This window comes from Ahaetulla prasina, chromosome 2, assembly GCF_028640845.1.
Source record: "Ahaetulla prasina isolate Xishuangbanna chromosome 2, ASM2864084v1, whole genome shotgun sequence".
NCBI classification, from domain to species: domain Eukaryota; kingdom Metazoa; phylum Chordata; class Lepidosauria; order Squamata; family Colubridae; genus Ahaetulla; species Ahaetulla prasina.
The window spans coordinates 179,898,051-179,958,998 of NC_080540.1; the positions used below are offsets into that span (position 1 = coordinate 179,898,051).

At 37.9% G+C, this 60,948-nt stretch overlaps 1 long non-coding RNA gene across 2 annotated transcripts; it reads right to left on the reverse strand.

Annotated features, from left to right (window-relative positions):
• Window positions 1-2,785: 2,785 nt before the first annotated feature.
• LOC131193146 (uncharacterized) lies at window positions 2,786-60,731 on the reverse strand. 2 transcript variants are annotated; one of them, XR_009153855.1, is made up of 4 exons: window positions 60,686-60,731; window positions 59,555-59,733; window positions 28,732-28,869; window positions 2,786-3,214 (listed from the first exon to the last, which is right to left on the reverse strand). It is a non-coding gene; the product is annotated as an uncharacterized LOC131193146 (long non-coding RNA). The 2 variants fall into 2 exon arrangements; XR_009153854.1 differs by lacking the exons at window positions 2,786-3,214; window positions 28,732-28,869 and adding an exon at window positions 58,532-59,374.
• Window positions 60,732-60,948: the final 217 nt, after the last annotated feature.

Below are 60,948 nucleotides of genomic sequence, written 5' to 3' on the forward strand. Positions count from 1 at the left end.
AGTAGTCCTCCAGATTTGTAGTAGTTTACTATCCCAGCTATGGCCAGCCTGTTGGAATATAACGTCCAGGAGGACCCAAACCGATTCCACTTCAAAGGAAAATTTATTGGAAAATTGTGGGACCACCATTGGAATGCCCATGTTAGTGGAATCCAGAGGATAAATGAATTATTCTGGACTTCTACAGAATTATCAGTCCTCAGAAGCCAGGTTTTGCAGATTCCTAGTCAAAATACCAAATACTGTTTGTGCACGTGTTCACGTGTCATATTTTAACTGATTAGTTGAATAAAGGTACATATATGTGATTGTTTCAAACATTAAACCATATTGCATGGGTTCCCCTCCCCATGCAGGGAGGCCCAGGATGAGTGCCTCCCCTTCTCTACTAGCCTCTTACATATAAAGGATCCTGTCCAGGGCCCCCCAGAGACATAGGAAACAATGACAACTTTTAGCATTCTCTTGAATTGGGGATAGAGTGAGTAAGTGTTTCCTCATTGGGAATAGCCTTTAGTTGTTGGAGTCGACACAAATGCTGGGGTAAGAGCACAAATTCTTCAAAAGACAGTTACACACACACACACCCCAAACTAAGGGACAGCTGGCTCTCAGGAATCTGTCGGTGCTTTTTAGTTTACTGTGAAGCTCGTAACTGGGAAGTGTGGGAGGCACTGCCATTAATAAGGACACAAATGCTCACTGTTTTGTCTTAGAGTCCAATTCCAGTAAAATGTGTAACACGCCGGAGACCACCAAGATGGTGTTCACAAGCTTGAGGAGTAGGGACAAGAATTATCAGCCTTATACTTGGACACCCAGAGGTCCTTTATTGGCTGAGCCTTCATCTGAAGAGGAAGGAAGTGCTCATAAGAGTATTTATGGCCTGCCTCTTCACAAGCTGTTGCCAGTAACACAGAAAGAGCCTCGTAAATTGGTGTCTGCTGCTAATAGGATGGTGGAAAAAGTGTGGAGACTACCTATGATCTGAGCCAAAGACCTTATTTTATTCCACTTTCTTATTTATGTTCAGCATAATATAATAGAAACACAAAGTTTCTAGATTCTATGCATTTCCCCAAATGCTTGCACCCCTAAACAGAATGGATTGTTCAAGTCTTAGAGGTTCTTGCTAACCTAGGGAAGAATAATTATAGCAAAATGTTCCATCCAATCCATTTTGAGAGCCAGTTTGATTAACTGTGGTTAAGGCACCAGGCTAGAAACCAGTTCTAATTTATAATCCTACTTTAGCCATGAAAAACCTTGAGTCAGTCATTCTTTCTCAGCCCATCTCACCTCACAGGGTTGCTGTTGTGGGGAAAATAGGAGGAGGAAGGTGTGTTTGGATATGTTTGTTGCCTTGAGCTATTTGTAAAAATAATAAAGGCAGGAAATAAATTAATAAAAGCTTTATACTTCAAAGGAGAATTTTCTGCTGAGTGAGCCATGTTGCTTCTTTCTACTGTTATCCTGTTTTACATCAGTATTCCCAACCTGGTGCCTATATGCAGTTGTATGTGGCTACAACCTGTGACCACAACTCCTATCATGTACAGCCAGCAATATGACAATTATGAAAGTTGTAGTTCAAAACCTCTGTCAGGCACTAGTTTGGCAAAAGCTTCTGTAAGCAGGTGATTTATTGACTATTCAAAAGTCTTGCTCAAATCATGCACCTACACATGCTCTAAACTTCCTTTGCCTTTTTAGAATATCCTACTGTGGTTGGTTTTGTCATATTGCATCATACAATTTACTAATACCTTGGTAACAGGTTATGTGCTGCTTGCAACTTTAGCCATCTTAACATTTGCTCTGGCCCTTTAAAAGATTCATGGCTGACAAACAGGGTTTATGATGTTATAACCTCTCAACCAATGAGATCAAGGCATACCACCAAGCATTCACAATCAATTTCTCTCGAGCTCTCAGTTGGAAATAAGACTTCTATGTATGGACAATATTTGTATGTACAGTATAGTTCCATCAAGATCCAGTTTGGTGTTAAGTTTGGTTAAGGGGTCAAGCTAGAAACTAGGAGATTGTGTGTTCTAGTCTCACTTTAGGCACAAAGCAATTTGGGTGATCTTGGGTCAGTGACTTTTTCTCAGCCTAGGCAAACTACTTCTGAAATCTTGCAAAAAAACAAAACAAAACCCTGCAGGGACTTGTCCAGGCAGTCACTAAATGCAACACTGATTTGAAAACATTTTTAAAAATACATCAGCCTTCCAATAGGTTTGGAAGCTGTCTTTATTGTATTGTGTCCCTTTGAAGTTCAGAAAAAGTTGTTGTTGCTAACTTGTTCCATTGTTGAGCTTGAGACAAGGGTTACTAATTTAATCTGGACTGGAACTTTTGGGTAGATCCATCATAACTCAATGATGATTCAGTGCTATTGTAAGTGATGAAATAAATTGCAACACCCATTTCCATTTAGGGATTAGTAAAATCATGTACTTCTGAATGGTGGCTGGAAGTTTTTGAACTATATGTTTGTTTACTCTGAGGCTTTGGAAATGGAGTGACATATAATTTGAAATAAATAAAATATATGTACATTCACAAAAATGTTGTTGAATGTATCATCTCCTCCCTTGGAGTACCATTACCTCTGGTGACATACAATGTTTTATTAAGAATGTTTATCCCAAGGCTATTATCTGCATTTCCTCTGGTCCTATGTAACCTATAGGCTACCAATCGGTTAGGTGCTAACTTGGATATTGAAGGGCAAATTTATTTATTTTTTTATTATTTTTTTGCATTTATATCCCGCCCTTCTCCGAAGACTCAGGGCGGCTTACACTATGTTAAGCAATAGTCTTCATCCTATTTGTATATTTATATACAAAGTCAACTTATTGCCCCCAACAATCTGGGTCCTCATTTTACCTACCTTATAAAGGATGGAAGGCTGAGTCAACCTTGGGCCTGGTGGGACTTGAACTTGCAGTAATTGCAAGCAGCTGTGTTAATAACAGACTGCATTAGTTTATTCTCGAATTTATGAGAATGCCCAGCTGCCTATGCCATGCAGGGACACTGAGCATCATGCTTGATCTCCCTTGCATTCTCCCAATTCACAGTACAAGAACAAAGACATAAAGCCTGGTTTTGCCCTGGCAAATCAGGTCATTCATCCTCCCTTCTCCTTCTCTCTGAAGCCAATGCAAAGGATTGCATCAAAGGTGGTACATCCATGCGTATCCTAAAACAAAACAAAGCAAAAAATTGGAAGGAGAATTGGGCATTCAACAAACGCTCTATTTCCTATCAGATTTTCTGCTCAATCATACTTTAGTCCTGCTTGAGATCTCAATTTTACAGGTGACGATTGGTGTCATTGAAATCAAGAGATATGGTGGTTGCCCCCACTTATGGTGTAAGAGCAAGAGCCTTGCTGTTCTTATCAGTAACCCCAGGACAGATGAAATGCCGTTACTTTGCTCCATTTCCTTACTGCATTAGAGAAAAGTAAAGTCAAACAAGGTGAGGCCCATAGATAAGAGAAAGACAAAGTACACATCCTGATTTCTGAGGAATGAGACATGGAAACAATTATCAATTTGTATTTTGGCTACATCACCTCATCTGAATAGAATGTGTTCTGGGTTAATACCAAACCAGAGATCATTCTTTTGTGCAAGGGCAGAGTCATCTGTTACCCTGAGTTTCACCACCTAGACTCTCTTGGAGCTTCTCATTCTATAGATGTAAGAAACCTTCGGGAAGGGGATGAATTATTCAGCTAAAATTAGGACTGAGAAATCAGGATTTCCTTGGTCTCTTTACTTTTCCTCCTATGATTTAAGCAACAGCCCAAGAATCCAGTTGCCATGTCATTCACTCATTGACAGAATGATGAGTTTATATAGTTATAAGACCAGGGGTGAAATCCAGCAGGTTCTGACAGTTTCTGGAGAACCGGTAGTGGAAATATTGAGTAGTTCAGAGAACCGGTAGCGGAAATTTTGAGTAGTTTGGAGAACTGGCAAATACCACCTCTGGCCGGCCCCAGATTGGGGTGGGAATGGAGATTTTGCAGTATTCTTCCCTTACAGTGGGGAGGGAATGGGGATTTTGCAGTATCCTTCCCCTGCCACGTCCATCAAGCCACGCCTACCAAGCCACACCCACAGAACCGGTAGTAAAAAAAAATTGGATTTCATCACTGTATGAAGGGATTCACAGAATGCTACAGGCAAATGCCTGATTAAGGATGCTTTAAGTTCCTTATTGAAAAACAGCCACACTTTGTTCACTCACTTACAGTATCAACAATATGCCATTGTCAAATCTTCTCTCCTCTCCCTTCCCCTCCCTTCCCCTCCCCTCCCCCCTCCCTCCTCAAGCATCTCCTTTTTTCTAAATAAAACCGCAAAGTTTTTACAGTGGTACAGACACTTCCACTTGGGGGGTTTCTCATAACTCCCAAAGCAACATTCAACCCCTTGGGAATTGTTGCTATTTGGCAAATGAGCCTACTGACTCTTGTTCAAATGCAGCTTCAGAGTCATAATTTATTTCCCAAGTTTCATCAGGTGACCCTGGAATTCTGCAGAAGCTTCGGAAATAAAGACGGGATTTCCATTGATGGGAATCCTCACCCTGTCCTCCAGGTGTCTAGATGGAGAGAGCAGAGCACAGGCCAGAATATTGTTGTATGGTTTGTATTTAATGATTTTATCCTCTGTGTTCTGTGATTGTTAATTTTAATGTTTTTAATGCTTGAAAGTTTTTATGATGTGAGCCACCCAGAGTCACTGGATGTGAGATGGGGAGCAAATAATTTTCCTAAACAAATCTTCATCCTGGGATTCTCCCTTGGTCAGCTGGTGGGAGCATGACTGACTTATGAGGAATTCCCCATGTATGTGGCAATAATAGTCATGTGGTACTATGAAAATGATTTGAGGATTATGGAAGGTATTTGGAGAGAACTAGAAATGCCTTAGTGAAGGGAGGGAGATAAAGAAAAGGCAAATTTGGATGTATTAATTGGGAGAATCCTGTGTATCTCTTCCATATCACCTTTCTTTGCTGTACCAGTGATGAGCAATTTGTGACCAGAGGCTTCATGCAGCCCCTCAGTACATTGTTCGTGATCTCCAGCACTCTGAGAGCATGCCCCAGTATCTGGTGGCAAAATGATCAATTTTCAACAAATTGTGTCTTTAGCTTTTTGTCAAATCAAGAACAGAAGAATTAATGCAACACTTCTGAGAGGTTTCCATTCCTACCCTTAAAACCACTTTAAACCCCAAAACTGCACTGTCATAATTTGGCGATTATTGATGTCACTAAGACTAACAATACTTTTAAATGCATCAGCAGCTAGGGATGTTCTTAACAAAGGAGTGAAGGATTCCTAAAGGAGAATACAAACATTGTGAAACAAGCTGGACCTTTTGCTTTTCCATTCACTACAGAAGATGGCTTAGGTCAGGGGTCTCCAATCTTGGCAACTTTAGAATAGAATAGAATAGAATTTTTTATTGGCCAAGTGTGATTGGACACATAAGGAAACTGTCTTGATGCAAATCAAATGTACATAATCAGTGCATAATCAGTGCAAATTTGTCTTGATGCAAATCAGTGTACATAAAAGAAAAGATCATCAAGAATTCTAAGGTACAACAATAATAGTCATAGGGTACAAATAAGCAATCAGGAACCAATCAATATCAATATAAATGGTAAGGATACAAGCAACAAAGTTACAGTCATATAGTCATAAGACTTGTGGACTTCAACTAATGGCTGAGGAATTCTGGGAGTTGAAGTCCACAAGTCTTAAAGTTGCCAAGGTTGGAGACCCCTGGTTTAGGTCATTTCTGAACTGATATTTTCAAGAGGGAGAGAGATGGAATGCAGGCATGGAGTGGTGACAACCAATGAAACAAGCCAAATCATGTTTACCAAAACCAGAAATTTGAAATAGAATAGAATAGAATAGAATTTTCATTGGCCAAGTGTGATTGGACACACAAGGAATTTGTTTTGGTGCATATGCTCTCAGTGTACATAAAAGAAAAAGGGAAAAAAATACATCAAAGGTACAACATTTACAACACAAATGATGGTCATAGGTTGCAATTTAACCCTTCATGATAGCAACAAAAAGTTACAGTCATACAGTCATAAGTGGAAAGAGATTGGTGATGAAAACGATGAGAAGATTAATAGTAGTGTAGATTTAGTAAATAGTTTGACAGAGTTGAGGGAATTATTTGTTTAGCAGAGTGATGGCCTTCGGGAAAAAACTGTTCTTGTGTCTAGTTGTTCTGGTGTGCAATGCTCTGTAGTGTCGTTTTGATGGTAGGAGTTGAAACATTTTATGTCCAGGATGTGAGGGATCTGTAAATATTTTCACGGCCCTCTTCTTGATTCGTACAGCATACAGGTCCTCAATGGAAGGCAGGTTGGTAGCAATTATTTTTTCTGCAGTTCTAATTATCCTCTGAAGTCTGTGTTTTTCTTGTTGGGTTGCAGAACCGAACCAGACCATTATAGAGGTGCAAATGACAGACTCAATAATTCCTCTGTAGAACTGGATCAGTAGCTCCTTGGGCAGTTTGAGCTTTCTTAGTTGGCGCAGAAAGAACAGTCTTTGTTGTCCTTTTTTGATGATGTTTTTGATGTTAACTGTCCATTTTAGATCTTGCGATATGATAGAACCTAGAAATTTGAAGGTTTCTACTGTTGATACTGTGTTGTCAAGTATTGTGAGAGGTGGAAGTATGGAAGGGTTTCTCCTAAAGTCTACCACCATTTCTACAGTTTTGAGTGTATTCAGTTCCAGATTGTTACGGTCACATCACAAGGCTAGTCATTCGACCTCACGTCTATATGCGGATTCGTCATTGTCTCGAACGAGACCAATTACTGTTATGTCATCTGCGAACTTCAGTAGTTTAACAGATGGATCGTTGGAGATGCAGTCATTGGTATACAGAGAGAAGAGAAGAGAAATGGGGAGAGCACACAGCCTTGGGAGGCCCCTGTGCTAATTGTACAAGTATCTGAAGTGATCTCGCTTAGCTTTACCTGCTGCTTCCTGTTTGTTAGATGATCCACTTACAAGTCTGTTCACTTGTATTTGGTTTAGTTAGAAGAGTGTCTGGAATGATGGTATTGAATGCTGAATTAAAGTCTACAAAGAGGACCCTTACATAGGTCTTTGGAGATTCAAGATGTTGTAAGATGTAGTGCAGAGCCATATTAACAGCATCATCTGTTGATCTATTTACTCGGTATGCAAATTGCAAGGGGTCTAACAGCGGATCCGTGATGGTTTTCAAGTAGGAAAGCACTAGCCTTTCAAAGGCTTTCATGACTTCAGATGTTAAAGCAACTGGTCTGTAGTCATTCAGTTCCTTGATGGTGGGCTTCTTCGGCACTGGGATGATGGTAGAGCATTTGAAGCAAGAAGGAACATAGCACATCTCTAGTGATTTATTGAAGATATAGGTGAAGGTGGGGGCCAATTGGTCAGCACAGACTTTTAAGCAAGAAGGAGTTATCTTGTCTGGGCCTGGAGCTTTTCCTGGCTTTTGTCTGTGAAATAGGCCCTGCACTGCCTTTTCTGTGATCACTAGGGGTTGTGAACCCAATGAGATGGGGTCAGTTGTAGGAGGCTTGGCTGTTGTTGGTGTGTCTGAGATGGGGGTTATGGAGATAGGTGGCTTAGTTTAAATCATGTTTACCAAAACCAAATGACAGCCATTTAAACATTTTAAGATAATCAAATGTGAAATTGCTGTTCTGCTAGCTAAAATATATAATATGTCCTAGCACCAGCCTCTAGCCCCCCAAACTAACTAATTTAATCCCAATTTAAAAACCATCTGGGGTTAATCACACACTCTATTTCAGGTAAAGTAGTGGAAAGCAATATTTAAACTAAAACAAGCATATACAGTAATAGGATACAAAAAATAAAAAGAAATAAATAATAGAAGTAGGGTATGCTGAGGATAATAAAAAATAGAGAATAGGCCCTTGAAAATTAAACTCTAATTTATATATTTTTTTAAAAAAAGTTCTCTGAAATCAATAAGCCACAGCTAGAGGAGACCATGCACTAGTTCCTTGGACGTTTAGAAAGATGCTCCTGCCAAAGTTGCTAGAGCAGATTTAGCTGTTTTAGGAAAAGATGAGAATCTCCCTGCAGGTTCAGTAGCTGCTGTTTAAAAAACAGGAAGCAACTGTAGGAAGGCATGAACAGTTTTCACAGTGGATAATGTAGGCGGTCATTCCCCCCCCCCTTTTTTTTTTTGCACTGGGCCTTGTGGGTTGTTGTTTTTTTTAACCTGCATATAAATGATTTGCGCTGAGGAGCAAACAACTCAGGGGAGGAAAAACTTAAAAGGCATAGACTGAGAATGAGACTTTGTTTCCTTCTGAAGGAACATGCGCATGTGTGCACAACAAACCTTGCTGATTGGCAGGCAGCCTTGTCCTAACAGCTCCAAAAGCAAGAGATGCCCTTTCTAGGTAATTACTCTTACCAGATGCCAGGATCTTTGGGGCTCGCATGGTACCCAGCACTCCCACACACCCAGACGGGATGCATTCCAAAGGACTGAATCAGCAAGGCTCTCTCTCTCTCTCTCTCTCTGTGTGTGTGTGTGTGTGTATGTTTGTGTGTGCAACGGATGCACGCATGCGCAGGGAGAGGGAATTGTATGGAGGGGTTATTGTTTTGACTGTTATGGTATGTGGCTGAGCAGGCCTCTAGATGATAAATTACTTTGAAACTTTGCTTATCACTCAAATAGCTGGAGAATTAATCTCTAGCTTTCTCTCTGATGTACTCTGACTTAGAGTAATCCATGTCCTGTGGTGATGTTTACAAACCTTCAATGCAAGTCTGCGGTGACAGCTGTCATCACTCAGCTCTCCAAAAGATGCCAGCAGAGGGCATCTTCCAATGATAGCAGCAGTATTGTAGTCTACGTCATAGAGTAAAGAGTAGGATTTTTGCACTCACTATTAGAGTTAACTGATTTGCTGTGCCCCAACCTTAGAGTGAGGCACTGCTTTTCCTTCCACCCTAAAAAAAAAGACTTTTGTTCATGATAATCAATATAAACTCATTTCCTACTTAATCGCCCAATAAAGAGCCCCATATAGCAGTGTGGGTAAAGTGCAAGAGCAGTTAAATTGATTAGTCCAGTGATTCTCAATCTGTAATCCACGAACTCCTGGAGGGCTATAATATCCTCACGGGGGGTGTGTGTGTCTCCAAAGGCTTGAAGAAATGTTATGATTTAAATCTTGAGTTAAGTCTTGGTGGTCCATGGTCATCGTCTGTGGCCATAAAAGGTATTTAAAGGGGGTCTTTTGTGAAGAAAAGGTTGAGAACCACTGGAATACTCAATTAAAATGGAAGGTGATAAATCAGTTAAAATATCTTGAGTTAGCAGATAATAGTAATAGTACTTAGACTTATATACTGCCCAAGATAACCATTGTAAAATATGGGGAGCTGGGGTGGGGGGGAAACGTTAGATAAGCATTCTCTAGCCATCCAGCTCCTCCCTCTGTTCTAATGTTAGAATATTAACCTTATAATCTTTCAAATAATCATAAATGAATCGGCCGATAGCTACTGGAGAAATAGTGGAGGCAATTAAACAATTAAAAATGGGGAAAACCCCTGGTACAGATGGTCTTACAGCAACTTATTATAAAAAAACACAGGATGAAATATTAGGCCCACTTAAAGAATTATTTAATCAGATACAATTAGGAGTGGGAATACCCCTGTCATGGAAAACATCTTTTATTTCACTGATACCAAAAGAGGAGCAAGATTGCTCTAAACCTGGTAACTACAGGCCGATTTCACTTTTAAATAATGATTATAAGATTTTTGTAAAAATAATAGCAAATAGATTAATGTTAGTTTTACAACAAAGAATTCATACTGATCAATCTGGTTTTATAAAAGGGAGGCAGATGAGGAATAATGTTAGACAGATTATTAATATATTGGAATATCTGGAAAAGAAGAATACTTCAGCAGCACTTATTTTTTTGGATGCAGAGAAAGCCTTTGATCGATTGCATTGGGATTTTTTATTTAAATTAATAGAGAAAATGCAATTTGGAGATTGTTTTGTTAGAATAATTAAAGCGATTTATGGAGAACAAACAGCACAGATTATAATAAATGGTAGCTTGACAGAAGTTATTAAGATTGCGAAAGGAACGAGACAGGGATGTCCCTTATCACCATTATTGTTTGTTTTGACTCTGGAACCATTATTAGATAAAATACGAGAATTAACGAAAATAGAGGGAATTAAGATTAGACAACATGAGTATAAAGTTAGAGCTTTTGCAGATGATGTAGTGGTTACGTTAACAAATCCTATAAATTCAAGTAGATTTTTGGAAGTAATTGATAAATATGGAAAGGTATCAGGATTTAAAATAAATCAGAATAAAACAAAAGTGATAATTAAAAATATGTCTATACAACAGAAACAAAAACTAGAGGAAATGACAGGATTTGAGGTAGTAAAAAAGGTTAAATACTTAGGGGTTTATATTAGCTCATCGAACAAGAAACTTTATAAGAATAATTATGACTTGCTATGGCAAAAAGTTCAGAATGATATGAGTGTCTGGAAGAAATTGCAGTTATCCCTATTGGGAAGGATTGCGGCTATTAAAATGAATGTGTTACCTAGATTTTGTTTCTGTTCCAGATGATACCAATAATTAAAAAGGATAAAAATTTGGAAGATTGGCAGATTGGGATTAATAAATTTATATGGTAGGGTAAAAGGGCGAGGGTTAAAATGAAAATAATACAGGACTCACGGGAAAGAGGTGGTTTAAGAATGCCTAACTTTAAATTATATTATGAAGCAGTAGCCCTTTCAGTAATAAGTGATTGGTTTAACTTAACAGAGGAAAGAATTTTGAATATAGAAGGTTATGACTTGTTATATGGATGGCATGCGTACTTATTTTATGAAAAAAAGTGGATAGGGCTTTTAAGAATCATGTGTTGAGAAGTGCTCTTTATGGTCTGGAAAAATATTCCTATAAATTAGAATACAAGATTCCTATATGGGCGAGCCCTAGACATGCAATAGAGAATATAAATATAGAACAGAAACAGGAAATGATTACTTATAAAGAACTTTTGTATGCTGAAGGAGGTAGATTGCAATTAAAATCATTACAGGTATTAAATGAAGAAGGGAGGAATTATACTTGGTTTCAATATGGGCAAATAAGTGCTAGATGGAAAGAAGATCAAAAAATTGGTATAATGCAAAGGGAGGAAAATTTAATAAAGCAAATTAGAAATCAGACCCAGGAGCATATAAAGAGATTGTATAATGTGTTGCTTGAAATAGATTCGGAAAAGGATTTGGTAAAGGATTGTATGATAAAATGGGCACAGAATATTCAGGAACCAATAATGTTGGAAACATGGGAGAAAATTTGGGTTAGAAATGTTAAGTTTACACAAGCACAGAATTTAAGGAAAATTTTTATAAGATGTTTTATAGATGGCATTTAGATCCCAAAAAATTATCATGTATGTATCCTAATATCCAAGCGAAATGTTGGAGGTGTGATTGTGATGATGCTACATATTTTCATATTTGGTGGACTTGCAAGAAAATTAAGGTCTTTTGGATAAGAATTTGGTGGATTATTCAAAATGTACTGAAGAAGAAGATAAAGTTCCTGCCACAATTTTTCCTTTTGGGAATTATAACGGATTGTACAGGGATTGAGACTAAATTGATTCTGAATTTAATAACAGCAGCAAGACTGTTGATTGGACAATACTGGAAGAAAGAAGAGATACCTACAATAGAAGAATGGATACTGAAAGTCATTAATTTGGCTGAGATGGCTAAAATCTCAGCATTTTTAAAGACAATACGCAGGAAAGATATTTAATTGAATGGAAAAATGGATTGATTATCTACAAAACAGATATCAGATTAAGAAATATCAGATTGCCTTTGAATAATTAGAAAGTTATTTTATGTAATGGGGAGGGGGTTGGGAGATGAAAAGCTTTGGATGTGGTTATTTGGATTGGAAGGGAAAATTTTATTCTATGTTTGGTTTATGTATAACAATACCTTGTGATTGACCCGGGAAGCCGGGGGGGGGGGAGGTAGGGGGGAAGGGGTTTTTTTGGGGAGGGAGGGGGGGGAAAGGGGGAAAATGTTTTTGTTTTTTAAAACTCTTTCAATAAAAAAAATAAAAGCATTCTCTAGCCATCAAATCCCCCCCCCCAAAAAAAATACTCCAAAAGAAATTGTGATACTTATTCATATCCTCTCAATTAAAGAGGTGAGTACTATGATGGATTTGCCACAATCTAGTTATAAAAAAGCTGTGCTTCAGGGTCCTATACACTTAATCAATTAACACCCATTTTTAATATTTATTAGGAAATGACTGAGTCTCCAAACAGCAAAGGCATTGTCAAGTTAGGCTAAACTTGATTGAATCTATTCCTTCCTGAATGAACATTACTGAGCCCAAAGCTCAACCGCATGACAATCTACCAATTGGGTCCTTCTAAGCAGGGGCAGGTTCCAAATCCCGTGTAAGCGCATGCACTCATGCACATGCTGCGCTTCTGCGCATGCACAGAAGCTTCTGCGCATGGGCAGAATTGTCTGGGCAGGTGGGTGGAGCCTCCTGCTGCCGCCATTACAGGTTCGCCCGATCCGGTGCAAATCGGTAGCAACCCACCACTGCTTCTAAGAGGCAAATGTTCTTAGAGAAAACTCTCTGGTTCTGAACAGTGTCGTAGTTTAGGTCACAGCAATGCACTGCCATAAACAAACTTAAGTTTTATAAAAAGGAAAATATATAGGCATATAAACACGCAATTCAAAATTGCTGGTGTGAAAATACACATTTTCTCTTTCTCCTTCTCTCTCGCTGATTTATAGCATGTTAGTAGTGGAAAGTGTTATCTGGCCACAAGCCCAACAGTGAAACAAGGGATTCAGCAGTGATCTAATGCAGTAATTTTTGTGGTAAGCGTAACAGTAGGGAGAAAACTCAGAACCTCTGATCTTTCTAACTTCCTCTTTCGTACATACTCTTTTGTTAACCCCACCATGACAAAGTGACCAAAGTTAGATTGCATCACTGGAAATCTGTAAAATCTGTAAAAACTGGTAAGTTTTTTTGGTCTAAAACTTGGCAACTCCAAATCTCAACCAGCAAATGCTAAGTCTTACATATTGGAAAAAAGAACCTAAACACTAAGTACAAGCTTGATGGACATTACCTTACTGATGACCCCCACCCTGTTAAAGATCTTTTCACATCAAATGATCTAAGTGTCAAAGCCCACTGTAACTACATCGCAAAAAAGGCCTTAAAAGTTGTAAACCTAATCTTGCGTAGCTTCTTCTCCAAAAACACTACACTACTAACCAGAGCATATAAAACATTTGCTAGACCAGTTCTTGAATACAGCTCGACTGTTTGGAACCCATACCACATTTCTGACATCAATACAATTGAACGTGTCCAGAAATATTTTACAAGATGAGTACTCCACTCCTCCGAATACAACAAAATACCTTATGCCACCAGACCTGAAATCCTGAGTTTAGAAAATTTAGAACTACGTCGCCTTCGACATGACCTGAGTTTAACTCATAGAATCATCTAATACAATGTCCTTCCTGTTAAAGACTACTTCAGCTTCAATTGCAATAATACACATGCACACAATAGATTTAAGCTTAATGTTAACCGCTCCAATCTTGATTGCAGAAAATATGACTTCAGTAACAGAGTTGTTAATTCTTGGAATACACTACCTGACTCTGTGGTCCCTTCCCAAAATCTCAAAAGCTTCAACCAAAAATTATCTACCATTAACCTCACCCCATTCCTAAGAGGTCTGTAAGGGGCGTGCATAAGAGCACAAACGTGCCTACCATTCCTGTCCTATTATTTTCCTTCGTTATATCCAATTAATATAGTTATTACAACTCATACTCGTATATATGCTTATATACTGTATAATTATTTCATGCTTATGCTTATATATACTTTGTGACAAAAATAAATAAATAAATAAAGTTTAAGGCCAGATTCGTATCTGCCTTGAAATTCAAGATTTGCACTGTAGCATCTCTAGGCCAATGTCAGGAATCCTCTCGACTTCTTTTATGCATTTGTCTGGTGTGACAACATCTCTTTGAAATACAGTATACTTGAGAGAGGGAGGGAGGGAGCAAGAGATTATACAACCTCTGCTTGTTTCCAAGTAAGAAGTCAGAAATGTTCCATGACAGTTTAACCATGTCCTCCTGGATTTGTGTCAGAACATGGTATGATTTAATCACGTTTTTGATCCAAGACCTTGTCAATGTTTTCCCCCCCTTTTTTCTCTGAGCAGTTTGACTCCATTAATAAACATGGATTCTCAGTGATTCTCAGAACAATACATCAGATACCAGTCAGTCAGTGGTGATTCCATCACACCAAAATAAAAGCAGAATGAATGAATGAATGAATGAACAAATTCATTCATTCATTCATTCATTCATTCATTCATTCATTCATTCATTCATCCACTGTGCTTGTGTGCCACCCATTTCTGAAGGCTCTAGGCAGCTATGTCCACCAAATGTAATCAGAATATATCAATGGTCCCCATTCTAATGTTCTTCTGGAAGGCGCTGAAGACCTGGTTCTGCCAACCGGCCTGGGGAACATAGAGTGGGATGGAGCCTATTAAATGGCTTGTGTGATGTGTTGTCTCTGGGGTGGGGGGTTATTATATTATTTTATTAATTTATTATGTGATTATTCTTTTTCATTAATCATTCTCTTTTATTAGTTTTATTGTTTTATATTTGAGGTTTTTATTTTCCTCTAAGCTGCCTTGAGTCGCCACATGAGAATAGGCAGCAATATAAATTCCCTAACAAAATAAAATAAAATAATAAAATAAGATAAAATAAAATAAAATAAAATATACCCATTACTGTCCAGGCTGCCTATTCTCACTGTAGCTGTAGTTTCCAAGTATACTTCCTTATGGGAATTGACTGAGATAGGGTGGGATGGAAGTTGCTGCAATGTAATAGCTAAATTAACTGATTAAAGGAAATAATACTCATCGTTGCACATCTGGGAAAGTAATAGAAAAAGGAAGGATGTAATTTTGAATGACAGTGGTCAGATCTTGTGAAGTTGATGAATACATGCAGGGAAGTGAAAGTGTTCAGTCTGGAATGAATAGGCTAAAATGCATGTGAAGTATGAAATGATATCTCAAACTAGTTTTAATTGTTTTTGCAAATTAAAGTTGGATTTCCTAGGTTGGAAATCACTGAACTGAGATAATGGCAGAACTAGAGGTGAATTCTGGGGGTGAACATACAGTAATGGTGAGACAGTATATTGCACATTTGTTGATTTAGAGGAAGTCTATAAATAGGTCAGAACTGTGGAATGTGTTGGAGGAAAATGGAATTGAAAGTTGGTTGTTGAAGGTAGTATATGATAGCAAGAATTTTTTGAATATAAATATATTTTGAAATAAAAGCAACTACATGCAAATGCTTTTTGGATCCAGTTGATTAATTATCATTGTTTCCTAACATTATTGCAGTGGTGGGTTACCTCCGATTCACCTCGGTTTGGGAGAACTAGTAGCAGCAGCAGCGGGAGGCTCTGTCCACCTGGCTGGACGTCATCAAATAAGCTCTGTGCATGCGCAGAAGCTTCTGCGCATGTGCAGAAGTGATGCATGGGTGAGCGAAGTGAGCATGCGTGAGGAAACCGATAGCAAAGGTAAGTTAAACCCACCAGTGCATCATTGTGAATATTATATAAGAGTTTGATAAACTTTCAGGTTTCAATCAACTGGAATAAGTTGATAAGCTTTCATTTGGATTTAAAGCAGGGATGAAATGCTCCCGGTTCGGACTGGATCAGTCGATCCGGTAGCAATGGTGGCGGGTGGTTCAGAGAACCTGTAGCAAAAATCCCTGTTCCCTCCCACACACATGCGCAGCTGAGCCTCTTCGGCTGAAGAGGTTGTAAAAAAAATGCTTTTAAAAGGTTAAAACAAGGCTCTGATAATCCCAGCTGAGGTGCCTGATTGTCAGAGCCTTTTTTAAAAAAACTTTTATAAGCATTTTTTAAAAGGTAAAAAAGCTGATGCCTGCTAGGCAAAAAATGGGGGGATGGGGGGGTTCGTTTGCGAGAGAAAGACAGAGGGGGGGAGAAAAGAAAGAACGAACGAACAAACGAAAGAGGCAAGGAGGGAGGGAGGAAAAAGGAGTGGAAGGAAGGACTACAAACCTGGCACTAGGTGCAGTTTCAGAGGATAATCCAGGGCTGGAAGGGAACTGGAGGTCATCTAGTCCAACCCTGCTCCAGCAGGACATTGTTAGTGAGTTTCTATCTTTTGATCCCCCAGTCACATAGCCATACCCACCCAGTCACATGACCCCACCAAGCCACGCCCACCAAGCCACACCCACAGAACCGGTAGGAAAGAAATTTAGATTTCACCACTGATTTAAAATATATTTGGAAATTTGTAAAGCAAATATATATATTGCTCAAATTGTTTTGAATGTATCAAAAAATTATTGGCATAGAATAACATAGTTAAAAATTCCTATATTCTGTGTAGAATGATAAAAGTTGAAATGAATAGATGTGGTTAATATTTCAAGAATTTTAAACAAATTGGTAAATTATTTTTATACAATGGCAAAATGGGGGCTTTAATCTTCATGAATTTTAACATTTATCTCTTTGTGGAATTCTTTGTGGAATTTTTTGCAAAAGATATTATAGCCACAACTAGAAACTTATTTGACCACTTAGTATTGGCAGGAACCTAGTTCATCTTTAAGAGAAATGTCTATTTTTTTTCCAGGCTGCAAAATGCATTTGGAGGATTTTGAAAGTTTAAGTTAGATGCCTGAAACATGAAAGTTAGAAACTTGGGATAATTCAAAACTGGGAATTGCAGGTTAGTAGAGCCCTTGGGTAGATTATGACATTTTTTAGATCAGCTTTCTGTATTGCTAATGAGTTGCAAAGCATTTGATGAGTTGCCAAAATAACTGGCTAGTTTAAAACTGCTGAATGGCAGTATATTCAATTAAAGCTTCTTTTGAATTTATAGTTTGGACCTGATGCACGAGCAGTTTCTAAAATTCCTAATTTACTCTTGTGACTAAAAAGTGTTCTAGAAGATTTGAACCTCAGTAGTCAAAATTAGCCCACTGTGGGAGCATATCATCAAGAAGATATTGGTAATTTGCAAGAAAATTGGAATAAAGAGTTGAAGTAACCAATTTTATTAAATCAATGTTAAAATATTTTAATGACCTTAAAATAAAATTATTCACAAGAAAATCTTTTTCCAAGTTCTTTGGAAGCTTCAATAAATATTTAAGAAAGACTGAGTGAACTTCTTATCATTGCAAATGTGGGCACACCTGATTTGATCCAATGGTGAAATCCAAATTTTTTTACTACTGGTTCTGTGGGCATGGCTTGGCGGGTGTGGTGTGGTGTGGCTTGGTGAGCATGGCTTGGTGGGCATGGCAGGGGCGGGATACTGCAAAATCTCCATTCCCATCCCACTCCAGGGGAAGGATATTGCAAAATCTCCATTCCCTCCCCGCTCCTGGGGGAAGGATATTGCAATATATCCATTCCCATCCCACTCTGGGGCCAGCCAGAGGTGATATTTGCTGGTTCTCCGAACTACTCAAAAGTTCCACTACCGGTTCTCCAGAACCTGTCAGAACCTGCTGGATTTCACCCCTGATTTTATCTGTTTTACGACTGCCCCATTTTACTTTAATATTGTTTGTTTTATTTGGGATAGAGAGATAAGTTTTAAAAATATTAATGTTGTGTTGAATTGGTACCAAAAGTATTTCATTTGTCAGTTTATGAAGAACTTTGGATTTATCAAACAGAGATAGTATTACTTTGCTAGGGCTGAGAGAAACTTACTGCCTCTAAGTCTCAGGGTCAATTTTAATATGGGTCTTCCCAGATCATGTCATATACATATTGTTACAAACAGTATTAGAAAGTAAGAGAAGTGATGCCGCCTTTGTTTCTTTCTTCCTTCAAAATTCACCTCAAAGCTCTACTTATTCCATGCCCTACATAGGAATTGACAATAAGGGATCAACAGATATCAAACTGCCCACACTATCCTGATGGTGTTAATGGAACTCCCAAAGGAAATATTTTTTTAATGGATGAAATTTGGTGAATTTTTCAAAATTTGTTTGATTCAGAGTTCTCACATGAAAATTCATGAAAATTCAGGGGGAATACCTATATCTCTTATAATTATTTATTTGCTTAGCAGTATATATAACTGCCCACAACACTTGACTTTCTAGCTCAAACACCTGTGGGAACAGGCAGGTATTTTTTGCCTCATAAAAACCAAGGTCAGGGCCATATAAATTTGGTGGGAAAGGTGGGTGGAGTGGGAATTGCTAGAAACTCCCTTGCTAGCATTTCCAAACAAGCTCAGATAATGAAAGTATGACTCCTAGGTCTATAAGAGGATACTGCTGGAGAAATGGGACCTAGAGCATGCCCACCCTGATGGTTCTGGTGGGATGCGTAGATAGAATCAGAGGCAGGCAATCCTACAAAGCTTTATCTTGTTAATCACATGAAATTTGGGTGAGATTGAACAAACTTGCAAGATCTCAGGAGTTTTTGGTTTTGCATCTGGCACCTGAAAAAGTTGCCAAGCTTCTGAAACTAACGTTAAGCATTCCCTTAAGGTGAAAACACCCACAGTTTGCTTCCCTAGTTACCCTGAGCTTGCTTTCTCTTTTTCTATTGTTTTGCTGATGAAGATTGAGCAATATTTAGCGGCTAAACCCATAGAGTGAAAGTTGAGCACCACAACAGGTGAGATGGTGACTCAGTCATAACTCATGAGTAGGTAGGGACTGAACTTTCTGGTGTGTATTCTTTTTCCCCCTTTTTTTAACTGGTGGCTTACCGCTATTTTGTTTCCTGTCAAAAATGGGTAAAATGTTATACTGCCCTATAATGTAGTAGTTGGATGATAAAACTTAACAGTTTCTGGGATAGGAAAAAAGAGGCTTGATGGACATATGAGACCCACAAAAAACTTACTGCGACTTCTAAAGAGGATCCAACATTATTCATCATTTTTAGGAAAAAAGCTGTAGGTCAGGGGTGTCAAACTGGCGGCCTGCAGGCCGGATGCGTTATGTGCAGGCCACACCCACCCCAGCTCTGCGAAGGGAAAAAATGTTGAAATACGTCACGTGACAGCAATGTGATGCGGTGAGTTTGACACCTGTGCTGTAGGGGAACCAACTGAGAGTTTACTGCAAATTGTTCTTAACCCTTCCCATCTAATTAATTACAACATTAATCAAGAGAATTACCATAATCTTCCATCAGTCCTCTTGCTGGGGGAAATATTTGGAGGATTAAAAAGTTGGTGTCCTGATTCTGAGCCATATTCTACCTTCATTAACAAGGCTGATGACCTGCATTGTCCTTAACAATCTTAAAGCAGGATAATTAATAAGCTTAAAGCAGGATAAATTAAGAAAAGGAATTGATGGATTTTCTCAGCACTGCTTCTCTGTTCACTGAGCATCACCTGAGTGGAAGAAACTACTGTCAATCACTCTTCTTAATGTGGGCTGGGGAAGAAGGCCTGTTTTGACAGATTGCTACACCTGTCAAAAACAAGAGGTTCTTCTGCTTTAACAGAGAACTGCATATCTCATTGATCAGTGCATTTGATTGACAGCAAGGGGAGAACTCCTTCCTACTTCACCTTCCTACCACTCTTGATATTGATCATCAATTGTGTTGTAAATGTTGTACCTTGATGAACGTATCTTTTCTTTTATGTACACCGGGAGCGTATGCACCAAAACAAATTCCTTGTGTGTCCAATCACACTTGGCCAATAAAAAATTCTATTCTATTCTATTCTATTCTATTCTATTCTATTCTATTCTATTCTATTCTATTCTATTCTATTCTATTCTATTCTCAGTATGATCCTGTCAATTGTTTTGTAAGGAATTTTTAAAATTGGGTTTACTGTCTTTTGCAATAATACTGAGCCCATTTTTAAAAGTAGCCTGAAAAGTATCTGACAGGTGCTTGGCAGCCCATGTAGAGAAGCAGGAGCTCTCCCAATTCAATACACTTCCTTACAGGGCCCATCGGCTGTTTTTCAGGCTGGTTGATGAGCACTGGTGATCAAGACACAGAGATGCTCTTTGGTCTACCAGGTCTCCAATTAGAGTAGAAGCAGGGAGAAGAGTACTAAATTTATCTACCAGGTGCACAATCAGAGTTAATCTGTATAATCAGAGAATCAGTACATAATTTTAATTAAATTCAATATTAATGGCTGGCAGTGTTGTTGAACCTGAAACGTGGAGAGAGGGAGGGAGGGGGGGGGAGAGGGGAGGAAGACATATTGTAGTGTTTTATCCTCAATAATATCAAGATGGATGTATCAAGAGAAGGGGGAATCCGCTGCTGAAGATGAGTTCTTGGCTGAAAATGAGACAAAGTCTATGTCATCCAAGACAGGTTATACATCAGGACATGTTTGTACCATAGTATAGGAACGTAATGTGTTCTTTTTCTTACACACGCACACAAACATGCACATACCAATTCTGTCTGCAAAGCTCCAACCATGTCATTTTTTTAGTCCACACAGAAGGTACCCCTCTCCTTCTCTCTCTTTTCCTGGGTGGTTGCTAAATTGGTGCAAACTGAGGACAACGCTTTTTCTTCAACCCTTCATCCTGCTGGGGAAGTGGCCACCCAGGAAGTAGTCAGGCTGCCCTGAAGCATGAAACCCATTTAGTAATGATTTGGCAGGGTGGAGCTTCTTTGGGAATGCTGGGGAGGGAGGAAAGAAAAGCACCTTTCTCTTTCCACAGAGAGCCAAGTTGGGCTTGGCGGAATCAAAAGGACAAGTGGAAGTGGAAGGAGGTTGTTGCCTCGGAAAAAACAAAATCCCGCTCCATTTTCTCTTGTCATCTCATTGCTTCCTGTTGCATCTAATGCAAGCAGCCTTTACTCATTTAGTCTGTTTACTGGTCTATGAGCAGCCTCACGTAATTCCTCATTTTACCCTAAGAGTCGATAATGTCTATAATTATAATAAGGAATCCTAGAGCTGGTTTACTGAGAAGTCACTCTAACTTGTGCATTAAGCTGCCACCATTAGCTATCCATGGTCTCCCCCAAGTAGTGGGATGGATTAGAGAATTTTATGTGACCTTTATCCTCTAGGCTAGAGCATGTACTTCTATAGCACATATAGCAGGCATGTCTCTAGCTAGAAACGGTTTATAATTTGAAAACAGAGCAGGTCCTACTTTCTATGGCTCAAGCAAGACAAGTTAGGTTCTGGGTCATTTGCCAGAGGGGATCTTCTTTGGTCTTGTTTTTAACCCTATAGAGGCAGCTAGATCTGGTCCTTGCCAAGAGATCCGTTCATAAAGAGCAGCCTCTTCCCATGAGGGAGGGGAGCCTTCTGTTTTACTTAAGTGAACACTTGGAGCTTGTAAATGCTTTGGGATCTGGGGTGATGAAAACAACTAATGTAACTGCCAAGTAATTACTATCATTACAGTAATCTGCTATGATCAAGGGCACTTCCTTGTAGACAGCCCTTATGGAAAGGACATGCCTAACCCAGATTTGGTTTTTCTAGACTAATTCCTTCTTGGGATATGATGTGAAAGAACAACGAAGGCAACCCTAGAAGAAGGAGAAAGGGAACAATTCCACCTCCCATGCTTTTGGTGCCCAAGGGCAGATCTGGGGGAGCCCTCTCTTTCTGTCCTAGCATGTTGCAGGATTAAACAAATAAATGGGACTCTGGCCAAGAGAAAAGCAGCTTGTCAGTTGCCACCCTTTAATTATAGGAAGGTGAAAGAACGAAAGCGTCTTCGCTCTTTTATGGGATCAGACAGGTTTTTGCATGCAGCAATCCAAGCTGTGGTTGCTCAACTGAGAAACCAAGAGTGACCCAAGAAAATCAATGTTCTGGTGGCATCTTAAGCTTGGGCTGAACTAAGATGGTCACCACTATGATTGGTTGGGTTTGGGTGCTGAAGAGTATCTTCATAATTTACAAGGAAGGAGAGCAATGAGATGCACCCTGGGAAAGGATCAAATTTTTTGCCCAAGTTTATTTCAATTGCTAAGACATCCAGTGGCTGGAGAGTTAAAACAAAAGCAATTATTGATGTACATCAAGAAGGTTGTTTAGAAGTAAAGCTAATAATGTATCTATTTACAGGACTTATTTCTTGCCTAAACAGAAAGGTAACAGTGTTCCTTGCGACTTTGGTGTTGAGTCATGCTGGCCACATGACCACGGAGACGTCTTCGGACAGCGCTGGCTCTTCGGCTTTAAAACGGAGATGAGCACCGCCTCCTAGAGTCAGCAACGACTAGCACGTATGTGCGAGGGGAACCTTTACCTTTTTAAATTTCTAGAGAATGGACAACACTGAACACTAGTAAAACTTTGTCTCCAAATTCCAATGGCTGTCCTGTACACCGGTCTCCAGAAAAGCCACATTTTTACAGGCTTTTCAAAGGCCATGAGAATGGGAGTTACCTTCACCTTAAGAGGCAAAGATGGGCATCCACTGAGAATGCCTGTTAAAGTCCTGTCTGTTGCACCTCACAATAGGAGGGTAACTTCTGTAAGCACTCTCGGGTCCTGTGAATATGAAATACAATTCCAGGTGTTGACTGCTATCTACAAAGCTTTATATGGCTCAGAGTCCTGGGCATTTTTTTTCCTTTTAAGACAGATGACTCCTGGGAACTATGAAGACAAGTCCTTGTGGTTTTCTAGGCAGTGTTTTCAGAAATGGTTTGCTCTTGCCTTCTCCTGAGAGCTGAGGGAAAGTAACTGGTCAAGATCGTCCAATTGGCTTTGGTACCTAAGAGAGGATTAGAACTCAGATTTCCTGTTCTTAGTCTACCATTTTAACCACTAGATCAGAATTTCTTATCTCTTTTGTTTTACAGACCTCTTTGAGAGTCTGGTGAATTTATGGATCTTTTCTGAGAAACGGGTATTTAAACATGTATGTATGTATGTATGTATGTATGTATGTATGTATGCTGTACTACAAAGGAAATCAATGTGTATAAATATATTCAGAATGGATTTTGCATCTATTCAGTCTGACAATCTTCAATCAGTTCAGGTTCTGAATCGTATCTTACTAATAGATTTATAAAATTTACCCAGTAAATATTCAGAATTACAAATTATAAAAATTTCAAATTCAGCTATATTTCTCAATATTCCTCTGCTCCTTGTTTATCCAATTCTTTTGTTGCTGTGCTACTTGTTTGAGAATATGGGAACCAAGTGAATGTGGAAGAGCATGGTGTAACCAAAAACTAAATTTTTGTCCTGTTACTCATAAAGTCTTGAAATTTAAACAATTATTCTCTCTCCCTTGAACAAATCAATCTTTTAAAGGCTGCCTCCCCCAATTAAATTCTGCCTGTATGAGCCAGACCAATAGGACTGCTCTACAAGCTGGCCTGGAAATGTGCACATGCTGGTGGAGACAATCAAGAGTGTGGCTAGCAAATCTGGGATGCAAAAATCCAGATGACAGCAAAAGATATGGGTGGGTGGGTGTTTTAATGCTATAATATACAAAATAAGGAAAAATTAATCAGAAAAGTGACACAATGGGCAATTTAGTTTATAACTGGTCTAGAAAGGTAACTCACAGTTATCTATATCTAAATGTAGGCATAAAAGAATATAGTCACTATGCCTAGCCTGTTACCAAGTCACTATGTTATGCTATAATTACAATGGAAGGATTTTTTTGGTGGGAAGGGAGGTTAGATGAAGACTACTCCAGCTTGGCAAACTCCAAATGCTTTGGTCTATAACTGCCTGACTTCATTGCCAAATGTTGCCATGCAATATATCAGGAGGCCACCATGATTGAGAAAGCCCTCTTTAGGTATATTGAACAAAAGTAGTAGTATTGTTGTCCACAACAGTGTGTAGGAATAGCAGAGGAAGCCATGAAACAATGATTGTTATATCAAGGCGAGGAAGAGACGATTGGTAACCTTCAGCTCTTTATTGATCAGCAAACGGAATATGAACGGCTCGGCAGCTGCTGAGCCTGGCTCTTTATAGAGCGCCGGCATGCAAGCCGGCCACTGACAGTGCTTTAATTTTCCCACCACTACAACAACCAATCAGCAGTGGGCATGCAAATTTACCACGTACTGTACATCCGTATGTAACAATGATCCTTGTTAGAAAGATGGCCCAAATTACACTTCATCCAGAAAAATATTAGATCCCAAGACTGCCAGTTCTAAGCCTTTTGTAGTGGTGCAGAGCCCCACAACACAACCCTGTCCCTGTCCACTGCAAAAATGGAACCTCTCTTCTGTTTCCATCTTGTCAATATATATGGGCGCTTTGGCCCTGACTGCAAAGTATTTCAGTCCCCACAGGTAGCCACTAGACCAGTAGTGGGTTCCACTTACCTTGCTACTGGTTCGAGACTGTGAGTGTGCGCTTGCGCATGGCACTTCTGCACATGAGCAGAACTTTCTGTGCATGTGCAGAGCGTTCGTGATGACATCCGGGTGGGTGGGTGGAGCCTCCTGCCACCACTACCGGTTCGCCTGAACTGGGGTGAACCAGTAGAAACCCACCACTGCACCAGACTTTTGAGATGATGAAGCAAGCTTGTTCAGCCATCAGGCAGACTGACAGAAACTACAGATAGCCCTGAGATAAGGTCATGGTGACTATCATGAAAGTAGACTTACAGCTGCATAACACAAAGGAACACAGAGTCTTTTAGAGGATTCCCATACAAATAATGCAGCCCAGGGAAGCTGATGCCTGAATGCCTCCGTAGAAATAAGGAATAAACAATTTTTCAGTTAAAAACATGAGAAAGGTTTTGACATGTATATTTCCCAATTTTTCCCCATAACCATCCTGTAAGGGCATGACACTATTTTTTAACATAATTGCTTATAAAACTTCTCAGTAATGTAATTAGATAGTAGAAGCCCTTCCTTTAGCACAACATTCTTTAGCAAGTAGTCATCAAAGGATATGCAACATATCAGCAGTAACTAACAAGCAATATTTTCTTTTCAGTTTTATATAACCATGCATGTTAGCAAGGTACATAATACATGAAAAGTAGCTGGTATTAGCTCCTTAGAGACTTATAAAGGGCAGCAAGCCAGGCAGCAGCTCTCTCAGTCTTACTATTTGCCATTGGCTTTGCCTGCAACCTAACATTCTTTGACCCCTCCGGGTATTAAGATGCTTATCAGCTGCCTAGAATAGACAGGGTTTCAAAAAATAATCAAGAGAGAGACTATCACCAAATCTGTGACACTCCCTCTGTCTGTTCTGATTTCCAGTTTTTCTGGGCAACAGCCCTGTGTTTGAATGGCATTCCTCCTAAGGGAGCCCTGCTCCTGTTGCTGCTGGAATACAACTGATGCCAAATTTTCCAATGGAAGTGATGCAAATGGACATGAAAACATAGGTATGCCCTCAAAAATCCAAGGCTAACTCCAAAACGGAAGTAGTTTCAGTAGGAAGACTCACCAGCATACATTTTTCCAAGTACCGGTGGATATACCATGGCAGCAAGATGTGACTCCATGCAGCAACCCCAACTTAAGTCTTTCAAGATATGTTCTATAAATTACCCCAACACATGGTGGTGCCATGGTGGATAATCCAAGCCAAGGGATATTTCTCACATACATCACTTCACTCAAGACAGCCTGGACCAAATCTGTGGATCTGATCTTGTTTGATGGGGCCGTAAAAGGTCTCCAACCCCTGGAGTAGGGCCTAAAGCTCTGAAGAGAGATGGGGCTTATTGGAGGCTGGTTGACTGCTTCCTCTCCAAACAGGAGAGACTGAATATCCCCCATCTTATGACTAGTTTTGGGGAAGAATGACCCATCATTCAAATATGAAATTAGAAGAACTTTGGTGTAAAGGGCTTTCCTTGTGTGCTGTTTCAAAAAGAGATGCCACCTGTCCCTTTTGTTAAAGCAGCTGGATTAGAGGCCCAATCCAGCAGATAGCAGCACAGTAGATTTTCCCTGAGTCTACTGTGCCTGCAAATGACTGGGACTGGGTATATCTTGTGTAGTTCCAGAGGGTTAAAACTTTGCATTCTAGGGAGTTTCCCTTCGTAAATCTCTCTGGAACATATCAGGTTTACTCTCGTGGATTTCCAAGGGGCTTGCACAGGGGGGGAAAAAAGTCCCAGAGGATTGTGCTATGTGGCTCAGATCTGTCTGCTGCTCTTGATGGCGCCCAAAATCTGCTGCCTGAGGTGACTGACTCACTTACATCCCAGCAGGGCTGCCTCAAAGCCTGCCTAATCCTTGCAAACCACAGGACAAATGTGCTGATTCCTTGCACGGCCCTGTTCCTCCAAACCACCAGAAGAAGTGCAATATCTGAGCTAATGGCAATAATGGTTTGACAGAACATCCTGCAAGGTGATGCTCCCTCCCTCCCTCCTCAGCCAGAGCTGGCTGAGTTTGTGGCTGTTATCAATGAGGCAAAGCTAGACCCTGTGGGCAAGATCCTTGCAATCTCTCCCCACCCCTTCAGTAGGCTCTCTGGAGCAAAATTCATTGCAGGCAGCTGCCCATCTGCAGAATTTAATGGAGCAAGCTGGCAAGCTGCCAATAGAAGGGAAGTTCTGGTGGTGTACTATTAAAGGGATTAAAACTAATCCTTAATATAAGCAGCCATATATGGTCAACCATGCAATAATAGGCTGTGGAATGAACCACACACACCCAGAAGCATAGGGAGTCCCTTCCGCTGAGAGCTCCTTGTTGATTTCCTGACGTGAGGGGCAGGCCCTTCTTTTCAATAAGCAGCCATGGCCAAGGCACAGTCCTCCATGCAGAGGGCAAAGGAGTGGGCTCTGGAGCACAAAAGAGGGCCCTCATTTCTGGGGCTCAGGGAAACTCCCCCCTCTTTCCCTCTCTCCTCTCTTCATTTTGTTTGCCGTTGCCCAGCAACCCAGTGTTTGTTAGTACTCCAAAAGGCTGCCGCGTGGGGGTGACTCACAGCGGCATGAGTCATAGGGAACAGAACCATCTCGCCTGGCCGGCAGCCAAGTCCAGGCCTTGCCAGTCGGTGGCCCAGCCCGTGCAGTTTCCCGCCCAGGCAGCTTCCCGCTGCTGCTCTGAGCTGTGCCTTCTGCTCGCATTTTCTCAGCAAACCCAGTTTCTTCGTCTTTGTGTTTTGCATTGCTTACTGTAATGCTTGGAATCCACACTGTGGAGAAGAGAAAATTCCTCACCAATCACCTGGGTTTTCAGGCAGCTATGTAAATACTTGCCCTGAACTAACGGAACCCCTAGAGATAATTCAACAGGTTGCCACAGATTTCCAAGAATAATAATTCTGGAATAAGTTTAAAATACTCTTCCAGGACACTGTATCTCCGAGCAATTTACTGTCCCTTTCTCTCCAGTCTCAATCAGTAATTCAGCTGCAGTTCTGTATGTCACTCCTGTCATGTAGTCATTTTGCCTAAAATGTCCATTAAATCTGGACATGCAGTAAGCTCTTCACTGGTCCAGTTTCCACAGTTAGTCTAAACCATATAACTGCTAATCCAGTCCTTGGCTGAAGTGGAGAAGTTTGGTTATTCAGTTTTTCCAACTTTTTTTTCTTGGAGGACCCAGTAAACAAGCAATACCCTTATTTGATTCCCACAATCCTACTAATTGGAAGGTTACTTCAGCCCTGAGTAACATCTGAGTGGTTTGGCGCTCAGTCTAAGTTCCTGAGAATTACTGACTAGGTCAGTTAACCTTTTTCTGGTGTTTTCCCCAGAAAACTTCCCCAGTACCCCAGTTAAGCACTTGTCAGAATAAGTTCACAAATCTAATGGCTGAATTGCTCCAATTTATTTAACATTCTCATGAGCTTCCAAAATTAATCCTCATACCATCGATTACAGTACAGCACAAATCCAACAGAATGAACTATAGTCCACCAAAAGCTTATATGGTGATAAATTAAACATCTATAATGGGCCATAATTCTATTTTTTATGTTATTTTAAATTACACAGACTGCCTTTGGGTATTTCCATTTTCTATCACCTTCTTATGTTCTTTTCCTACTTTTATTTCCGACTCTGACCTACATTCCTACTTATTTTGGCATAGAGCTTTACAGGTGTCTCTTAAAATGCCCTTCTTTCATACTTTAATGGAAGATCTGTAACTCTTCTATTTAGTGAGCCACAAAATGGAAGGATCCAATATTCTGGAGAAAAAATCAGGAGATTTTTCAAGAAGTAATTAATGGAAACCTTGATAAATACTAATAGGATACATTCTTAGGGGAAATTGCATCAACTCAGGTAGAAGGACTACTGGACTGTACAGTTTGGGTGCTGCTACCACATTTCAAGAAATGTATACATACACCAGGCTCCAATTTGGAGAGTTCTAATTTGCATGGCCAGGTTGTGAAAAGTCTAAATTATTCTAACCCATTTTTTTTAAAAAAAAGAATTAAATGTGAAATATATACAGTACTGGACAAGCTTCCTGTGTGAGAAAACACTGTGACAATGGCATCACACCAACCTTTTAACTATGTTGAAATGTCTTTTCATGTTTTCTTCTCCCATTGTTGTTCAGAAAGCCACTTGGGGTCACATCCCTCCATTGTCTTTTCTTGCCAGATTTGTCCATTTGTAGCAAATTAGTTTTCAAAAAATGAATCTGCATGATCAGAAAATGAGAAAGTAAGTGAAACAATAGCCATCACTCTCTTGCATAGTTTTTTTATACATATTTGAGTCTCAAATGCCTGTTGATGACTTTAGTATTCTAACAACTCATTCCACTAAAGCAACGTTGTCTAAGAGTGTATTTAATCTCATTTAAACAATCGTTCTCTGTTTCTAAAGAATATTGGGTACTGCCATTTGGTATTTCTAGCTAAGAATTTCATGCTTTTCATCAAACCACTGTTACGTTATTCAAATCAAAATTCATAGGAAATGAATAGGAAAGTAAATGTCAATTTTAGTACCTCCATGTAGGCATCAGCTGATCATTTAGATCTTTGCAGCCCAGATCTGATAAACTTATATAATTTGCTTTGCTTTGCTTGCTTTTTTTTCTGACTTAAAACATTATGACCTGGATTGATAATGAAGCAGACGGTGTTTCCAAAGGATCATAGAAAAGAAAGGGACCTTGAAAAGTTGGAAGTGATGAGGATGTGACATACAGTGCTATTATATTCAGATATATCCATTGCATTTAGCACCCTTCAGCACTTCTCAAGTAATTCATTTCCCCTTAAGCCACATAGTATAGCTCCTCTTACTGGCCAAATGCTGGAACTGTAGCACTCTCGAGAGAAGAATGGAAGAGGGACGACATATATGACAGGACGAGAGAACAAAAGGAAATAGGAAGGTGAACCTTTGCTCTGGCTAACCTCTTGCTAATTGTGGTTTTATGTCTACATGGGGAGAGAAAGTAAATCCAATTCCTTCAAAATCCCTCTTGGGAATTGGCAGTGAGAAAGAAAGAACCTTTGCTCTGGGACTGCAAAATCTTCCTCTCTTTTGAATATCGCTCTCCAAAGATAATCCACTGCACTGAAATTAAATTAGGGGTTTTGTGGCCCACTTGGCTACTTTCAAGTAACAAATTCAAATATGTTAACATATTGGGACAGTAAGAAAGCAGAAACAGGGTTATTCTGCTTATGGAATAAGTTGCTTTAACCACTATTCCCTCTGCAGAAGCTGTGTAGGTATTTCTGCACAAGGACGGCTCTTTTTGCCCTAGCAAAAACAATGGATTTTGGGGCAATGCTCCAGATTCTCATCCTGGGCATGACTGTATATGTCATCCCTCTTCTACTCTTCCCTTGAGTGCTGCATCTCCGGCATTTGGCCAATAAGAGGAGCTATGTCATGTGGCTTAATGGGTAATGAATTACTTGAGGGATACTGATGGGTCCTAAATGAATTGAGCATATGACATCCTCATTGCTTCCAACCCTCTAAGTCCTTTCCATCTCTATGGTTCTCTGAAAATGCTTGATTTTTGTCCAGATGATCTTGATCTGTTGGAAAAGTACCATGGCCTAAAAGTACCATGACCTTGAAAGTAACGTTATTTATCAGCTATGCGGAATTCTCTTCTCTTGTGCCACTCACCTATCCCATGAAACAGGATCTGCAGCACAAAAACTCCTGCCACATTTGCAGCAATAAATCTACATACACCTTCTCACCTTGAGGATCATTTTTTCAAATTAGAGTTCCAGTAGCAAAGCATCTGGCCCAAACATATAATCTCCAGCCTAGAACTTGCCATTCCCCTCCACCTGGCTTCCGAGGTGTCTGGATAGAGCTGCCTCCCCCCCCCCCCAGAGAAAAAGTTCCATGCTGGGCAGGTAGCTAAGCTGGCACCATCTCTTTTAGAACGGAACATGCCCTCCCCCACTTTCCCTCTTTGGAATCAGAAGAGGAGGACTAGATTTTTAAGCAAATGACTGCAGTTTCCCACTTTAGTCAGAGTGATTTTAGAATTCCTGGGGCTATTACAAATCCCTCTCTGGGCTAACAGTTAATACAGGATGTTTATTTTAACCAATACGACAACATGAGTTATTCCTGACCTAAGATAGCTGAAGTTAAAGGTGGGCTAGGTCTACATACAAGAGGTACCAGTCATTAATTGACAGGCAGACGAAGAAAGAAATGGAAAATGTGAGCAAAAGTAAAACTACATAATTAAGCAAAACAGAACTGATGCATCTGTCTGGCTTTTCCTGCCAACTTTACCCTGTTGGTTCTAGTTCTGTCAGGACTTTTAATCAGAGGACTTAGTCCCAGGCCAAACCAAGAAATCTTCTTAAAGAGTCTTAGCTACTCTGAGTACCTACAAGCAATACAGTGTTAAATGAGAGAAAAGAAAAGGCCTAATCCATCCTGTCATCTCTCACAGGAAGAGGAGAGTGGCTAGATACTTGGCATCACCGGCTAACCTCCAAAGTTGGCTGATCTCAGGAAAAAAGCGGCAGAGTTGGACTCCGCATTCAGATGGTAATTCAAGGGTTTCCGGCTAGACTAGGAAACAAAAAAGAAAAATTCCCAGAAGGCAGTGCAAAGCATCTTCATTTATTTATTTATTTATTTATTTATCACATTTGTATACCGCACTATCTCCCTAGGGACTCAGGGCGGTTCACAGGCAAATAAAAAAGGTACATATAAATACAAAATAAAATAACAATTAAAAAACTTATTCTACATAGCCAAATTTTTAAAAGAACAATATAAATAATAAAACCCATTAAAACCAATATAAATTTAAAATCTAATCCAGTCCTGCGCAGATGAATAGATGTGTTTTAAGCTCGCGACGGAAGGTTCGGAGGTCCGGAAGTTGACGAAGTCCTGGGGGGAGTTCGTTCCAGAGGGTGGGAGCCCCCACAGAGAAGGCCCTTCCCCTGGATGTCGCCAAACGGCACTGCCTGGCCGACGGCACCCTGAGGAGTCCCTCTCTGTGAGAGCACACGGGTCGGTGAGAGGTATTCGGTAGCAGCAGGCAGTCCCGTAAGTAGCCCGGCCCTATGCCATGGAGCGCTTTAAAGATAGTTACCAAAACCTTGAAGCGCACCCGGAAGGCCACAGGTAGCCAGTGCAGTCTGCGCAGGAGAGGTGCCACGAGGGGCTCCCTCTATCACCCGTGCAGCCGCATTCTGAACTAACTGAAGCCTCCGGATGCCCCTCAAGGGGAGCCCCATGTAGAGAGCATTGCAGTAATCCAGACGAGACGTCACGAGGGCGTGAGTGACCGTGCATAGGGCATCCCGGTCTAGAAAGGGGCGCAACTGGCGAACCAGGCGAACCTGGTAAAAAGCTCTCCTGGAGACGGCCGTCAAATGATCTTCGAAAGACAGCCGTTCATCCAGGAGGACGCTCATGTTTATTGAACGTCCCTGTTCTCTTTCTGTTGATTCCAACAAAGTGGCTTACAATAAAAAGAATGAAATAAACAATGAAAACAATACATAGTATAAAACTGTATAATTAAAATCAGCATCCACATTATATAATTAACAGTTGGCAAAAAGATGGATTTTTACCTAAAATCCTGGGAGAATTTTTATTAGTTTATCCTTGGTCAGTTTAGTTATTAGATCAGGATGTTTAAAAAATGTTTTAAATTGTATGTCTCCTTAAAGTACATATCCATATTTTCAGTATTTACTCTGTCTAGGTGTTTAATGTTCTTTATTATGCTATCTTTATTTTTAATATATTATAATATAATTTAATAAAAAATAAACATTAAAAATACTGGGGGAAATTAGTTTTGCATGCTTTTTAAAACAATATATCTGTTATACGATGAATAGATCCAGCAAAGCTTTTCTTATTTTCCTGGTCCTAGAAAGAGCTTAGAAAACAAAGGACCACGTACAGTGATTATCTTAATAAAAAATTTCTCTAAGTATTTAAGGTCTTTAAGAAATATCATCAGTCCATTGGATTTTCATTTGTTGCATTTCGGTATATCTGGATCCAGGTCTGAAACTTGATGAAGATGTTTCCATTGAATCACGTGGCCCCAAGAAGCAGGTCATAAGGCTGCCACAAGTTAAGAACTGAATGAATCTTCTATGCAGGTTCTGAGAGCAGCTCCACATCTGCCATTCCCTATCTGACTATGCAGAATTTAAGCCCTGGGTTACCCTGACCAGATTTGTTATCTCCAGCAATAAGCCAATATGGTGCATTACCATTTTCTGGCTCAAAATTGAAATGGCTACACCTGTCATTTGGGCATTCATAAAATGCTGTGTCAAGGAATGTTTTCAGATGGCCTTTGGGGTTCATGGATCAAAACACTTAAATGTTGTTCCTGCTGTACTTAAATATCACTTTTAATGATGAAACTGTTGGAACTGTTTTTACAATATGATAACTAAATAAATAGTTTTGCTTGATTTTATGCCTGTGCCAGTCTTCCCCAGTCTATTATGTTCAATTTGGTCTAGCTAGGGCTTACGGGAAATGATGTACAATCCACAAAATTGGAGGCAATTTTTAGCAGATCAGAGAAATGTGTTTGTCCAATCTAGCTTTTGACTTCTATCTGACTCACTCACAAGTCATTTCAGTCCACTTTTCCAGCTTCCTGTGGAAGTTTGACATTATTTTCAGGCCTTTTCCTCTGTTTGGAAATTGTTTTGGGTAAAATGAACAATCTGGGATGACTCTCATAACAAACTTCCCACCACATCTCAGTATTGAAATGGAGATGGGCTTTTCCCAGACCTTTTTTCTTCTTCTTCTCAATGTTCAGGGAGAACTGGAGGAGAGAGGGGAAAGGAGGGAGGGCTGCATGGGTGAAGCAGCTGATCAAAGCCATGAGATGTGGCCTAATGAGTCACTGTCTGAGAAAGCCCTGGGCAAAAGCTGAGGCAGAAACGAAAAGGGCCATGTGGCCTTTGTAGGGCCAAATTTGAGTTCACAGGCGGAAAGAAAAAAAAACATCCTGATTTTACACGCTTTTTACATACTGTGCCAGCTGATTCTGTTGCATGTGTTTCTCAGGCCATCCCATCATCCAGAAGGATAGTCTTGAGTATTTCTATATTTCCAATATCATGAATTCTTGAGGCTTGTCCAGTGTGCATTAAGGAGGAGATAAACACCTGTTTTTTCCCTGTCTTCCTCCCCCAGTTTACTTCCAACAACTGAATTCCCCTAATGGAAGACCTGATGGGGAAGAATGGCTGGTAAATGAGTCAGACCCAATCAATGTGCCAGTGAGTCACCAGCTGGGTGGGTAAGGCGACAGGATTCCCGCTCTGCACATACAAAGGCTCTTTGATACAGTTTGCCACCGCCTTCCTTCTTGTTTCAAAGCACTCCTCCCTCCTCATCCGTTCTCGACTGCTCCGTCCTTCCTATTGGAGCTGCCAAACTAGCAGTATGCGGGCAATAATAGTAGCTTTGCCTACACTGTTCTTACCCTTATCTACTCAAATTGCAATTGATTAACAGATTGGGTATGATTCCAATCCACAGGATCCAGAAGAAATTTAGCCTTGCCTGGCTACCCTTGTTATCTCCAAATTTTGTCAAACAGCAATACTCAGTATCCCAGGGTGCTGGAAATTCTGGGTTGCGGTCCCAGCTTTTCTGAAGGGTACAACATGGGAAAGTTTAGTGCATATCATATTTTCAAAAGCTGCACTCCAGAAATTTTAAATGGACATCTGTATTTACAACTATATCTGATTGTGGATACATGCATCATATAAATACACTTTTTGGGAATCCCTTGAGAATTCAAGACAAATCTGGTTTGATTTAGTATGGATTATGCCAAAGGTTATAAAATAGAGGAGGGGATAGAAGCTGAATTTAAAAGAGCTGCATAACTTTCCCCCAGGACCCAAAATATTACACATCAATTTGTTTTTCCTTTGGATGAAGTGGGTGGGGGTTTGTTGTTGTTGTTGTTGTTGTTGTTGTTGTTTTATACTATTTTACATTGGCTATATCTTATTAGGGAAAAAACAGCTGAGAAACAGCAAATGCAATTTTAAAGTATATGGTTTCATGGACCTTCTTCCAATATCTTACAGATTCAAAGTGTGTATCCAAACAGAATTATTTATTTGATTTTACCCAACCTTTCTACTTGGGCAAGTACTTGGGGTAACAGGACATCTGTAGATAGGATATCCAAGCAACATTTCCAAATAGTTCTTGTTTGTGCATCTCATGCAGAACTTCTTAGTGGATGAAAAGGTAGAGGAGCTATTAAGCCATTTGTCTCCAGACATAAATTTATTTTAAGTTGCTAGCCCAGGATGCGGTAAATTTTTGGGATGAGAAAGCAATAAGGAGTATTTGTTGTGGTAACTACAAGAAAGAAAAAGATGCTGATTTTTATAAAAATTATGCAGATTAATTTAGTGCAGTTCAATAAATTTAAATTGGGTAGAATTTAATGTAGAAAACGTTTCCAGACATTGGTCTTAAAGCAGAGCAGATGACTATCATCCTGCTGTATAGTTCAGAATCTGGATACTAAGAATCATTTCTTTGTCTTGATTCCCTTATTATTTCCCTTGCAACTTGAGAGAAAATGCAAAGAAATACTTTTCATCCTATCATTGAGTATTTTATATTTTCTGCATATAGAATTTCACTGTGAGATTACCTAAATTCAGCTTAAACTAACAATGGAAGAATAAAATTAATGAATATTTGGGCCAATCTGCAGTTTTGATTAAAGTTCTCAGCAGACTCAGCTGATAGGCCACTGCTGATTTGTAGTTCAGCAGCGACTGAGTTATATAACCACCCAGAATTTATTTTTGTCAGATGGGTGGTTATATAAATGTGATTAATTAATAAAATATCTTCATAGACCGTCCCATTCTGTTCCTCAGAGTGATCCTTCAATGGAGATGTGGTAATACATTTTATTGCTCTTCTAGCCCAAAGACAGTAAAATACGAACCATGCACAGCAAGCTGATTCCTATAACATTTCCATATCAATTTTAAATATAGTGACTAATGTTCAGATATCTGCTTTGGTGAGATACATAATTGCAATGCGCTTTAAATCCAGATGCTAGACAATGAATGAATTTTCCATTAGAAATCTTCAACCTCTTCTTTCAAGTCTAAAGTTTTACAAAGTTTTCAAAAGAGGAAGAATTATTAGGCCTACCTCAAAGTTTATGCACTGCAAGTCTCTCAGTAAAATAATATTGTATTGTGGAGATATCCTACAAATTCTGTGGATCTTGCACAATTTTGAAAGCAACACAAGAGGAGTTTCCCCCCCCCACCACAAAAATATGTGAGCTGGTAGAAGTGAAATTTCTGATATGTAAGCTGATATGTGATATGTGAGCTTTTGAAGTGAAATTTATACAGAGAGATAGCAGACTTTGTATCTGGCCACTGTCGATTGTACAAGGACACCTTGTACCTCTACTGCTCACTCCCTGTCCTCGTGCCTCATGGCACTGCTTTACCTCAGCTTCAGCGTCACTCTGCTCACTTTCTTGGCACCTAACTTTCCTTGGATAACGAGATTTCTTGTGTTGGGAAGAAGCCCAACCTTAGCTGCAAGAATTGAAGAGGCCCATGGGCGGGAAACTCCCTTTGAAGGTGAGTCAGGAGGGTGGTGTTATATCCAATGGACCTCAGCTTGCAAGCACAATATGGGAGGAAGGGAATTAATGAGTGAATCAGAGGTATATGGGGCCTCCCTATTCATACAGGAGTAACCAAACAGAACCAAAATCAGGATTTGCCAGAGATTTATTACCCATCTGCTCTCAATTGCCAAGGTCAGCAGCTTAATGCTAGCATGTTTTTTTTTTCCTTAAGTGCCATGTATACTGTATAGAAGGCTTTTTCCGAGCAAAGATAATCTCATCAGTGGAGGTAGCCTGCTCAAGCAGGGGCTGATGGAAGGGGTGTTGAATTTCTTCTGCACTTGGTCTGATGATGGATTCCCATTGTGAAGGCTGACACTAAGCAAAAATCTCCATCCTCTTGTCTTTTAGATTTTTATTTGTTCATGTATCTTCCTTTTGTGTGGCTTTTCTGCATCTCTACCAAAAGTTTTGGATGGGCTGGGACAGTCATTCCATGGGAAACATCCATTGTAGGGCATGTAGAGCTAAGCAGAAAGGATGTTTTAATTGAAGCTCTTACCTGGGTTGGATCTGGGACTATCTTGGAAGAAAGAAATATCTCCTAGCTGGCAGGGTATGCTGGGCTGTTTAGCTGAAACCTTCTTTTGGAGTTGTTGAGTCCTCAGGATAAAGTCTTTAGGAGGGAGGGAGGGAGGAGAAGGGATGACCAGACTATATTATGAAGGTGCCAAGACAGTTCAGGGCAGCTGGGGGTAGTTCATTGTCTGCCAAGCAACAGGTTGGGGGTATATGACAGACTGAAGCCACTGAGATTATCAGCTTTTATTTTCAAAAGCAATTCATAGGAGTGAAGGGCCTTGTTTATCAAAACCATACCTTTCTACGAATTGCATTAGAAATTAATGCAATTAATTCAGTGCATTAGAACTGAAATTAAATTCCTATGTTTTCCCATTCATATATCGTTTTTATTTAAAAAATGTTTGCTTATACAATAGCATTTTATTTTTAAGGATTGCTTAAGTGCTCCAGTCAAGAGTTTAAATTCCCCTAACAACTAATGAACTTTCGGTTGAGTTCATGCTATTGTGAAAACAATTTTTAGGGTGAAGTAAGTGTGTGTGTTTTGCTACTAGACAGTAGCAAAATTTCTTTTCTTTTTTTTTTTATTCAAAAGGTTTTACAGAAAAAAAAATTTCCCCTTTCCCCCCACCTCCCCTCCCCCCTCCCTTCACAACCCCCCTCCCCCCCCCCCCGACTTCCCGGAACAAGCACAAGGTATAGTTAAAATAAAACAAACATATGCTAAAAATTTCGTCCCAACTTAATTATACCCTACAATCATCAATTCCTAACTTCCCCGAAAACAATCAAAATAATACATCATAATCATTCAAAACAGTCTGATAACTCTTAGTCTGATATCTACTTTGAATATAGTCAATCCATTTTTCCATTCCTTTAAGTATCTTTCTTGCATATTGTCTTTCAAAAAGGCTGATATCTTCGCCATCTCAGCCAAATTGGCAACTTTCAATATCCATTCTTCTATTGTAGGTACTTCTTTTTTCTTCCAGTATTGTCCTATTAGTAATCTTGCTGCTGTTATTAAATTTAAAATCAATTTAGTCTCAATTACTGTACAGTCCGTAATAATTCCCCACCAAAAAATTGCGGCAGGAACTTTATCTTCTTTTCAAAACATCTTGTAAAATCCACCAAATTTTTATCCAAAAGGCCTTTATATCCTTACAAGTCCACCAAATATGAAAATATGTAGCATCATCACAATTACATCTCCAACATTTTGCTTGCATATCTGGATACATACACGATAATTTCTTAGGATCTAAGTGCCATCTATAAAACATTTTATAAAAATTTTCCCTCAGATTCTGTGCCTGCGTGAATTTAACATTTCTAACCCAAATTTTTTCCCAAGTTTCCAATAATATTGGCTCCTGAAAATTTTGTGCCCACTTTATCATACAGTCCTTTACCAAGTCCCTTTCAGAATCTATTTCAAGTAACACATTATACAATCTCTTTATATGCTCCTGAGACTGATTTCTAATTTGCTTTACCAAATTTCCCTCGTTCTGCTCTATACCAATTTTCTGATCTTCCTTCCATCTAGCACGTAGTTGCTCATATTGAAACCAAGTATAATTTTTCCCTTCTTCTTTAGTACGTGCAGAGATTTTAATTGCAAATTACCTCTTTCAGTATACAAAAGATCTTTATATGTAATCATTTCCTGATTCTGTTCTATATTTATATTCTCTATTGTATGTCTAGGACTTGCCCATATAGGAACCTTATAATTTAGTTTGTAAGAGTATTTTTTCCAAACACGCAGAAGAGCAGTTCTTAACACATGATTTTTAAAGGCCTTATCCACTTTTTTGTCATAAATTAAATATGCATGCCATCCATATAGCAAGTCATAACCTTCTATATTCAAAATTCTTTCCTCCGTTAAATTAAACCAATCACTTATTACAGAGAGAGCAGCTGCTTCATAGTATAATTTAAAATTGGGCATTTTTAAACCTCCCCTTTCCCGGGAATCTTGAATTATTTTCATTTTAACCCTAGCTTTTTTACCTTCCCATATAAATTTATTAATTCCCTTCTGCCATTCCTCAAGATTCTTATCTTTCTTAATTATTGGTATCATCTGAAAGAGGAATAAAAATCTAGGTAAAACATTCATTTTAATAGCAGCTATTCTCCCCAGCAAGGATAATTGCAATTTTTTCCAAACAATCAACTCCTTCTGAACTTTTTGCCATAAAACCTCATAGTTATTCTTATACAATTTCACATTTGACGATGTAATATAGACCCCTAAGTATTTAACCTTCTTTACAATTTCAAATCCTGTTATTTCCTCTAATTTTTCTTTCTGTTGTCTGGCCATATTTTTTATTATCACTTTTGTCTTTTTCTGATTTACCTTAAACCCTGAAACCTTCCCATATTGATCAATTATTTCCAACAAAGATTTACTAGAGTTTATAGGGTTTGTTAAAGTAATCACCAGGTCATCTGCAAAAGCTCTCAGCTTATATTCATGTTGTCTAACTTTAATTCCCTCTATCTCCTTTACTTCTCGTATTTTATCCAATAATGGTTCTAGAGTTAGAATAAACAATAATGGTGATAAAGGACATCCCTGTCTTGTTCCTTTCGCAATCTTAAAAGGTTCTGTTAAGCTACCATTAATTATAATCTGTGCTGTTTGCTCTCCATAAATGGCTGTACACCGCCCTGAGTCCTTCGGGAGAAGGGCGGTATAAAAATTTAATAAATAAATAAATAAATTGCCCTAATTATTCTTGTAAAACTATCTCCAAATTGTATCTTTTCTATTAATTTAAATAAAAAATCCCAATGCAATCGATCAAAACTTTCTCTGCATCAAGAAAAATAAATGCTGCTGGAATAAAAATTTTCTTTTCTAAATACTCCAGTAAATTAACAATCTGCCTAACATTATTCCTCATCTGTCTCCCTTTTATAAATCCAGATTGATCATTATGAATTCTTCGCTGCAAAATCAACATTAATCTATTAGCTATTATTTTAACAAAAATCTTATAATCATTATTTAAAAGTGAGATTGGCCTATAGTTCCCAGGTTTAGAACAATCCTGTTCCTCTTTTGGTATCAATGAAATAAAAGAGGTTCTCCATGAGGGGGGAATTCCCCCTCCTATTTGTATCTGATTAAATAATTCCTTAAGTGGACCTAACATCTCATCCTGTAAATTCCTATAATAACTAACTGTAAGCCCATCCGTACCAGGAGTTTTCCCCATTTTTAATTGTTTAATTACCAAAATAATTTCTTCAGAAGTTATAGGCCGATTCAGTTCATCCGTTTGTTCTAAAGTTAAATTTTTAACCTTATATTCCTTCAAATAATTATCAATATCCCTGTTCAATATATTATCTTTAAGATATAAATTTGTATAATATTCTAAAAAAGCTTTTTTAATTTTATCCTGTTGGTATCTCTCTTTACCTTTATATTCTATTTTTTCTATAGTACTTTGTTTTGTCTTTTCCTTAAGGTATATGCTAACCACCTACCAGGTCTATTTGCATTACATAAAATAACTTTCTAATTATTCAAAGGCAATCTGATATTTCTTAATCTGATATCTATTTTGTAGATAATCAATCCATTTTTTCCATTCAATTAAATATCTTTCCTGCGTATTGTCTTTTAAAAAAGCTGAGATTTTAGCCATCTCAGCCAAATTAATAACTTTCAATATCCATTCTTCTATTGTAGGTATTTCTTCTTTCTTCCAGTATTGTCCAATCAACAGTCTTGCTGCTGTTATTAAATTCAGAATCAATTTAGTCTCAATCCCTGTACAATCCGTTATAATTCCCAAAAGGAAAAATTGTGGCAGGAACTTTATCTTCTTCTTCAGTACATTTTGAATAATCCACCAAATTCTTATCCAAAAGACCTTAATTTTCTTGCAAGTCCACCAAATATGAAAATATGTAGCGTCATCACAATCACACCTCCAACATTTCGCTTGGATATTAGGATACATACATGATAATTTTTTGGGATCTAAGTGCCATCTATAAAACATCTTATAAAAATTTTCCTTAAAGTATATGCTAACCACCTACCAGGTCTATTTGCATTACAAAAGTATTATGTTTGGCATATTGTATATTTGTTGCCACCTGATCAGCTATTATCATATTAAATTGATTCTGTAATAACTTTATTGCATCTTTTCTATTAATTTAAATAAAAATCCCAATGCAATCGATCAAAAGCTTTCTCTGCATCAAGAAAAATAAATGCTGCTGGAATAAAATTTTCCTTCCAATCCAAATAACCACATCCAAAGCTTTTCATCTCCCAACCTCCCATTACATAAAATAACTTTCTAATTATTCAAAGGCAATCTGATATTTCTTAATCTGATATCTATTTTGTAGATAATCAATCCATTTTTCCATTCAATTAAATATCTTTCCTGCGTATTGTCTTTTAAAAAGCTGAGATTTTAGCCATCTCAGCCAAATTAATAACTTTCAATATCCATTCTTCTATTGTAGGTATCTCTTCTTTCTTCCAGTATTGTCCAATCAACAGTCTTGCTGCTGTTATTAAATTCAGAATCAATTTAGTCTCAATCCTGTACAATCCGTTATAATTCCCAGGTTTAGAACAATCCTGTTCCTCTTTGGTATCAATGAAATAAAAGAGGTTCTCCATGAGGGGGGAATTCCCCCTCCTAATTGTATCTGATTAAATAATTCCTTAAGTGGACCTAACATCTCATCCTGTAAATTCCTATAATAACTAACTGTAAGCCCATCCGTACCAGGAGTTTTCCCCATTTTTAATTGTTTAATTACCAAAATAATTTCTTCAGAAGTTACAGTCCGATTCAGTTCATCCGTTTGTTCTAAAGTTAAATTTTTAACCTTATATTCCTTCAAATATCAATATCCCTGTTCAATATATTATCTTTAAGACATAAATTTGTATAATATTCTAAAAAAGCTTTTTTAATTTTATCCTGTTGGTATCTCTCTTTACCTTTATATTCTATTTTTTTTTTTTTTTTTTTTTTTTATTGAAAGAGTTTTAAAAACAAAACATTTTTCCCCTTTTTCCCCTCCTCCCAAAAAAAAAAACAAAACATTTTTCCCCTTTTTCCCCTCCTCCCCCGGCTTCCCGGGTCAATCACAAGGTATTGTTATACATAAACCAAACATAGAATAAAATTTTCCTTCCAATCCAAATAACCACATCCAAAGCTTTTCATCTCCCAACCCCTCCCATTACATAAAATAACTTTCTAATTATTCAAAGGCAATCTGATATTTCTTAATCTGATATCTGTTTTGTAGATAATCAATCCATTTTTCCATTCAATTAAATATCTTTCCTGCGTATTGTCTTTTAAAAAGCTGAGATTTTAGCCATCTCAGCCAAATTAATAACTTTCAATATCCATTCTTCTATTGTAGGTATCTCTTCTTCTTCCAGTATTGTCCAATCAACAGTCTTGCTGCTGTTATTAAATTCAGAATCAATTTAGTCTCAATCCTGTACAATCCGTTATAATTCCCAAAAGGAAAAATTGTGGCAGGAACTTTATCTTCTTCTTCAGTACATTTTGAATAATCCACCAAATTCTTATCCAAAAGACCTTAATTTTCTTGCAAGTCCACCAAATATGAAAATATGTAGCATCATCACAATCACACCTCCAACATTTCGCTTGGATATTAGGATACATACATGATAATTTTTGGGATCTAAGTGCCATCTATAAAACATCTTATAAAAATTTTCCTTCCAATCCAAATAACCACATCCAAAGCTTTTCATCTCCCAACCTCCCCATTACATAAAATAACTTTCTAATTATTCAAAGGCAATCTGATATTTCTTAATCTGATATCTATTTTGTAGATAATCAATCCATTTTTTTTTTTTTTTTTTTTTTTTATTGAAAGAGTTTTAAAAAACAAACATTTTCCCCCTTTTTCCCCCCTCCCTCCCAAAAAAAAAAAAACCCTTCCCCCCTCCCTCCCCCCCCCCCCCGGCTTCCCGGGTCAATCACAAGGTATTGTTATACATAAACCAAACATAGAATAAAATTTTCCCTTCCAATCCAAATAACCACATCCAAAGCTTTTCATCTCCCAACCCCTTCCCCATTACATAAAATAACTTTCTAATTATTCAAAGGCAATCTGATATTTCTTAATCTGATATCTGTTTTGTAGATAATCAATCCATTTTTCCATTCAATTAAATATCTTTCCTGCGTATTGTCTTTTAAAAAGCTGAGATTTTAGCCATCTCAGCCAAATTAATAACTTTCAATATCCATTCTTCTATTGTAGGTATCTCTTCTTCTTCCAGTATTGTCCAATCAACAGTCTTGCTGCTGTTATTAAATTCAGAATCAATTTAGTCTCAATCCCTGTACAATCCGTTATAATTCCCAAAAGGAAAAATTGTGGCAGGAACTTTATCTTCTTCTTCAGTACATTTTGAATAATCCACCAAATTCTTATCCAAAAGACCTTAATTTTCTTGCAAGTCCACCAAATATGAAAATATGTAGCATCATCACAATCACACCTCCAACATTTCGCTTGGATATTAGGATACATACATGATAATTTTTTGGGATCTAAGTGCCATCTATAAAACATCTTATAAAAATTTTCCCTTAAATTCTGTGCTTGTGTAAACTTAACATTTCTAACCCAAATTTTCTCCCATGTTTCCAACATTATTAGTTCCTGAATATTCTGTGCCCATTTTATCATACAATCCTTTACCAAATCCTTTTCCGAATCTATTTCAAGCAACACATTATACAATCTCTTTATATGCTCCTGGGTCTGATTTCTAATTTGCTTTATTAAATTTTCCTCCCTTTGCATTATACCAATTTTTGATCTTCTTTCCATCTAGCACTTATTTGCCCATATTGAAACCAAGTATAATTCCTCCTTCTTCATTTTAATACCTGTAATGATTTTAATTGCAATCTACCTCCTTCAGCATACAAAAGTTCTTTATAAGTAATCATTTCCTGTTTCTGTTCTATATTTATATTCTCTATTGCATGTCTAGGGCTCGCCCATATAGGAATCTTGTAATCTAATTTATAGGAATATTTTTCCAGACCAAAAGAGCACTTCTCAACACATGATTCTTAAAAGCCCTATCCACTTTTTTCATAAAATAAGTACGCATGCCATCCATATAACAAGTCATAACCTTCTATATTCAAAATTCTTTCCTCTGTTAAATTAAACCAGTCACTTATTACTGAAAGGGCTACTGCTTCATAATATAGTTTAAAGTTAGGCATTCTTAAACCACCTCTTTCCCGTGAGTCCTGTATTATTTTCATTTTAACCCTCGCCTTTTTCCCCTGCCATATAAATTTGTTAATCCCAATCTGCCAATCTTCCAAATTTTTATCCTTTTTAATTATTGGTATCATCTGGAACAGAAACAAAAATCTAGGTAATACATTCATTTTAATAGCCGCAATCCTTCCCAATAGGGATAACTGCAATTTCTTCCAGCCACTCATATCATTCTGAACTTTTTGCCATAGCAAGTCATAATTATTCTTATAAAGTTTCTTGTTTGATGAGCTAATATAGACCCCTAAATATTTAACCTTTTTTACTACCTCAAATCCTGTCATTTCCTCTAGTTTTTGTTTCTGTTGTATAGACATATTTTTAATTATCACTTTTGTTTTATTCTGATTTATTTTAAATCCTGATACCTTTCCATATTTATCAATTACTTCCAACAAAATCTACTTGAATTTATAGGATTTGTTAAAGTAACCACTACATCATCTGCAAAAGCTCTAACTTTATACTCATATTGTCTAATCTTAATTCCTCTATTTTCATTAATTCTCGTATTTTATCTAATAATGGTTCCAGAGTCAAAACAAACAATAATGGTGATAAGGGACATCCCTGTCTTGTTCCTTTCGCAATCTTAATAACTTCTGTCAAGCTACCATTTACTATAATCTGTGCTGTTTGCTCTCCATAAATCGCTTTAATTATTCTAACAAAACAATCTCCAAATTGCATTTTCTCTATTAATTTAAATAAAAAATCCCAATGCAATCGATCAAAGGCTTTCTCTGCATCCAAAAAAAATAAGTGCTGCTGAAGTATTCTTCTTTTCCAAATATTCCAATATATTAATAATCTGTCTAACATTATTCCTCATCTGCCTCCCTTTTATAAAACCAGATTGATCAGTATGAATTCTTTGTTGTAAAACTAACATTAATCTATTTGCTATTATTTTTACAAAAATCTTATAATCATTATTTAAAAGTGAAATCGGCCTGTAGTTACCAGGTTTAGAGCAATCTTGCTCCTCTTTTGGTATCAGTGAAATAAAAGATGTTTTCCATGACGGGGTATTCCCACCCTAATTGTATCTGATTAAATAATTCTTTAAGTGGGCCTAATATTTCATCCTGTGTTTTTTATAATAAGTTGCTGTAAGACCATCTGTACCAGGGTTTTCCCATTTTAATTGTTTAATTGCCTCCACTATTTCTCCAGTAGCTATCGGCCGATTCAGCTCCTCCTCTGTTCTAATGTTAGAATATTAACCTTATAATCTTTCAAATAATCATAAATGTCCCTATTCAATATTTTGTCTTTTGCATATAGTGCAGTATAAAATTCTGAAAATGCCTTTTTAATTTTATCCTGTTGGTATATCTCTTTACCTTTATATTCTATTTTTTGTATGACACGTGCTTTCTGTTTCTTCCTTAAATTATATGCCAACCATCTCCCAGGTTTATTTGCATTACAAAAGGTATTATGTTTAGCATATTGTATATTCATTGCCACCTGGTCTGCCATTAACATATTAAATTGACTCTGTAATATTTTTATAGCCTCTTTAAGTTTATGATCTTGTGGGTTTTGAATTAATAACTGTTGCTTCCTTTGAATTTCTTCTTCCAAATATTCCAATATATTAATAATCTGTCTAACATTATTCCTCATCTGCCTCCCTTTTATAAAACCAGATTGATCAGTATGAATTCTTTGTTGTAAAACTAACATTAATCTATTTGCTATTATTTTTACAAAATCTTATAATCATTATTTAAAAGTGAAATCGGCCTATAGTTACCAGGTTTAGAGCAATCTTGCTCCTCTTTTGGTATCAGTGAAATAAAAGATGTTTTCCATGACGGGGTATTCCACTCCTAATTGTATCTGATTAAATAATTCTTTAAGTGGGCCTAATATTTCATCCTGTGTTTTTTATAATAAGTTGCTGTAAGACCATCTGTACCAGGGTTTTCCCATTTTAATTGTTTAATTGCCTCCACTATTTCTCCAGTAGCTATCGGCCGATTCAGCTCCTCCTCTGTTCTAATGTTAGAATATTAACCTTATAATCTTTCAAATAATCATAAATGTCCCTATTCAATATTTTGTCTTTTGCATATAGTGCAGTATAAAATTCTGAGAATGCCTTTTAATTTTATCCTGTTGGTATATCTCTTTACCTTTATATTCTATTTTTTGTATGACACGTGCTTTCTGTTTCTTCCTTAAATTATATGCCAACCATCTCCCAGGTTTATTTGCATTACAAAAGGTATTATGTTTAGCATATTGTATATTCGTTGCCACCTGGTCTGCCATTAACATATTAAATTGACTCTGTAATATTTTTATAGCCTCTTTAAGTTTATGATCTTGTGGGTTTTGAATTAATAACTGTTGCTTCCTTTGAATTTCTTCTTCCAAATACCTACGCTGCCTTTGTTTATTATTCCTTTGCCTATTGTCCAAGTAAATCAATATCCCTCTAATAAACGCTTTGCTCGCCTCCCACACAGTTCCTATAGGTGTCCCTTTGTACATATTAAAATCAAAAAATTCTTTCAACTGTTTCTTACAATAAGTTACATTATCCTCATATCTAAACAGATTTTCATTCAACCTCCATGTTCTACCACCTTTTTTCCCTTGTAATAATTCCATCCATACTGGGCTATGGTCAGTTAAACACCTCGGAAATATCTTCATTTTCTTCACCCTAGAAAGCAAGTCATTAGAAATTAAAATAAAATCAATACGTGAAAAAGATTGATGCCTATCAGAAAAAAAAGTAAAATCTCTCTCATCTGGATTCCGTAACCTCCATATATCTCTAAACTCAAAGTCTTCCATCATTTCAAAAAAGGATTTTGGTAGTTTTGCATGTATAGGTATCTTCTTGGAGGAGGTTCTCTTATCCCTTCTTGTATCAATTACTCCATTCCAGTCTCCTAATAAAATAAACAAACTATAATCCCAGAGGGTCAGCCTCTCATGTAACATTTTGTAAAACTTTTCTTGTTGCTGATTAGGTGCATAAATACCTATTAGCAAAATCTTTTTTGCATCTATTACCAGTTCAATAGCAATAAATCTTCCTTGAATATCTGCCTCAATTAACTTAGCTGGTATATCCTTCCTGATATATACAACAATTCCATGCTTCTTTTCCAAAGCTGATGCAACAAAATGGTTACCCAATTTTGAATTAATTAAATATTTTTGGTCTGATAATTTTATATGTGTCTCTTGCAAACAAATCACATCATTTTTAAATTGTTTCAAGTAGTGAAATATTTTCCTTCTTTTCTGAGCTGAATTCAAGCCATTAACATTCCATGACAAGATTCTATTTGCCATTACTGGCCTCCTGAAGCTTTGAAGCAGACAACGAAAGCTCCTCCTCCGGTATCTTCCGTCTAGCTCCTCCCACAGCTTCCATACTGGGATCCTGACTTTTACTTTGAGACTGTTGCTCTTCTTTACGCTTAAGGGCTCCTCTTGTCACCCTTTGCTCTTGTGGTTCCTCTAATACTGGCAGCAATAAAGGCTCTTGGATCACCACGCCTTCTTGAGTCTCTTGAAGTTTTTCTATCACTTCTATTTCGACTTTCAAAACTGTAGAAAGAAAACTTTGCCTTTAAAACAGTGTCAATTCTATATCTCCTTCCTTGATAGAATACTGTCAGTCCAACTGGCACCTCCCATCTGAATTGAATCTGATGTTTTTAAAGTTCTTGTGTAAAAAAAGCAAATTCCTTCCTATCTCTTAACATCTTTGAAGGAATCTCTTTCAACACCTTCAACTCCTGTTCTCCAATTTTAAAGTTGTCTGATATGAAACTTGCAGAATCTGATTTCTCATAGTCCTTTTCACAAAATAAACCACAATGTCCCGAGGAAGCTTTCTCTGTCTTGCAATCCAGGAGTTTATCAATTTGGTAAGCTACCTCTTGGGGTCCACTTCAATAAATTCAGCCAATGCTTCTGATATAATTTTTCTTAAGTCTTCTCCTCGCTCTTCTTGCATACCACGAATTCTAAGAGCTCCTTCCATAAGTTTATATTGTAATATCACAACCTGATCTTCATTTTCTTCACCCTAGAAAGCAAGTCATTAGAAATTAAAATAAAATCAATACGTGAAAAGATTGATGCCTATCAGAAAAAAGTAAAATCTCTCTCATCTGGATTCCGTAACCTCCATATATCTCTAAACTCAAAGTCTTCCATCATTTCAAAAAGGATTTTGGTAATTTTGCATGTATAGGTATCTTCTTGGAGGAGGTTCTCTTATCCTTCTTGTATCAATTACTCCATTCCAGTCTCCTAATAAAATAAACGAACTATAATCCCAGAGGTCAACCTCTCATGTAACATTTTGTAAAACTTTTCTTGTTGCTGATTAGGTGCATAAATACTTATCAGCAAAGTCTTTTGCATCTATCACCAGTTCAATAGCAATAAATCTTCCTTGAATATCTGCCTCAATTAACTTAGCTGGTATATCCTTCCTGATATATACAACAATTCCATGCTTCTTTTCCAAAGTTGATGCAACAAAATGTTTACCCAATTTTGAATTAATTAAATATTTTTGGTCTGATAATTTTATATGTGTCTCTTGCAAACAAATCACATCATTTTTAAATTGTTTCAAGTAGTGAAATATTTTCCTTCTTTTCTGAGCTGAATTCAAGCCATTAACATTCCATGACAAGATTCTATTTGCCATTACTGGCCTCCTGAAGCTTTGAAGCAGACAACGGAAGCTCCTCCTCCGGTATCTTCCGTCTAGCTCCTCCCACAGCTTCCATACTGGGATCCTGACTTTTACTTTGAGACTGTTGCTCTTCTTTACGCTTAAGGGCTCCTCTTGTCACCCTTTGCTCTTGTGGTTCCTCTAATACTGGCAGCAATAAAGGCTCTTGGATCACCACGCCTTCTTGAATCTCTTGAAGTTTTTCTATCACTTCTATTTCGACTTTCAAAACTGTAGAAAGAAAACTTTGCCTTTAAAACAGTGTCAATTCTATATCTCCTTCCTTGATAGAATACTGTCAGTCCAACTGGCACCTCCCATCTGAATTGAATCTGATGTTTTTTAAGTTCTTGTGTAAAAAAAGCAAATTCCTTCCTATCTCTTAACATCTTTGAAGGAATCTCTTTCAACACCTTCAACTCCTGTTCTCCAATTTTAAAGTTGTCTGATATGAACCTTGCAGAATCTGATTTCTCATAGTCCTTTTCACAAAATAAACCACAATGTCCCGAGGAAGCTTTCTCTGTCTTGCAATCCAAGAATTAACTCTATATATTTTATCAATTTGGTAAGCTACCTCTTGGGGTCCACTTCAATAAATTCAGCCAATGCTTCTGATATAATTTTCTTAAGTCTTCTCCTCGCTCTTCTTGCATACCCCTAATTCTCAGAGCTCCTTCCATAAGTTTATATTGTAATATCACAACCTGATCTTCATTTTGATCCACTTTTTCTGAACACCTTTCATTTTGTCTTCTAAATGCTTATTTGACTGAGAGATCTGTTGCATTTCCACTTCCAATCCTTCAATTTTTACTCAGTCCTTGAACTGCCATGAGAATATCTTCTCTTATTTTTGCATTAAAATTCTCCATCATCTCTTTTGCCTATCTTCAGAAAGTTTTAATTGTTCTTTCAATATTTCCTCAAGACTTGGTTCAGATCCTTCTTCCAGAAGGCTTTAAAGGTTTAGCTGCCATTCTGTCTTCAAAAGAATCAGGAATTCAAACTTAATAACTCTCCTTCCTCCTTTCAGTATAAAAACTCCGTTTGTAACAATCCACAAATAACGCTACTTTATCGTACTAAAAATTTTACTTTCACTTTCAGACGCCATTTTAAAAGTCAATTAATCAAAGACAAAGAAAGGTTTCAAGTTTCAGCACGGTGGAAAGAAAATCTTTGGCCTTAAGCACTGTATCAATCGATATCTCCTTCCTTGATAGAATACTGTCAGTCCAACTGGCACCTCCCATCTGAATTGAATCTGATGTTTTTAAGTTCTTGTGTAAAAAGCAAATTCCTTCCTGTCTCTTAACATCTTTGAAGGAATCTCTTTCAACACCTTCAACTCCTGTTCTCCAATTTTAAAGTTGTCTGATATGAAACTTGCAGAATCTGATTTCTCATAGTCCTTTTCACAAAATAAACCACAATGTCCCGAGGAAGCTTTCTCTGTCTTGCAATCCAGGAATTAACTCTATAAATTTTGTCAATTTGATAAGCAACCTCTTGTGGATCAAGTTCAATAAATTCAGCCAATGCTTCTGATATAATTTTTCTTAAGTCTTCTCCACGCTCTTCTCGCATACCACGAATTCTAAGAGCTCCTTCCATCATTCTATACTGCATCACCACCACCTGATCTTCATTTTGTCTTCTAAATGCTTATTTGACTGAGAGATCTGTTGCATTTCCACTTCCAATCCTTCAATTTTTACTCAGTCCTTGAACTGCCATGAGAATATCTTCTTATTTTTGCATTAAAATTCTCCATCATCTCTTTTGCCTATCTTCAGAAAGTTTTAATTGTTCTTTCAATATTTCCTCAAGACTTGGTTCAGATCCTTCTTCCAGAAGGCTTTAAAGGTTTAGCTGCCATTCTGTCTTCAAAAGAATCAGGAATTCAAACTTAATAACTCTCCTTCCTCCTTTCAGTATAAAAACTCCGTTTGTAACAATCCACAAATAACGCTACTTTATCGTACTAAAAATTTTACTTTCACTTTCAGACGCCATTTTAAAAGTCAATTAATCAAAGACAAAGAAAGGTTTCAAGTTTCAGCACGGTGGAAAGAAAATCTTTGGCCTTAAGCACTGTATCAATCGATATCTCCTTCCTTGATAATACACTGTCAAACCAACTGGAACCTCCCATCTGAATTGAATCTGATGTTTTTAAGTTCTTGTGTAAAAATGTAAAGTCCTTTCTATCCCTTAACATCTTTGAAGGAATCTCTTTCAAAACCTTCAGCTCCTGTTCTCCAATTTTAAAGTTGTCTGATATGAAACTTGCAAAATTTGATTTCTCACTGTTCTTTCAAAAAAAAATATGTCAGGTATTTTCGGCATGGTAGATGTTCACAGATACTGTAAAGTTGATAAAATATGTCTTTCTGGTTCAGGACTCCTTCTGAAAAGTATGTGGTTTTGTTTCAGACAACAACTCTGTAGTGATTTGCAACCAGAATGGAATTAAAATTCACTTTTGTAGAAAAGTGAGAGAAAGTGCCTATTGTTAGCTACATATATAATACTTTTTAGTAAGATACAGAAGGTGTAAACTAGTTTACTAGCTTAAGTTGCAGTCAGGCTAACAGGAAGGACAGTCCCTGTAAGGTTTGGTACATTTTTGCAAGTGTGTTACAGGCCCAGTTTTTTCAAATGTGCAAGTATACATACTGTCCAAGTTAGGATCTACTGGACTATTTTACAAGCCACCAACCTGTTCTATGCACCCCGCCCCTCCTAAATGGTCCAGGCAGGGCATTGACACATACTTAGGATGTATTTTGAAAAATACAACAGGCAATGTATGATTCAGTGCATTAGAACTGAAATTAAATTCCTATGTTTTCCCATTCATATATCGTTTTTATTTAAAAAATGTTTGCTTATACAATAGCATTTTATTTTTAAGGATTGCTTAAGTGCTCCAGTCAAGAGTTTAAATTCCCCTAACAACTAATGAACTTTCGGTTGAGTTCATGCTATTGTGAAAACAATTTTTAGGGTGAAGTAAGTGTGTGTGTTTTGCTACTAGACAGTAGCAAAATTTCTTTTCTTTTTTTTTTTTATTCAAAAGGTTTTACAGAAAATTTTTTTCCCCTTTCCCCCCACCTCCTCCCTCCCTTCACAACCCCTCCCCCGACTTCCCGGAACAAGCACAAGGTATAGTTAAAAATAAAACAAACATATGCTAAAAAAATTTCGTCCCAACTTAATTATATCCCTACAATCATCAATTCCTAACTTCCCCCGAAAACAATCAAAAATAATACATCATAATCATTCAAAAACAGTCTGATAACTCTTAGTCTGATATCTACTTTGAATATAGTCAATCCATTTTTCCCATTCCTTTAAGTATCTTTCTTGCGTATTGTCTTTCAAAAAGGCTGATATCTTCGCCATCTCAGCCAAATTGGCAACTTTCAATATCCATTCTTCTATTGTAGGTACTTCTTTTTTCTTCCAGTATTGTCCTATTAGTAATCTTGCTGTTATTAGATTTAAAATCAATTTAGTCTCATCCGTAATAATTCCCAACAAGAAAAATTGCGGCAGGAACTTTATCTTCTTTTCAAAACATTTTGTAAAATCCACCAAATTTTTATCCAAAAGGCCTTTATATCCTTACAAGTCCACCAAATATGAAAATATGTAGCATCATCACAATTACATCTCCAACATTTTGCTTGCATATCTGGATACATACGATAATTTCTTAGGATCTAGATGCCATCTATAAAACATTTTATAAAAATTTTCCTCAGATTCTGTACCTCGTGAATTTAACATTTCTAACCCAAATTTTTTCCCAAGTTTCCAATAATATTGGCTCCTGAAAATTTTGTGCCCACTTTATCATACAGTCCTTTACCAAGTCCCTTTCAGAATCTATTTCAAGTAACACATTATACAATCTCTTTATATGCTCCTGAGACTGATTTCTAATTTGCTTTACCAAATTTCCCTCGTTCTGCTCTATACCAATTTTCTGATCTTCCTTCCATCTAGCACGTAGTTGCTCATATTGAAACCAAGTATAATTTTTCCCTTCTTTTAGTACGTGCAGAGATTTTAATTGCAAATTACCTCTTTCAGTATACAAAAGATCTTTATATGTAATCATTTCCTGATTCTGTTCTATATTTATATTCTCTATTGTATGTCTAGGACTTGCCCATATAGGAACCTTATAATTTAGTTTGTAAGAGTATTTTTTCCAAACACGCAGAAGAGCAGTTCTTAACACATGATTTTTAAAGGCCTTATCCACTTTTTTGTCATAAATTAAATATGCATGCCATCCATATAGCAAGTCATAACCTTCTATATTCAAAATTCTTTCCTCCGTTAAATTAAACCAATCACTTATTACAGAGAGAGCAGCTGCTTCATAGTATAATTTAAAATTAGGCATTTTTAAACCTCCCCTTTCCCGGGAATCTTGAATTATTTTCATTTTAACCCTAGCTTTTTTACCTTCCCATATAAATTTATTAATTCCCTTCTGCCATTCCTCAAGATTCTTATCTTTCTTAATTATTGGTATCATCTGAAAGAGGAATAAAAATCTAGGTAAAACATTCATTTTAATAGCAGCTATTCCTCCCAGCAAAGATAATTGCAATTTTTTCCAAACAATCAACTCCTTCTGAACTTTTTGCCATAAAACCTCATAGTTATTCTTATACAATTTCACATTTGACGATGTAATATAGACCCCTAAGTATTTAACCTTCTTTACAATTTCAAATCCTGTTATTTCCTCTAATTTTTCTTTCTGTTGTCTGGCCATATTTTTTATTATCACTTTTGTCTTTTTCTGATTTACCTTAAACCCTGAAACCTTCCCATATTGATCAATTATTTCCAACAAAGATTTACTAGAATTTATAGGGTTTGTTAAAGTAATCACCAGGTCATCTGCAAAAGCTCTCAGCTTATATTCATGTTGTCTAACTTTAATTCCCTCTATCTCCTTTACTTCTCGTATTTTATCCAATAATGGTTCTAGAGTTAGAATAAACAATAATGGTGATAAAGGACATCCCTGTCTTGTTCCTTTCGCAATCTTAAAAGGTTCTGTTAAGCTACCATTAATTATAATCTGTGCTGTTTGCTCTCCATAAATGGCTGTACACCGCCCTGAGTCCTTCGGGAGAAGGGCGGTATAAAAATTTAATAAATAAATAAATAAATTGCCCTAATTATTCTTGTAAAACTATCTCCAAATTGTATCTTTTCTATTAATTTAAATAAAAAATCCCAATGCAATCGATCAAAACTTTCTCTGCATCAAGAAAAATAAATGCTGCTGGAATAAAAATTTTCTTTTCTAAATACTCCAGTAAATTAACAATCTGCCTAACATTATTCCTCATCTGTCTCCCTTTTATAAATCCAGATTGATCATTATGAATTCTTCGCTGCAAAATCAACATTAATCTATTAGCTATTATTTTAACAAAAATCTTATAATCATTATTTAAAAGTGAGATTGGCCTATAGTTCCCAGGTTTAGAACAATCCTGTTCCTCTTTTGGTATCAATGAAATAAAAGAGGTTCTCCATGAGGGGGGAATTCCCCCTCCTATTTGTATCTGATTAAATAATTCCTTAAGTGGACCTAACATCTCATCCTGTAAATTCCTATAATAACTAACTGTAAGCCCATCCGTACCAGGAGTTTTCCCCATTTTTAATTGTTTAATTACCAAAATAATTTCTTCAGAAGTTATAGGCCGATTCAGTTCATCCGTTTGTTCTAAAGTTAAATTTTTAACCTTATATTCCTTCAAATAATTATCAATATCCCTGTTCAATATATTATCTTTAAGATATAAATTTGTATAATATTCTAAAAAAGCTTTTTTAATTTTATCCTGTTGGTATCTCTCTTTACCTTTATATTCTATTTTTTCTATAGTACGTTGTTTTTGTCTTTTCCTTAAAGTATATGCTAACCACCTACCAGGTCTATTTGCATTACAAAAAGTATTATGTTTAGCATATTGTATATTTGTTGCCACCTGATCAGCTATTATCATATTAAATTGATTATGTAATAACTTTATTGCATCTTTAAGTTTTTGATCATGCGGGTTATGTATTAATAATTTATTGTATTAGTTTTTTTTGTTGTCGCACACTGCTGGCTCATGTTTAAGTGATGGTCTACTAGGACTCCAAACTCCCTCTCACAGTTACTGTTTTTGAGCCAGGTTTCATCTAATCTGTACTTGTACCTTTGGTTTTTCCTGCCAAGGTGTAAAACCTTGCTTTTTTTACACAATAAATTTCAGGTTGTTGGAGAGGGCCCATTGTTCAAGGCTGTCAGGATTCATTTGGATCCTGAGCTTGTTTTCTGGGTGTTGGCTATTCCTGCCAGCTTAGTGTCCCTCTGCAAATTTAATGGATTCCCCTTCTATTCCTTCATCTAAGTCATTTTATGAAGATACTGGAGAGTACTGGGCCTAAGACGGAACCTTTTGGTATCCCGCTACTTACTTTCCTTCATGGAAGTGTAGTACCATTAACAACCATTTATTGAATACAGTTTATCAGCCAGTTACAAATCTATCTGGTGGTGATCCCACATATTTCTACTTTACCAAGAAGTAGGTTGTGGTCTATTCTGTCAAATGTCTTGCTGAAGTCTAAGTATACTATGTTCACAGCATTTTGCTGGTGTACTAATTTAGTCACTCTGTAAAAGAATGAAATAAGATTGGTTTGGCATGATCTGTTTTTAACAAACCCATGCTAAGGTAAAGGTAAAGGTTCCCCTCACACATACGTGCTAGTCATTGCCGACTCTAGGGGGCGGTGCTCATCTCCGTTTCAAAGCCGAAGAGCCAGCATTGTCCAAAGACGTCTCCGTGGTCATGTGGCCGGCATGACTCAATGCCAAAGGCGCACGGAATGCTGTTACCTTCCCACCAAAGGTGGTCCCTATTTTTTCTACTTGCATTTTTATGTGCTTTTGAAACTGCTAGGTTGGCAGAAGCTGGGACAAGTAACGGGAGCTCACCCCATTACACGGCAGCACTAGGGATTCAAATAGCCAAGCTGCCGACCTTTCGATTGACAAGCTCAACGTCCTAGCCCCTGAGCCACCTACTAAACCCATGCTAGAAACAAACTATTTGTTTCTACCCTGTTTTCCCCAAAATAAGACATCCCCTGATAATAAGCCCAATCGGGCTTTTGAGCGCATGGTGATAAGGCCATTTTTTTCAGGGTTCAAAAAAATATGTCAGGGTCTTATTTTCGGGAAAACATGGTAGATGTTCACAGATACTGTAAAGTTGATAAAATATGTCTTTCTGGTTCAGGACTCCTTCTGAAAAAGTATGTGGGTTTTGTTTCAGACAACAACTCTGTAGTGATTTGCAACCAGAATGGAATTAAAAATTCACTTTTGTAGAAAAGTGGAGAGAAAGTGCCTATTGTTAGCTACATATATAATACTTTTTAGTAAGATACAGAAGGTGTAAACTAGTTTACTAGCTTAAGTTGCAGTCAGGCTAACAGGAAGGACAGTCCCTGTAAGGTTTGGTACATTTTTGCAAGTGTGTTACAGGCCCAGTTTTTTCAAATGTGCAAGTATACATACTGTCCAAGTTAGGATCTACTGGACTATTTTACAAGCCACCAACCTGTTCTATGCACCCCGCCCCTCCTAAATGGTCCAGGCAGGGCATTGACACATACTTAGGATGTATTTTGAAAAATACAACAGGCAATGTATGATTTGGTGGATGGAAGCAATGGAAGTAAAGATGGTTTCCAAGGACAGATAGCTGTGATGTATTAGTATATACTTATATAGTATATACTTATATACTAATCAATTAGTGATTGATTAGTATATAAGTAGTCCTCAATTTACGATGAGAATTGAGCCGAAAATTTCTGTTGCTAAGTGAGACATTTGTTAAGTGAATTTTGTTCCATTTTACAATTTTTCTTGCCATAGGTGTTAAGTGAATCACTGTAGTTGTTAAGCTAGTAACACAATTGTTAAGTGAATCTGGCTTTCCTATTGACCTTGCTTGTACGAAGTTTGCAAAAGGTGATCACGTGACCCTAGGACACAGCAACGGTCATAAATATGTGTCAGTTGCCAGTTTAGATCACGTGACCTGGGGATGCTGCAATGGTCATAAGTGTGACTACCCCTTATGAGTTTCTTCAGGTGAGACTAAATAGCATAATGTTGATTTATATCATGTTAAGTCTAACAGAGGAATAATCTGGTGTAGTATTTAAGGCATCATGCTAGACATTATAACTTTTAGTCCCACCTTAGTCTCACTGCCAGCTGGGTGATCTTGGGACAGTCATTATCCCTTAGCCTTAAAAAGCAGGTAAGGGCAAACCAGTTCCATAATTTGCCGAGAAACTTTTGCGAGGATTAGCCCAGGCAATTGCCAACAGTCAATACTAACTCAAAGGCATGCACAAACATACACACCCACCAATTATTACCAAGAATATCTCTGTGCACATTCACAAGAGAAGTTGTGTTTTATTGATTTTTACCATATGGTTTCCCAGGTCCTCTTTCCATTCCAGCCATTCACAGGACCAATTCTATTTGACCTTGACCATAAAACTGCCTCCTTTATTCCTTACGTTTAGATTCTCTGGGTTGTTTACACCATTCTAAAATTGGTACTCTTTATGCCTCATTCCAGAGAGTTCTTCCTGACTAGTGTTAGACTTCAGGAGTTTGGAATCAAATTCTTCAAAAGGAATACTCGGTCCATTGTCTTACTGAGAGCTTTCTATTAATACATTCCACAATAAAGGCATAGCCCCTTATGGTCGTGCTTCTGTCTGCCATTTATTGAAACAAACAAAATTCCAGATTCCAATCCAGTAGCTGGGAAACACCATTTTGGAAGGGGCAAACTGGACTCACTCATATCTGCTTGTGGGGCACGAAGGCTCAGCAGTTAAAGACCCTGAGCTTTTCAGATGGAAAGTTGAAGAGCCTGGGTTTGAGACCTGAGCATTGCACAATGGGGTGAGCTCCAATTCCTTGCTCCAGTTTTTACCTAGTTCAAAAGCATGAAAATGCGAGTAAATAGGTACCACTTTGGTGGGAAGGTAACAGTGTATGGTGCACTTTGGCAAATAGTCTTGCTGGCCACGTGACGATGCTGAGTCCCTTTGCTAAGAAATGGAGATGACAGGGCAATCTTTTCCTTTATTTTTTACCTACCTGCTCAGATCTACGTTCTTAAAAATTCCAGTGGGATGAGCTCTACTAATTTGGAACTTAAGTAAAAGGGGCATTCAGATGGGCACTCCCACGTTGGAGCCTTTCATACTTGAAGAAATCTTGATTTCCCATTTATAAATGGAAACAGACTACCGTACTGCACATATAAACTGGTAACCCCCATCCTGACAGATAAGGTACTTCTGTAATATTTATTTTAAAAAAATAAGTCATGAGCATTGAATACTGAACGTTGCATTTAATTCAAATATTTACACCATGCTCTTCAACTTAGAAACTTGTTAGAATGTCTTACAGGCTAATAAAAACCAAATAGATAAACAATTAACAGAGGTTTTGTGCACCTTCTATTAGAACCTTCATCCTTCCATTTCTGCCTCTGAATGCTTCTTTGTTGTTGTTGTTGTTATTAGTTGCAAAGTCGTGTCCGATCATCACGACCCCATGGACAACGTTCCTCCAGGCCTTCCTGTCCTCTACCATCCTCTGGTTTGTTACTGCTTTCCTTTGAATGCCCTTTAATTAGTCAGTTAATTACTCATCTGCAAAAGTTGAGTAAGTTTTCCTTTAGTTTTATTTTCTTCCCTTTATCTAGCGTATATCAAATTACATAGTAAAATGATGAGTGACCTGTAGCTAATCTCCCAAGAAAATGAATTATTTAATTAAAAAGCAATAGAAAGATTAATTCATCAAAGATCCTGCCACTGAGCTGAATAGAATAGTAGCAAAAGTGTCAAGCTGAAAAATTTTCATAAAGACATGGTTATTTCCAAGAGAAACACTTATTTATTCCCAGTGGATGCAACAGTTGTGCAACTGTGATTTTCTGCAAAATATGACCCACAACTCAAACATAAACAAAATTGGGAGGATAACCTTAGTAGCCATGGAATTCAACAAGGTGGCAATGACAGTATATTGGCTTTCTCCAGAAGGTGTACAATGAAGGAGGCAATTGCAAGTTGAAATTTTGGAAGAAACCATGAATTCAATGATTTCAAATCAGTTCTCATAATCCTAAAAGTGGAAAAGTACTGTAGTGAAAACCAGAAAATATCTCCTTAATTTGGATCCCTGCAGATCCCCAAAGCAGTTAAATCCAAATTGAAGCCAGTTGGAAGTAACAGCTGTCAGAGAAAAAGATAGATAGATTACACTTGGGGGAAAAAATGATTAAAAATGCAATTAGAAAAGAATAATGCAAAAGAGGAGAGACTGGAGAGGTGAAAAAAGGAAGAAGAGGTGGGTGGGACTGAAGAAATATCCACAATAAAGAAGCATGTTCCCAGCAGGAGCTGTGTACCTACATTGTGTTGCGATCCAATGGTTTCTGACGGCCATTTCTGGCAAGGAATTAGAGGAAAGTTTCTATGTATATGAAGGAATAGGACTGGATTGCTGAGCTGGCTTCGCTATCCCCGTTCTCCATTCTGCACATTGAATTGATGCCTTTTTCAAAAATAACTTCTTGACAGCTGTGTGCAACCTGTGATACATGACATTTGCTTCATTAAAAATACATTTCTTCTACTTTCATATGGGATTGAAAGAGAAAAACTTTGACACCAGCAGTTTCTGGGGAATGTAGATTTGCTGCATCCAAACCAGTGGTGATATTCAATTTTTTCCCCTACAGGTTCTGTGGGCATGGCTTGGTGGGCATGGCTTGGTGGGAGCATGTGACTGAGTGGGCATGGCCAACTTGACATTACTCACAGCAATCCACCAAGCCACGCTCACCAAGCCACACCCACAGAACTGACAGAAAAGTTTAGCCGGCCAAGTCTTCTAGCGTTGAACCTGGCTGCTTCTTGCCTCCTTCTCATGTTTGTTTTGTGTGTATGAGCCCGAGAATGAGGAGAGAAGCAGCCACGTTGAATGCTGCAACAGAGAGAAGCCGAACATTTCTCCCTCCCTTCACAGCGGAGCTGCTCAGAAGACAGCCACCAGCCACAGTCTGTCCCTTTATGGTCCCCTCCCTCCCTCCCGGGATTATACCTTAAAGACTGCGGCCAGTGGCCGCTTTCTGAGCAGCTCCGCTGTGACACTGTCCGGTTGCTGCCGTTCCCCTGACTGGGTACGGTTGATATGGCCTGACCCAGTCAGGAGAATGGCAGCAGCCAGAAAGACAGTGTTGCAGTGGAGCTGGTCAGAAGGCAGCTAAAAATGATTGCTGGCACTGGAGGCTTCTCAGCACGAAAGGCGGCTGAGCCTCGCCGTATTTCCTCCCCACCAAGGTGCGAAGGTGGGTGAGTGAGGCAGGCGGTGAGCGGACAACGGCTCCAGGGCAAGGCCAGAGCTGTGGAATGTGCATTCCCCCATCTAGCCTAGGTGGGCGGTGAGTGGGCAGTGGCTCTGGGGCCTGAGGGAATGGCACATCCCTGGGACCCAGCCCCTGACCCAAGGCAAAGGGCGAGCAGGTGGCATGCATTGCTTACCTTTGGTGAGCTGAGCAGAGCTGGCGAGGTGATTAGCTGGGCTGCATGGCGAAGGCAATATATATAGGGCGGGGGGTGGGCGAGCAGTGAGCGTCCGGAAGGGGCGAGCAGCGACCAGGTGGGCATGGGCGGGGTCAGTCAGAGATGGTATTTACCAATTCAGTGTACCAATTCAAGTTGCCGCTACTGGTTCGCCTGAACCAGTCAGAATCGGTCAAATACCACCCCTGATGGAAACAATGGATAAGAGCCCAGCAAAATGG